This window comes from Indicator indicator, chromosome 27, assembly GCF_027791375.1.
Source record: "Indicator indicator isolate 239-I01 chromosome 27, UM_Iind_1.1, whole genome shotgun sequence".
Classification (NCBI taxonomy): domain Eukaryota; kingdom Metazoa; phylum Chordata; class Aves; order Piciformes; family Indicatoridae; genus Indicator; species Indicator indicator.
In genome coordinates, this window is record NC_072036.1 from 8,549,282 (window position 1) to 8,620,602 (window position 71,321).

The 71,321-nt window shown below is 41.5% G+C and overlaps 2 protein-coding genes across 2 annotated transcripts in view; one reads left to right on the forward strand and one right to left on the reverse strand.

Moving 5' to 3' along the window:
* Positions 1 to 12,508: 12,508 nt before the first annotated feature.
* Positions 12,509 to 32,910, forward strand: HDAC2 (histone deacetylase 2). The gene is made up of 14 exons (XM_054393184.1): positions 12,509 to 12,587; positions 17,516 to 17,628; positions 18,104 to 18,221; positions 19,159 to 19,233; positions 19,966 to 20,104; positions 22,057 to 22,198; positions 24,583 to 24,675; positions 24,779 to 24,887; positions 26,260 to 26,400; positions 28,239 to 28,347; positions 30,418 to 30,548; positions 31,437 to 31,592; positions 32,302 to 32,359; positions 32,588 to 32,910. Exons 1-14 carry the CDS (start codon positions 12,536 to 12,538, stop codon positions 32,616 to 32,618), a joined length of 1,467 nt encoding a protein of 488 aa, XP_054249159.1. The 5' UTR covers positions 12,509 to 12,535; the 3' UTR covers positions 32,619 to 32,910.
* A 37,020-nt stretch (positions 32,911 to 69,930) lies between these two features.
* MARCKS (myristoylated alanine rich protein kinase C substrate) overlaps positions 69,931 to 71,321 on the reverse strand; it is a 2,026-nt gene continuing 635 nt past the window's right edge. The window contains exon 2 of the mRNA XM_054393164.1: positions 69,931 to 70,695. Coding sequence (XP_054249139.1) covers positions 69,931 to 70,695 — 765 coding nt within the window. The remainder of the gene's footprint in view (positions 70,696 to 71,321) is intronic.

Below are 71,321 nucleotides of genomic sequence, written 5' to 3' on the forward strand. Positions count from 1 at the left end.
TTTCAAACACCTGGTGGCTTAGGCATCAGAGCTCCACTCGATATGCTGGATAGCCCAGTCAATGGCCAGGACCTTTCAGTCATGACTGGGTGAATATTGTTTGCAGTGGGTTGAAATCTCTAGGCAAAAAAAAAAAAAAGTGCACATGTTTTAGGAGAATGGCAAGTTTATCTGTTTCATGAAGAAGCCTCAGAACTTATTCCACAGAGCAAGTGAAAGAGGTTTGTTTGACAGCCCCATTGACTGAAAGCTGCTGTGAGTAGCAGGAAATTTCAAGCTGTGCCTGATGATCTTAGAGGTCTTTTCCATCCTTAATGATTCTATGATCAATGATTCTATGAAATAGTCAAGAGCAGCAATAGTTACCTATCAAAAAGCAGGGCAAGGGAAGAGAGACTGATATGTCCCTTTCAGTCCTTCACTTTTCAGCTGCTATGCATGACAGGGTCTCCTGTTCATATAGAATAAGACTTTAGACTCTATAAGATCTCATTTCAGTAAAATGAGCCAGGAATAAGGGCACAAACTGTCATAGCCATGGTTTCTAAAGGTAAGAGTAGTTACTAAGTGGTGGAAATTTTAGTGGTAGTTTTTAAACAAAGATCACTGAATGAAAGTTCAACAGAGACCCCTGAAGCCTTAAAGCAGACCAGTTTAATGCCATCATAAAGATAAAATCTTATGAGAATTCCAGAGATTGCAGAACAGTTCATCTACCTTCTTTTTCAGTAAAGCATTAGCTACCATTTTTTAGAGACCAGATAGGAACACTTTAAAAAACCAAAATATCCTTATTTAAGGGTAGGCAACTTTCCTGAAGAGAAGCATAATCATGTTTCACTTAGAAAGGTAAGAAGAGGCAGCTGACTCCCATTAATCTTAAGTAGATCAAAAGGATACAGATAATGTAATTAAAATTTCAGCAAGTGCATAACAAAGTTTCACAGTAGTTGTGAAGGGCTAATAGCTGTGAGAAAAAATGGAATAAATTTGTCTGTTATTAATGTAGGCTAAGCTTTTGGCAACAAAGACACTTCTATGAATATCCATACTATTTTGCCTACTTAAAGCTAGAAAATAAACTGTTTTGTGAGGTTCATATTAATGCCAGGTTCTAAATTGCAAATGGAAACATAGGAAGGCTATTTTCACAGGTGGCTTTCCCACTTGCAAGAATAGATTTTACAACTTAGAGAAAAGATCAACAAAAACCTCAAAAGAAGCAGCAAGTCAGCAGCTGAAGAAGCAGCTGAAGAGCAAGATATTTATGAAAGCATACACAAATATGGATTTATGCTTCTAACCTTGGGCACTGAAGCTAGAAATTGTTGGCTTTATGAAACATATGGGATCTGATAAAAAGGAAGGCTCATCTTACAATTAAGGCTCTGCTTGAAAATGCAGACTCTGTGGGCTGAATTTCTGACTCTGCCTCACTCTCCCTGCATGACCTTTGCAGATTGCTTGTGTCTCAGTTTCTTTTCAGCAAAGTGGGAATCACATTTCTGTGCTGTGCAAAGGTCACACCAGGTAAAGTCATTAACATCTGAGCCTGACAACACACAGCAGTAAGGAGCAAATAAATTAGACATGTAGCAGAGAAGTTGGTGGCTATAAAAATCTGGGTTAGTGTGACAGGAAAAACAGTCTCACAAATGTGGTTAGGTTTGGGGTTGTTTTTTTTTTTTTTTTTCCTTGACATTTAGAGCTGCTGGGCTTTTACCAAATTTCAAAACATCTTCAAGCTTCAGTAGCCTGATAAGGCAGCAGATGCCACATGAGAGAAGACACCTGTTCTGCACCCTTGCCACATTAGGTAATTATGTGCAAAACAACTTAAATGTGCAATCCCTAAAAGTCAAACCACTACCTGTGCCAACATATTGAACTACTCACAGAGGCAGAGAGTGTGGAATGATTTCACAGCAGAATATACCTCCTTGATGAAATTTGTCTGTGTGTCTACAAGTGTGTGTGCATCTGGTTTGTGTGTGAATCTAGAGATTCATACATTTATTTACTCTTTTTTTCCTCTGAGAAACTGGTGGATAAAGCAGCGACAGAAAGCTGTTATTTCTGTAAATGAACTGAAGCCAGATGGTGAAGTATCATAAACTGAAAAGTTCATAAGGTCAAACAGACATATGGTTGAAATGCCAAAATGTCACATTAGGTCAGGAAGTATCACCACAAAAAGAAATACACAGGAGTATTTCTGCTACTTTGCAAAAGGCATAGGAAAGAGGTCATGATCCATCACTGATACCTTCTGCTTTCTGCTCTTACAAGTTCCAAATGAAAAGTTATTGTTCCATCACTGAAAAATAATGTATTTGCTCTGGGCTGGGAGAGGCTGAGGAATTCTGTGCAAGAAGGAGCACAGGATGAGAGCATAGGAGATGGCTGAATGGCTTTACTCCCCAGAAGATGACACAGAAATCCTGGTTATAAAACTTTGCTGTGTACTAACTGAAGGGGGGCAGCTGAAAAAGCAGTGTTTCAGTTTATTACATACGAGTGAAAGACTTGTTCCATCTATTGGCTTGTTAGCATCTCCTGAAAATAGTCCTTTGCTTTGTAGAGTTTTTTTCTTCTGTGGATTTCACTGACTCATTTTCATTAACTGGAGCTCCCCCTCAAGGAATATGATGGGAAAATAGTTTTGTAGTGAGAGGCTGATTCCTCTTTTTGTCTGAAACAATCTCAATATCCCAACCTGCAGAATCCTAGAGATTTTCTTCAGTGTATTCCCTCGCTCACAGATGAGATATCATTTGCTAAGCAATTTCATGTAGAAGTGAGGCTGCTTTTAAATAAAGAAACCTAGGCCAGAAAAGATTAGAACATTGATCTGTGTGGCTTTGGGGACTTAGGTATGATTTTACTCAAACTATAGTTCTCGTAGTGGCTGATACTCACACTCTACTATAGTACATAAAGACTGTGTCAGCTCAACTGTGACCCTCAGGCTTCAGCAAAACTTAAATGAGACCTGCTAGGTGGGTCCCTGTGTGGAGCATTTAGCAGAGCAGCTCTCCAACAGCCTCACTGTCTGCTGTCTACCAAAGCAGTACCTGCAGAAGAGATGACAAGCCACAAACTATCCACTGGCAAAAAGAGAGGATGTAGGAGGACAAGCCAACTGCACTCTGTCAGAGAGGTCTAGACCTTGGTGTCCTGAAACATTCTCTAAGTTTGGTCAAAACTGAGGGATTATGGACTCTCAGGCTCTTGGTGAAACTTCAACTGGCAAATAAACCTCTTGGAGGGGACAGCAGAAGCTCTCTCTCTCCACAGCTGATAGTCCTTTCCTTCCCACCCATGCTTTTCTGAGAAAAAAAAAAAAAAAAAAAATTCATTGTTCCCTTCTTTTTTCAATGCTATGGCCTGTGGGATATGACCTGAGAGATCCAAATGCTTCAACTCACACAAGGAGAGCTGAAGGAAATGCTCAGCATCCAGGCATGTCTCTACTAACTGCTACATGCAGCCACACCTCAAACTTTGAAAGCAGTGCAACTGCAGTAGGATTTTGTTTTAAATGTGAATGAATTCCCTGAAGTACAGGGATCCATATTAGGCCTTAAAGCAGTATAAACAACCTATATACACAGCATTTTTTTTCCCAGAGAATGCTTGCTATAAATCTTACTGTCTTCTTGTTAGCTAACTAAAACCTTTCCTTCCTCACCTGCACCTTCATTCCCATGGATACGCAACACACAAACTTTGCAAACAGTTCATGCATATAGTTCATGTTATCACTATATTCATACCCCAACTCCTTGTTACTGCCAGCATCTGATTTGTCACAAATGATGTGAAACTAAGCAAATGCAAGCTTGTGATATCCAGAATGCACTGCAAATTTCTGTTCACTCAAGGAGGAATAATGCTGTGCCCTCTGTCAGCTGTTTTTGAGGTTTGCAAAGGCTGTAGTATCACAGGTACTAAAGAAAGGAATAATGCACAAAATGCAGCTGATTTTGCTGCTGCTACCCCCACCAAAGTGAGCTCTTTTCATTTATCTTTGTGATGAGAGGGAGCCTTCCTGAGCCCCAGGTACATTCAGAAAGAATGTGTGCATGGGGTGTCCCTACTGTGTGGTTAACCCTAATGTTTTCAGGACTCCTGCTGAATTAGATGCATAAAAGAAGAGCTAATCCTGCTGAATCAGGAAATGAGACAATAGGGATATGCTATGTGATTCTCATTACCTGTAGCACAGGCTACAGCTCTGGATATATGTTACTTGTCTAATTCCCACTGAAGTAAACAGGAGTTTGGGGTACAAGTTCAAACAATCTGCATGGGGAATGTGGAGGACCCTGGTGACTGGAAAAGGATCACTTTCTGTATTATTCAACTACTTTGAGTTCCTATCTCAGTGCTTTGAGTCTTGTCTATAAAACAGGATTATCTAGGCTTCAAAGTAAAACCCAGAAACAATTTACAACCTTGTTCTCTAATATGCCTTAAGCTTCTCATGAGGTACCATTAAAATTAAGAAACACAAGGAAAAAGTTCCATTACAGAGCAACAAAGTTCAGTTGAACTGCAGAGCAGATGTTCCAATATCACCTATCTCTCCATATTGTTAACTAAACTACTGATGTCAACTTGATGTGTTGAATAAATAGATTAATTAATCTAAGGGAGCCATGGTACACATTCCCATTACCTTCCATTCTGTGCACACAAAAAAAGAGCAATCATGATGTGCACTTACATTAGATTTTGTAAGTAAAATATGCTTGTTGGTACTGTAGGCATTTGCATTTTATATCCTTCAGTTGCCATCTGCTAATGGAAATTTCATCATTTAATAAATAGCGCTAAAGAGAGCAACATTAATGAAGATTGGAGAAATTTTTAATATAATGAATAATTTTTGGTTTATTTCTGAGAACTGCAACCAATAAAAAGGACAGTCCATTAAAACCAGAGCACAATAATAAAAGCTGTTGTTATGGTTCTGGCATAGTAGATGACCAAAGTGGGCTGTAAATTCCCAGAGTGATAACTTTCCCTACCCTTTACTAAGGGATAATGTGTGAATCATTATGCTATAGACAGATGGGACTGCTCCAGAGAGGCTGTGACTGCCTGCTAGCCTAGCAGAAGTTTTAGGAGGCATTTGTAGCTTGGATAACTACAATGCCTCAGGCAGGGCAGGAGGAACCTGGCTAAGACCAAACTCTTTTAAAGAGTGCAGGCTTTAGATACCAAATCAAGAAAGACTGCCTCTAAGGGAGGCCGTTGGCCATCTGAGCTTTGGAAATTTCCAAGGATGGAGATACTGCAGCCTCTCCAGGAATCACCTTCCTGGATTTAGCCACACTCATTGTGGAAAATATTTTCCTAATTGAAATTTCTTGTTTCCCTTTCCTCAATCGTCAACCTTCCTCTTATGTTTTTTTTTCTACCCACTGTGTGAAACCTGCTACTTTTATTTGTTTTAGAACAACCTCCTCCTAATTTCAGACATTTCCCCCTAGTTATAGTACTGTCATGTGGTGATAACTGCCATCGGTCTGTATGGAATGATGTGCTGCAGGAAGTGTGCTTACATTTTGGCTCATATATCAGACCAGAGGTGGACAAGGATGGAGAGTAATGACAATAATGGTCAAGAAATTCTGCCTGAGTTCATATAGCAGGACCAGACTCCTGAAGTAGCCTGGGACTAGTCAGGATTGCTCTGTCTGTGGTGGGTGAAGAGGGTTGTTGAGGGAGGGGCAGCTGCAGCAGTTGCAGCTCTCCAGTGGCTGTTGGTCTCTTGAGCATCACTAAAACTACTCACTACAGACTGTGCTGGCAGCAAAGTTCAAGTGCATCCTGGACTGGGCTGAGCAGATGTGTGATGGCTGTGGTGACACACTGACTTCTCAGGGTTTGTTCCATGGTGCTCCTGCTTTAGCCCCCGTGATCTAACTCTAACAGCAGTGCCTGGCTTCTTCTCAGCTCCAGGCTGATGCTCAGGACCTGACACCTAAAGCCTCCTGCTCTAGTGTTGACCAGTTCAGAGAGTCCTGCTGACCTCCAGGCTAGTGCTGCTGCCCCTTTCCTTTACGTGTCTCAGTTCACAGTCTGGCTGTTGTGAATGTGGATTAGTCTACGGGGTGAGAACACACACCTCCATCCAGTGTGCTTCATCTCCTGTGCTAGCATCCAGCTGAAGCCAGAGGGCTGCTCTCTGGGTATCCTGCATTTACTTCTGAATTCAGGGCAGAGGCATTCTGGGGACAAAAAGAGCTCCACTGGACAATGTCTCCCTCTTATAATTTGTTAGCCTATTTTCCAGTCCTTTAGTCCTGCAGAACTGCTCCAGCAGTGAATGGCCTCTGCATTTTTTGCTACTTCAAAAGGGATTTATAGTTTTTTTTCCAGGAGCATGAAGGGAAGATGACTGTTGCCCTCAATAGGCTAATTTCCCTGAACCCAGCTGAAGCCAGCTATTTAGACTTAAGTGAACAGGAGCAGAGCCATCCCTGTTCCTTCTTACAGTTCATTTTGGTGAATTTACTTCCCATGGGAGGCATGAAAGCAGGTGAAAGCAGCTACAGCCTGCTTTGTTCTGATTATTTCTGGCTTGGTCTAAAAGCAATTTCCTATAGAATAACCCATGTTAGAAACTGGCTCTGCAATTTAACACAAAGAGTGTGAGCATCCTTCCTACATTGTCCTGACAAAGAAAAGTCCTCTCCCATGTTGATAGAGTGGCTTGCTCCCCCAGCTTCTCCAGCACCTGGTTTGTCTGCTAAAAGAGCCAGTGAGGTTTTCACTGGTAACTGTTTTATTCTGGATACAGAATGGAATTTTTTTCTAGTTCTAAATGTCTGGCAAGCTTATTAATTATGCCTGTTCCAGCAAGAAGCTGCAGAGATGGAGTTGTAACACTCTACATCCAAATGGCAACTCATTAAAAAAAAGAGAGAAAAGGAAACTTGAAAAATCAGTTTTATGCTTAGTATTAGAATTGTGTTTAGTTCTTTCAAATCCATTAGGCTGAGATATTGAGATACTGAGAGAATGTAACTTGGAGCTAAACAGACAGCTTCAAGGTAGGGTAAGTATTGGACAGTTTGTCACTTTACCATTATTTTACTAAAATCAAAAGAGCTGTGCCTGCTAAGAATGACTCAAGGATTTGCCTCACTGCTCTATTAGAATGCCAAACCATAAAACAAGTATTGATGCTGCCTGAGCTAAGCAAACAGCCATGTGAAGGCTGAAGTCATCCAAAACAATCCAACGAGCTGCCTTAGCCCTGTGTAGCTGAACTCAGTCACCTCAAGAAGTATCCCAATGGTGCTGGGAAACCAATTTATGCATAAACTGTCCAAACCACTTACCAGGAAGAGAGAAGGAGATTATATTATACCTAATTCAGGAGCTCATTTGGATGGTGAACAATCCTTGGAGAGTCAAGAGCGAACAACAAGCAAATGTAAATCCATAGCCTGAACCTAAGGGACTAAGTATTTTGAATTCTGAGGGTAAGGTGCATACTGCTGGGTGGATTGCTTCATTCTTTGAATTAAACTTCCAGACATTTAGCAGGCAGAAACATTCCTTACATTCCCAAGGGAAACAATGAACAATTATTCCTTACACCCTCTTCATTGCAAACTGTTCACACAACTGTGGCAGACCTCCACTGCAGAGCCAGCTGAGCCAAAATATCATAAAAAGCAGTTTTTCTAGACATCCATTCAGAGAACCAGGAGTTCTCCTGCTGGCAAAAAAAATAGTAGCTTGTGGCATTTGGACTCTGCCAAACTCATGTCCTGTGTGAAGGAACACAGACAACAAACTTGGAGCTTGTGAAAAAAAGAGGAGACAAAGACAAGAAAACAACACCAGTTGCCCTTCTCAAAAGCTGAGGAGGTAGTGTTGCCTTTACCATTTTTTGCTGGCTACACTTTAAGCCATCAGAGGGTCTTGTTACTTAATAACATAAATTTGAGGTTAGCTTGTGTGGAGCAAAATGTTAGGTTTAGGACTGCTGCCTCAAACCGGTGTGAATCAAATTCTGGTCTCATCTTCTGAGAACAAAGGAAAATGTGTAATGATAGGAAAGCTTTTAGGGGGCAAACACAAAAGGAAATGAAATAAAAAACATATTTATTAGTGCTGCAAAAGATCTAAAACTAACTCATCATCTCAGACTGAGCTTTTTCTCTATATCTTGCATGGAAAGAAAGTATTCAAGTGTGATCACATTAGTTTCTTATAGAGTAACACCATATTTATGCTATGGAATTGGCTGGTTATGGATCCTCAGTAGGTTTGCCTTTGACAAAACTCAGTTCTCATGACAGCCAACATTTCACCTGAATGCAAGTCATTTCATTTCTATATTCTTGGCTTTACAAATGTCCAGCCATGTGTTCTAGCATATCCATGCACTAGGGAACAAAAATTTCCTAAGAGGCCTAGGGGTTTCTCTGCTTGGCTGGGAGGTAATGCTTGAAGAAATTCCCAGCAAAGGCACAGGACAGCAGAAGAGATGCATTTGTCAGAAAGTGTGCAGGTAAACTGAAACAAGACCCCAGCTTCCTGCAGAGAAAGCCTGTTAAAATGGAATTTAATGATTTGCAACTATCCCAAATACTCCTGGATAGGAGAGCCTTTGAACATCATTTACTTGCAAGGGTACTAATTTGGCCACCCGCCCAGGAGGACTGACATGGGACTGTCTCAGCTCTATCCCTAACCTAACCCTAACCAGTAACCCTAAGCCTAACCACTAAACCACCTAACCCTAACCCCTAACACAAACCCTAAACCTAACCCTACCCCTAACCCTAACCCTAGCTATAACACTAACACTAATCCTAACCCTACCCTTAACTGTTACACCTAACCTTAATCTCAGCCCACTTTCTCCCCTCTCTATAGTTTCCATGGGGAAGAAGCTCAGACATCCACACCTCTCTGAACTGGAATCATGCTTCTTGGTACCACAAGGAGAGATGTGCCAGCAGTCTGTGCCATGCACCCACTGCTCAGCTGGAATACAGTCACAGTGATTCCTCAGTTTCTGGTGTCCGTTTCTTCACTAAAAGCTTAAGCTATCTATTTTTTTACTGAAATAACTTCAAGGAAGCTCACCTTTCATGAAAAAAAAAATGTTTGAGAATAAAGAATCCAATTTTGATCTTAAAGTCAGTGAAATTGCTACAGGCTTAGTTCCACGTAAGTGGGAGCAGAAATTGGGGTATAATGATCTGAAAACATTTTGAGGGTATCATTTTCCCCAGAACTCCTTTATCAGTGTCTCTTGGTGTGTTATTTATTCACCACACATTATACTGCAGTATCCTGACTGGACTGTGACATTTTCCAACATCTTTTCAGCATTATTGTCAAAATTGTCTAAACTAAAAGCTAAAACTTTAAAATAATTGCTTTTGCCAGCTTGGTTTAGCCCCATCTTTGCCCCTGGAATCTTTCCAAAATCTATAAGAGACTGAAATCAGTCCAAATTGCCTTCTCTGAATTCCAAAAGAAAGGGAGAAGAAAAGAAAAGAAGCTTTTGGAAGAAAGCTTAGCAAGTCAATTAAAAAGAAGTAAAGAAGTGATTGCATGGTCTAGGGAAAAAAATCATTAGCAAAGTCTTATGGAAGACATTGACTTTAAAGTCAGAATTGACACTAAAGACAACAAAGAGAATAAAAGATAATGAAATAATGTTTCTTCTTCCTAATGAAAAAGGAGAGCTTCAGTGTTTTCTCTTTTGAATGGCTTTCAAAAAAAAAAAAAAAACCAAAATGCACCATTTCGTGCCTCACTGTCATTAAACTTTTTGCTCAATTGTGTTGTCACGGCAGTTAAAAATGTCTCCTGCAACACATGGGGCAGCAATATAATAAACTCTCGTTTGACTCTTCTGAAACAAAACCTGAAAAGAGAGAGATCTTATGCACAAGGGGCCTTTATTTAGGCTTGCTTCTGTCCAAATTAAGCACTAATACCAAACGCTGTGCATTAGCACCGGAAGCTCAAAATACAATCAGTTCTTTCCCTGTGTCACTGCTACAGAGTTAAACAAGTTCAGGATAGCTCTGTGGCACTGATTTCAATCAGCTTGTGGAGGAGTCCAGTGGCAGCTCAAGATAATCGGCATGTCCTGAGGCCACAAGGTGGTGACTGCAGCCTTTGCTAGGGTTGATCTGTCTTGGAAATTGCACGTCTAGGAAGCAGACACTTCCTTCCTCTTCCTCAGACCCACCCCTTCCCAGCTCTCAGAAGTCACCTAAGCTATAGATATAGGAAGGGTCTGGAGGAGAGAAAAGCAACATTGTTCAAGTAATTTGTTGGCTCTGCAGAAAGGTACTCAGGATTCCCTGAACCTGAAAAAAAGAACTTGTGCAGCCATTCACTGCCTTGGTAAATCAACATCAACAACAGAACTTAAATTTTATTTTAAATTATGATTCACAGCTCTTTGGCCCTAATTCTGCATCTTCTATGAATGTGATGATGAAAACAATGCTACTAATAGATATATGAGCACCCCATTCTAGTTAAAGATGTCCCGGCTCACTGCAAGGGGGTTGGACAGGATGACCTTCAAGGGTCCCTTCCAATTCAATGCATTCTATGATTCTACACAGAAATATTTCAAAGCCAGAAAAACTAAGGCAACATGCTAAGCAAATGTATATTCCAAAAAAGGTTGAATTACTTCTACAAAATAAATAACAAAGCACATGCAACATTTCTTGTTATGAATGATCTATAACTATGCCACAGTTGCAAGCAGTATGTGTGCTGCTTCCTCCTCAGTCATTTCCTGCTTGTTTTCTTTGCTGTTCTTTGTGAAACTGGCCATACAAACTAGGTAATGCATTTCACCCCTTGTGTTTATCATGTAGGAGAAAAGCTATTTCATAGTATCTATGGTACAATACAAACAGTGTGTGAATGAACAAACTAACCATAGTATATTCTGTTGTCTAAAAAATGGACTCCTTCACTAGGTGTGCAACAGCCATTATACACACAGAGCTGAGATACTGATTGGCACAAGTTTGGATGCTAAACACACCTCTCAAAAATTCCTCATGTGTTATACACAATTTCTTATCACCAAACTAAAGTTTTAAGCACAACCTCCTAATACCTGATTGGTTTACAACTTCTTTGCCTTCAATTAAAGCAATAAAATTAATGGTGCATGCTCTGAGAGGGTGGTCTTATAGGTAAGGAGGCTTCTCAGCTCAAAAGGATGTGTGTTTTAGGATTATAATAGGTTAGGGAGTAAAGTTCAATCATTAGGAACATAAGTTGCAAGTTTTGCATCTTCACAAATTGCTGATAAATTTCACTCCTGCTGACAGAAATTCCTGTTCTTGTTTCTTTGGGCCTTGACATTCTTGGTATCTTACAGCCTTTTGCTTTACTTTGATAGGAACTTCCAGCACAGGCTAGGCATCATCAAATGTCTGCTACTCTTCAAGGACATAATTAATAGCGAGGCAGGCATTGTTTATTCAAAATGAACAGCTTTTATGCTCCTGATCAGTGGTCCTCCTTAGATGGCTAATGCTGTATATTTAACCCTAACTTAAGAGTATCACTATAACCTGGGCACTTCTTCAGAGTTTCACTTGGGTAACACATGTACTGTTGGCTCAGCATCGGCCTGGAGCCTAGCTGCTGCCTCCTGCACCTGGTAGATGAGTTAGTCTTAGGCAGGGAAAAGATGGGTAGTTGAGCTCAATGGTAGCTCTTAAGGGGTATATTATTTAACAAAACAGAAGCCATACAACCTCCAGTACCGGGAAAAAAAAAACAAAGCGGGTTTATTGTGGGAAACTGCACACTGCCTAACTGCTATCCCGGGAGACAGGCCGAGGGTGCAGTAGCGGCCACCGGCCCCAAGGCGGCGGGAAGCGCTCCCGAGTAATGGACGGGGGCAAGCCTGGACGGTCCCAGGAGGGCGGCTAAGGGCAGCGGCCAGGATTTAGAGCTAAACAGAGGAAGGCCCCGCAGTTTTCCAGACACGGGGGTCTGCCGATACCCCCGCATCCACCACGCCAGCCCCGCACGACGCCGAGCACAACCACCCCTCCACGCATGCGGCAAAGACCTCCGTTGGGGGGCGGAGACAAAGCCTGACGCCAGACGGCGGACTGTACCACTACGCGCTGTAGGGACGACCGAGAAAAGTTCTTCCTCCAAAAATTCATTTATGAATACTCCCCGCTATCTCCTTTCCTGGATATCTGTGTGACTAAGTGGAAAGGCCAGGGATAGGCAGGAGAAGTCCGAGGTTGGTCTCTGTGCTGTTCTCTCGGGCTCCTACTTTCCTTCATCTCCCCCAGCAGCGGCGGATTGGGCGCGCCCCGCTTGCTCCCCCCCTCCCGCTGCCGATGGTTGGGCCCGCTCGCACTGCCCGTGGTCCGGCGTCGCGAGTTCCCGCTCTCCGGTGTCCGCCTTCTCCTGCCCCCTCCCTCCCTTCGTGCCAGCTCGCCGCTCGCCTCGACCTCCTGCTCCCTCCCCCCGGCCCCGACTCGGTGGCCCTATGGCGTACAGTCAGGGTGGCGGCAAGAAGAAAGTCTGCTACTATTATGACGGTGAGCGAGGCCGGTGCGAGAGCGTGTGTGTGTGTGAGAATGGGGGGAGACCCTCTAAAGGCCGACTGGGGCGGCCTCTTCCCATTCCCCGCCATTATGGACGCCCTTTCCCCCGCAGAATGAGCCCACCCCGGCTCCGTGGCGGCCCGGGCCGGGGGGTCTCCGCCGCCTCCACCTGCGCCGCCGCGCCCCGCTCCCGTCGTCGGACCTGCGCACTCGAGCACCTTCGCGGGGCAAAGCCCCGGGGACCACTGGGCGAGATGGACGGGGCGGCAGGAGTGGGGGCGTGATGGTGGCGGCGAGGTTGGAGTCTGGCGAGGTGTCGGTTGGGGAGCTGCCTGGCCTGCCGCGGAGCGGCTGCAGGGCCCAGTGGTGAAAGCTGTGGCTATTGTTCCCCCCTCCTTCACTTAGATTCCCCCCTCCACTCTCCAAAAGAAGAAAAGTTGAGACACTCCCCTTCATCCGCTCAGGACTGAGGCGTTGGAGTTGCTGCTGCGTCTAGCTCCTCCCCTGCAAAAAAGTCTAGGCCATGTGCAGCTTCGGCCCCTAGTGATTGTTGCGCTTAGGCCTTCCCTTTCCTCTGGCTTTCATGCAGAGCTCTGGTGTGCAGAGTCCGCCTGCCCCCTCCGCCCCAAACGAGCACACATCCGAGTTGGGGTTTGGCTTGCTCGAGCCTCTAGTAGCAAAACACAAAAGTTGCATGCGTAGGTGTTTAAGATGAGTGACATTTGAGTTGCTTGCAGGCCCTTTAAGTTTGCAGGCTTGGCTGATGAGGACGCAGCGACTTTGTGATCTGCATTGTCAGTCACGCTGAAAAAGTACATGAAGCTTGGGCTTAGTTTCAGGTATTTGCAGCAACTTGTTTGTGGTTCTCTTTGACCACAGCTGTGAGAACTTTTCGTTTTCTTCTTGAGTTTGCATTTGTTTTCATCTTTTTTTGTGCTGGGAGGATAAACGTGGTGGTCAGATGAGTCAAGAGATTTGGGGGTTTAATTTTAATATTTTGTAACAATCCTTGAAGTTGGCAACTGAGACTGGTATTGGTAGGAGCCAGGAAATGGAGGTTGAGGCTGTTTGGCTGTAGCACTTTGGTGCTTTCACCATTTTGGAAACGAAGATGGATGGCTAAATTCACTAAGATATCAAAGGTGTCTGTTGCTGTAGCAAGTCTGCTATTTAGAAACGGCAGATCTTGTGGGGCCTGTCTTGGGTTTTTTTCTTTACCACACTAAAGGAGGCAGAGTGGTGGTTGCCGCCCCCTTCTCTTTGTTACTAGCTCTGGTTCTTTGTTCAGCCTAAAGGGGAAAGGAGGCCCCTGTTAGGGATAATTTTGGTGAAGCTGGGATCTTACTTTTCCTAGGGAAGAGGAATCGCTTCTCGCCTTGTTGAAAGGAAAACTGCAGTGATAGATTAGAAGCTTTCTTTCTGCAAATATTTGCATGGTTTGCATTTTTAATTAATATGCCTTTTTTCTTTTCTATTTCCTTTTTTTTTTTTAATAAAGTCAGGTGGTTATAGCTTACTATAGAATGATATCTTCAGTTTTTATGTGATCCCTGAATTTTGGTACTCGTTGGTATCAGATTCTCTTAATAGCCAGAAATCTATACTGGTGAAGAGAGGGGAGAAACTGGGGAAGGAAGAAGTTTGGAGGTGGCAGGATAATGGCAACTTAAAAGCAGTTATAGCTCATGTCTTGCTTGAATATGTAGACTAGGATAAATGCGGTTAACAACGTAGAGAAAAGTAAGTTTTATAAAAGTGTGGTTTGTTGTTGTTTGCGGGTTTTTTTAATGCTTTCTGTGTGATAAGCAGCTTTGGAAAGCTTCTAATGCCTTTTTATTTATCTTTTTTTATTGCCAAAGCGAACATTTTGCATATCTTTGGAAATAAAGTTATTACAAGAAATTTTAGAGTTAGTGCCTGCAGTAAATATTTCTAATTGGTGCTTCATCTGGCTGAGTATTATGTAGCTGTTGTACCAGCAAAGTCTTGTCTTGAAAGCAAGAGGAATATTTGAGGCCTTAGCCCAAAAGAGAGCAAAAAAACCCCAAAGATACTTCAGCCACACAAATGAAGTAGTGGTATGTCTCCCAGGATGTCATAACTGAAGTAAATGACCACATTTTGTCATAAATATTCCTTCATACACCCTTGCACTCTGTTTGTTTAGAAGTATGCAGTAGAAAGTGTTAAAAAGTACTAAAAGCCTATGTGTTTATCTTCTGAGATGCATACATTCCTACATGTTTGTTGTGAAACTCAGTGTAAATTAGCTTGCCACTTAACCAAGTTTGCTCAGAGTGTATTGCTGGCAACGTTTTCTGATAATTAACAGTTTTTAATATCCTTCACACTGTACCCAGAACCAATAAACTTTGGGTAGATGAAGCTTGATTTCATTTTCTGCAATTTGTTTGTAACAGCCTGCCAGCCACATCCAGTTTGCTGAATTTACTTGCTTTTGATTGAGTTCAGGTCAATAATTTTGTTTAAATTTGAGCCAGTGTGCTATGGGAAGAATGAAAACCATACTGATTAAAAATTGTCTGTTGTCTTATCTGAGATATTTTTAGTAAATGCTTCTAGTCTTAATATATATGGCCATAGCTTAGTGAAGTCTGTTCCTCACACTGCTTACAGCTATGTTATATCTGGAAGGATGTTGTAGCTTTTATTTTAACCTCTTGCTAGGTTGCTGCTGTGCTCTTGCAGCTTGTGGCTCAGGTTCAGTGGCCTCTTCCAAAATGGATGTGTTGTACAGTTGCCCATAGCAATGAGGACAAGACCCAGATGGTCTTTCCAACTCTCTGCTTTTGTACAGTAAAGCACAGTACTACAGAATCAGGAGCAACTGTCATTGTTGTGGTTAATAAGTGTATTCCATGCCAGTGCTCTAGCAATATTGTTTGGGTTGCTACTTGTGCATAGTTTAATGTGGGTGTTCAAAAGACTCTACCTTCATGAAAAGTTTGAGAGATCTGCATCAGAATGTGGTTGGTTCCACCCAGAAAGACAAGACTAAACCTGTTTCAATTGGGCAGCATGCTACTATGTTCAGACAGTATGGAAGTACGTTAGGACTTCTAGTTTAAGTTCATCTTACCTGCAGATGTAAGCTTTAAGAGAAGCGTTTTGTGGAAATTCATCAGTGCTTTGCACAGTGGTTTTTGAAGAGAAGATCAGGTGCTCAGGCCATCTGCAATACTAGTCTTGTGCCCTTGGCCTCACTGTACCTGTTTCTCATACATAAGCATACTGCAGTCAGTGTTAGTCTGTCACATTGTGTGCAGGGCATTTTAGCTTCATTAATGAGGGAGATGTTCCTCCTAGCTCTTGGTAAGTATATGATATATGAAGAAGGGATATACAGGGTTTGGAATCAGTGGATGAAGTGTTTGTGTCAGGAAGGGCACCTTCTTCTTCACTGAGCAAAGGAGGGGAGACTTTTGACACCTTTTTGACACCATCACTACAGATGGGCTCTCTTTGTGATGTGGTATTGGCTGGAAATCAAGTTGCTAATCTTCCACACAAATACCTAAGTTAGTAGTAGGTCCAAGTTCTTCAAAGTTCTTAAACTAATGGTAAAATTTGGTATTTCCGTTGTTACAGGATGGCAATGAGGTAGACGTTGAGTGATCGTTTTTCTCGATAACTTCATCTTACATTATATTAGGTTATATCTGTTTTTCGAAGTGTCGTTACTCTCCCTGTCACTTAAAATCTTGGGACTTAAAATCTTACTGTAATGCTTGCTTTTCTTGGTAGTTGGTGATGCTACTGCAAGCTGACATTTTCCTTTCCTCTTGAGCTGAAGTTTATGTTGAAGAGGTGATGCTAAAGCTGTTCTGTAGTGGTGCTGCTTCTTATCTCTACAAAGGTATTTGTAAAATAGTATGACATTATGAAAACAGAGTTTATTGCATTCCCAGTGGACAAGGCAGAGCGTGTTGTAGGATGTGGAAGATAACCTAAAAAATTTGAGGAAGGTGAGGTTCACTAATCCTGCCAGGAAATTTGGTCAGAAAAAAAAACCCAACAAACTAAGACACTATTGTGGAGTGGTTATGGAATTCTCCATCTGAAAGCCACTGACAATTGGACATACCTTATAGGTTTGTCTACATTTCCAGAAACATGGACTGCTGGTTCTGTTTGTAATGGTTCATGTCTCAGGAGAGTTCAAAGTGGAGGCATGTATGTTCTAACACTACCCACTAGCCTGTGACAGCAGCCATTCCTGCCTTGGAAATGAGTGTCAGATTTGTATCTCAATTGTGTGTCTAGCTGCTCTCTGATTTGACTGAGCTGTCCTAATCTGGATTACAAATTTCTGTTAAAATGTTGTGGACCTCCAGCAGTAGGTGTCTCAGGAGTGTTTTTGTGGATGTCGCTGCAGCAATGGATCTGAAGGTAATGTATGGAATGTAATTGCTAGGATTAGTAGTCAAGGGCAGTCTGGGGATGGTGTCTTATAATCAGCTCCTGCAAAACGCGGGGTTTTAATACAGCCTCTGTTGTGGCATACTCTGTTTTATGTCATCAGTAGCTCCTATTTCCCTTTCAATTCCAGTTCTGTTTCCCATTACTTTTATTCTTCAGTTCTGGTCCACTATTTTCTTCACTCTTGATTTGAAAACATGTCTTGTAGGCATCTCTGTTTTCCCACTACTCTGCTTGTAGTGAAGGTGTTAGATTTGGCCTCCTTTTTGCCTGCTTCTTCTGACGTAGAATCTTTTACAGGCAGTTTGCTTTCCTCTTGGCCTTTTTGAAGTAGTAACCTTTTTGTAGAGCTTGGTTGCTTGTTTGTTTGTTTTTTTTCCCTGCAATCATACCTGTTTGATTATCCTCTGAGAATGATTCCTTCAAGCAGCAGTGAAAAGTTGTTTTGGAATATGAATATTCATTTGTTGTTATATTGACAGGTGATATTGGAAACTATTACTACGGACAAGGGCATCCAATGAAACCTCACAGGATCCGAATGACCCACAACTTGCTGTTAAATTATGGCTTATACAGAAAAATGGAAATTTATGTGAGTATAAGTAATAGAATGTTCACTGAAGCGTTTGAAGTTGTTTTTAAAGGGCTTCAAGTATACTCACACAAATAGATGGAGAGAAGTGGAAAGAGAAAATATTTAAATAGTGTATTCAGAGCTCTCGTAAAAGTGAAGCAGTAAAGCAGTATTTTGTGACAAGCAAGGATTATAGATTATTGTCCATGTCGGGAAGAAGTGAGTTAGAATCCCAGTAGGGAATTTTGACCAGTGTTTTTATGATGGGGGAGTGGGATGTTGTGGGGGGCATTGGGGTAACTGCACAAAGAGTTCATCAGGTTGTATACTGATAGCAGAGTAGTCCTTGCTTTATGTAGAGCAGCACTACTATCAGTTTACCTGTTCTCCCTTCAAAGTAGAGTAGATTTCTTTTGAGTGGTCTGTCGTGGTGAATTGTTAATTCAGAGTGCTGTGCAAAATCAGCTGTTTCTGTAACTGTTCTTGTTATCAGCGGCCCCACAAAGCTACTGCGGAGGAAATGACCAAGTACCATAGTGATGAATACATCAAATTTCTCCGATCAATAAGGCCTGACAATATGTCTGAGTACAGCAAGCAAATGCAGAGATGTAAGTGTCAGAATTAGGCTAAGTCTGTGTGAACATGCTTTGGTATTTAGCATTGTTTAAAGCCAAGTATTCACCAGTCCAGAGATATGAATGTAGCTTAATGGTGTGGGTGGCTTGGAAAAGTGCATATACAAGAATATATGCATGTACCTGCCTTTAGTTACACTGGTTTGGGTTATTTACTGTCAAAAGCAGCCATCTTGGCAAAAGTGTTTTTTGAGTTTATGGAAGTTTTGCTTCTGCTTTCACAGGGTGTATTCTAGGTGTGAAATAACACTTACTATAGGCTTAATGCACAGATTAAACTCCAGTTGTGAGCTGTTTGCAAAAGTGTCTTCAAAATGTTCTAATGCAAAATCTTTCTGAAAATGGCTTTTAGAAGAGTAGATGAGGAAGAAATCAATGTGTGGAGATATGTTTAAGCCAAGAAAAGGAGATACTCGTTCCTCTTGGAAGAAGATAGTAAAAATTGTACATTATTAACTTTTTGCCCTTTCCATTAATTTATTTCTTTAATTATAAGAATTGGCTGAAAGTACTGTTAAAAATGCAGTTGGACATCTATTACACCAATTGAAAAGGCAGCATTGTAACCTCTTGATGATGCTTTATTCTCAGCAAATTATTTTTCCAAGTAATTGTGCAATTTTTAACATAGCCTGTGTCAATCAGCACTTCTTCAAAAATGCAAAAATTATCAAACTTCTTGCTAATGTGAAAACTAAAAAGAATAAAAGGTACTTTGGAGTCATCTTAGATTATGAAGACTTTATATTGTTTTGAGTGTTTAAATTATAGCCTGACAAAAATGAGGCAGGGTCGGTGGGGAGCAGTTGAAATGCTGACTGAACTATGCAGTACATCTGTAAGTGCTATCCATGTGTATAGCAGTGCTGTTGGAATGGTGATTTTGAAAGGTAATACATTTCTTACACAGTTAATGTTGGAGAAGATTGTCCTGTATTTGATGGCCTGTTTGAGTTTTGTCAGCTATCAACTGGAGGCTCTGTTGGTAAGTATAGGTTGTTTGCCAGATGTTTTGTTAACATTTATGTCATCAACTTAAAACTTTGGTAGTATATTTAAAATTGAAGCAAATATAAGTTGTTGGGTTTTGTTGAAATAACAATCATGTGTCAGTTACAGGCAGTCAAATATCTGTAGGGAACTGCTTGAGAGGGTACAACATAGGCCTACAAAGATGATGAGAGGTCTAGAATATCTCTTGTCTGAAGAAAGGCTGAGAGAATTGGGGCTGCTTAGCCTAGAGAAGAGAAGACTGAGGGGGGATCTTATTAATGCTTATAAGTACTTAAAAAGGTGAGTGTTAGGAGAATGAGGCCAATCTTTTTTCAATGGTGCCCAGTGACAGGACAAGAGGTAACAGGCACAAACATGAACATAGGAAGTTCCATATAAACATAAGAAGAAATTTCTAATTTAAGGGTGATGGAGCACTGGAACAGGCTGCCTAGATTGATGGTGGTGTCTCCATCTCTCGAGTAATGTAAAACCTTCCTGGACGCCATCCTCTGCAAATCTGCTCTGGCAAGGTGGCTGGACTAGATGATCTCCAGAGGTCCCTTCCAGCCCCTACCATTCTGTGATATATCAAGTAATTCAGTATTGCTAGAGATCAGATCTAGGATCAGCTTATATAAAAGATAAGATACTGTTTCATATAACAGATTTAAAGGCCTTCAGACGTTTCTGACTTTTCATTTCTGCATGTTTTTTTTTGCAGCTGGTGCAGTAAAATTGAACAGACAACAAACAGACATGGCTGTTAATTGGGCTGGAGGACTTCACCATGCCAAGAAATCAGAGGCATCTGGTTTCTGTTATGTCAATGATATTGTGCTTGCCATCCTTGAGTTACTGAAGTAAGTTTATGATGGGAACAAGATAAAATCATGGAAAATGTCAAATTTGAGTATTTAAATGTTTGAAGATAAGGATTGTAGTTATTATTTCAGTGAGTTTTCATAGCCCATGTTGAACTTGTACAGTTTCAATTAAGAAAACTGCAAGCTCAGCCCAGTTTGGCTTCAGCAAGAAGTTTAAACTAAAACACAGGCAAGCTGAAAAGATAACTAATAGATAGGTTTAAAACTGATATTTAGAAGTACTTTACAAAGAGGAGAGTGAAATTCTGGAACTTACTGCTACAGGAGGCTGAAAGAACACGAAGTAGGTTAGACATGGACAGGAGGTCTCTACATGAGTGTTAAAGATCCAAGCAGTAAGACAGCCTGTAGAATTGCCATATGCTGTAATTCTAGGTGGTGTGGATGTACTGGGGAGCCAGCTTCAGAAAAGGACAGGTTTCCATGCCTTCTGTGAAACTTCCTCTCCTGCTTCTACTCATGGGAACAGAATAGTGGACTAGATAAAAAACTGCTCTGTCTGATTTTGCTCACAATCATGCACCCATTTGGTTTCTGAATATGCCTGCTTGTTTCCTATCATCTGAGTAGTTACTAAAACAAATGGGAATGAATACTCAGGGAAGATCATACACTGAGTTTCCTTGGATTGTTACCTGAATTAATGTGGCTGTTATGAATAAATAATGAAATAACAGCTGTGCTGCTGACTGCAAAATGAAAAATAAGGAGTGATGAAAAAGTGATCATATAATTAACTTCCAGCAATAATGTTTCACTAAAATCCTGAGCATTACTTGTTCTGCTTCAGGGGACTGTATCCCTTCTAATAACACAAAGCTCATTTCTTGCAAAAAATAATTCTAGGTATTTGACTCTTGTGAATGGAGCAGCTTAGTCAGCTGCTGAGTGATGGGGGAAGCAGCTGCAATCTGGAAGTGTGTTTTAAAACTGGGAAATGTTTCTTAAAACATTAAGAAATAATGAATATTAAAAAGAATGTCTTAATGAATATCTTAAAGTACAGCATATATTCAGGATCTGTCTCTGCAGTCTAAGAAAAGCAGTATAGTTTTCTGTGGTCCAGTCTTGAATTTTGTGGCTTAATGTGCATGTAAAGGAAGGAAGCTTTAAAAGAGTTTTGGGTTATGTTGCTATAGGAAACTGTCCAGTTCAGTGTCTTAAGTGAAAAATCTTAGCCCTGCTGAAGTTGGGCTGCTGAGACTCACTTTCCAGAGCACTATGCAAAGCACAACGAGAATGCATCTTCTGATGTTCATAGACTTTGTTCTCTACTGAACATCATAGGATTTAAGGAATACTTTCTGTTGTTTCCACTGCTCTGAGGCTTCAAACAACTAGTTTCTTTATCCATCTCAAAATGACCTGAAACTTGCAATATTTGAAGAAAAATTAAGCAGCAGTGTAAAAATTTCATGCTAATAGTAAACCTGATACACTTGGAAGTAAGAATGTGCTTTTCTTTACAAGTTGCAGAGGTGAAGAAAAGTTGATGGGCCACAAACATGTAGTGGGTTTATGGAACATGGGTTATTCCTGCTCCTGTTTTAGTACAGACTTTGTTGGTAATTACTGAGAAGGTAGTAAGAAATGCCCTGTGAAAGGGCAAATGCAGCAGATGTGAAGAACAGAAAGTGGTGTGAACACAGAGACAAGGTACAGCTTCTACAGAGTGAGACAGCTTGGGATAAATACTAAATACCTTACATACTTTGTACATTTTGAAGATAAACTTATTATTCAAACTATATTGAGAATTCTAAGAGAACATGGTCCCTTCAATCAAAATCACCATAATTATCATAATCTTGGCTTTTAGTGTTCAGTTGGGGGCTTTTTGGTGGATTTTTTTTTTTCCTTGCTAGATGTCAATATATTATGACCATAACAGCTAATGAGGATTTCTCACACATTATTTTTCTTTCTAGGTATCACCAAAGAGTGTTGTATATTGATATTGATATCCATCATGGTGATGGTGTTGAAGAAGCATTTTATACCACAGATCGTGTGATGACAGTATCATTCCATAAGTATGGTGAATATTTTCCAGGCACAGGGGACCTTAGGGTAAGATTGAATGTGACATTTCTTTGGGTGATAAATTCCTTATTAGCTTCATTGTAGATTCTGTTTCAGTACAAGTTACAGTAACTGTCCAGTGCAGTATGTTTTCAGAAAATATGTTCAAATTAAAAAAAAAAAAAAAAAAAAACCCTACAAAGGATAGTGGGGAAGTAAATTGTCACTTATCCATGAAATCAGCAATTTCACTTCTGGATATATTGTCTTAAATTTTAGTGCAAACATATAATTAATGTGGTTTATTCAGATTTTGGAAATGTCTCCAGTAAGATGTTGTGTTGTATTTACAGTGATTATCTGTACATTTCCGTTCACATACACTGAAAAGTAGCTGTTTGGAGATCACATGGCTTCAAAACTTATTTCTGATCTTAGTATAATTTCATGTTAGAGCATAACAGGCAAAAAGTTTAATAGTCAAAAAGCTTCAGCTGCAATTTTTTGCTGTGTTCTTTTGTTCTTTTTGCCTAGTAATACAGTTGTCTCATTTTTGGAGTACTATGGCATAAAGTGTGTTTCAAGTTCTCATCATGCTCACTGCTGAAGAACTTAAGCATGCTTTAAGATTTTCATCTGAGCTGGTGTAGAATCTCTGGTGAAGTTGAGACTGGAAACCAATTTTCCTGGCTGTTCACATTAATTTTAAATAAGTTAGTAATTCTTCATGTTAGACTCTTATCCTTTAGAATAGGAAATTGTTCCACTTCCCAGCTTGAAAGAGTATTTCAAGTATTACATATTAATGTATTCCTAGCTTCAGACTTTTACATTAAACTTCTTTTTATCTGAGTCACTCCAAGGGTAAGTCCCTCCTGGTATTCACAACTTGGTACATTAGTTTGTACATATGGGCAGTCTTTTTTTTTTTTTTTTAATTTAGTTGTAAAGGCTGCTTTAGGAAAGAATTCACTGGTTTTCTACTATATTTAAATTGATCCAAAAGATTCAGGTATTTTTTTCTGCTAATATTCTCAAAATGCATACTCCTCAGTGTGCTGATGATACCCAAAGAGGACAGAAATAAATGAAAGCTGAGCTTTAAGTCAGTGGGCTGCTGAGCGTTCATTTCAGTGTGCTTTTTGGAACTAAATGTTACTAGGGTTGTTAGATTCTGTTAAACTGTGTTCTAAATGGGTGCGGGTAGATGTCAGCCGAGACACTGTTTTCATCCATGTGGTTTCACTTGACTGGCCACAAGGTGGTAGTGGTGCTTCAAACAAAGCAGCTCAGACCAGGATGTTTATCATGACAAGCTGTTGTTGCTGAATTTGGCCACTTTTTTTTTTTTTTTTTTTTCTTTTTTTTTGAAGGATTAGATATCTTGGCTTTTAGAAAGAGCATTTCCCGTTGACAGAGAAATTTATGGACTCTTCATCTCACCACACCCAGGACAAAGAATTTAAAGATAACACTGTTGAAATAAATAGAAGAATATTGTATGTCACTGGGATTGTTATTTTTTATTTTTTGAGCAGTGTCAGTGACAAGCAGTGCTTCAAGCATGGTAACTTATATTCTGTGCTGCTAGCTACAATTTTGAAATGAGCATTGTTTGCATACAGATTTCAGTAGCTGTCTTGCAATTATAACATCCTTATGGGGGAAAAAAAAACAGCTTTTCCTATGTCCAGCACTTGTAAAACTAGTTGAACTAAAGAGAGAACAAATTCTGAGAAGTCAGTGTTCCGTCTGGAGGCCAGTGTTGTTCTAAATGCTTCTGCTCAATTTGATCTGCCATTGCTGGTTATTGACCTCAACTTTGACTACTAAGTCTTGTCTTTACTTTAGTCAGTGGTGTCCATTCAAGCTTGTTTCTGTAATTCTTTAGTTAGTTGGTCCAGTTGCTCATCAGGCTATGCTTATTTGAAGCAGGAGCAAATAATAGGCAAATTCTTTTTAATGGGGCATATATATGCCTTCAAGGGGATATATCTGTGGTCTCTACTTGATTTTCTTCTCTACCTTTTTCTGCAGCTAGATCTTCAGGTTACATTTGGAGCAAGGAATATGGCTTAGAAATCTCCTATGCAGCACTGAAAACATGCATATCACCTTGCTGCTCTTGGTTTTCTTGCTTGGTTTTGCTTAATTATGTATACCAGAATAAACTGATCAGTTACGTTCTGTCTTAAATCTTTTAATGAAAAAATCAAATATACTTGCTGCAAATTTAGTTTTGCATGTAGCTTCTACACTCCAAAACTATTTTATGGGAGAGGGGGAATCAAGTAAGCCATTTGGCCTCTTTTCTCTCACAGATGTGAATAATGGTACAAAATAGTTCAGCAGACTTGTACAGACTTGTTTCCATGCTCACATTATGTGCTTCTATATTTGTAGTAAAGCATTTGTGTCATCTTTGCTTATAGGACATTGGTGCTGGAAAAGGCAAATACTATGCTGTCAACTTTCCAATGAGAGATGGTATAGATGATGAATCTTATGGACAGATATTCAAACCAGTGAGTACTTTGTTTTTAAGCTCTCTAGAAAGATACTAGTTTCATTTAGTGGATTTATTTTCATCATGTGAATTAATGACTTGCTGTTTTATATTAATTACAGATTATATCCAAAGTAATGGAGATGTACCAGCCCAGTGCTGTGGTATTACAGTGTGGAGCAGATTCACTGTCTGGTGACAGGCTGGGATGCTTTAATCTTACTGTTAAAGGTAAGCAGAAAAGTGTTTGTCTATTTAATGGAAAACCTTCATACTATTTTTCAAGATACTCACATGATGAGGACTGGAGTCCATTACTATGATTAGTTGTCTCTCCTGTCCATCTAGAAAAGTTAAGCAGCTTTGTTTTCTATGTTCTTCCTAGCCACTCGAGTGATTCTGTTTCTTCTATGCACAGACTTTTTGTGGCTTTTAAGCAAAGTTCTGGAATGACAGGGCAAAACCAGTCGTCCCACAGCAACACTAATGGGCAATTGCAAAATTAGTGGCTCACTCAGGACCACAGATACTAAACATCATACACCTTTTTGGGCATAAAATAAGTATTAATGAAATGAGAATACTCACTGCCTTGTTAAGCTTAGAGGGGTGTTTGTGATACTGAGCCTTACGTTAATGTTACCTTAATGTTAATTTTTATTAACTTTTATAGAATTAATTTATTTTAGTATTACATAACACCTCTACCCAAAAGTGTGATTCTCAACATTGGGATGAAAGATTAACTCAGCAAACGGCATAACCTCTGTCATTATTACGAATGTTCAATTTTTACTGCTGTTCTTAATCATTATTAATCAAATTATAAAATACTTCATATGTATTGAACTTTTTCGAAGTCTTATGCCCAGTTAGTTTGAATCATTCCTTTCCTTAGTTTTCTTAGGTTTGTGTTTTCTTAATGAGGCAATTGTAGGCAAAAAATGCAGTATAGCTTCTGTCAGGTCTGCAGTGTTTCAGGGTTCTTGTCTTGATTTGCACCAGGTGGCAAAGCTTCTTCAGTTGCCCATACAGCTCAGATTTTTTTCCATCTTACATATCTCGGAAACCAAGAGATCTGCTGCCTCCTACAGATGCCTTTCAGTATGCTGTGTCTCCCTGGAGTGTGTACTGTCTTGGCACCAGCTCACTCTGTAAGCAAGACTTAGCAACATCTAATACAAGTTCAAGTTGAGAAGTAGAAACGGAGTACTGATTTTTTCCATTTTCCCTTCTTCAACCCCTTGCATCTGACCAAGAAATTTGCCCTAGACTGGTCACTTGTATTGGTATCAGTTATGAAAAGACAAAATGCTAAAGGCTCTAAGATCATTTCAGAACAGCTGTGCTAGACCATCATACAAAGTCTCTGAAGACTGGGGTGGATGTTGTTCAGTATGATTTCTACATTTCTGATCTGTAGATCTTGACTTGCTGTGAGGTTGTGCTTAGCTCTAGGGGAAGACAGTTTGGTTTTACTTGAATCAATCTGATTCTTACTTGATAATTGTGACTGCATATGTCTGATCTAATAGTTCATTATGTATTTTGCTGCTTAGTAGATCATTTTGCATCTATTGTCAACTTTTCCTGTGTTTGACAGGTCATGCTAAATGTGTGGAAGTTGTAAAGACTTTTAACTTGCCTCTGCTGATGTTGGGAGGAGGAGGATATACAATTCGTAATGTTGCTCGATGCTGGACATATGAAACTGCTGTTGCCTTAGATTGTGAAATTCCTAATGGTAAGTATTAATACCTAAATTGATGTTTTATTAAGAAATAATAACAAAAGTGAACAGATTGTAAATATTTCTCTAGCTAACTGTAATGCATCATTTTAGAATAAACTGTAGAAGTTCATTGCTAGGATTTAGCCAAGAAATTTTCAGTTGCCTATGCACTAAAACTTTAAGCATTTGGGTTTGGTTTTTTTTTTTGCCTTTGCAAGAGCTTTAAATGACTGGATCATTTTTGGAAAATAGAGAACTTATAACATTTATGGAAACTTCCTTGTAACTAACTATTTTTAATAGTTAGTTTAATAGTACTGCATTTTGATTGTAGCAATGTAGACCAGATCATCCCAGACATGGTATTCATAAGACATTAAAAGTATCCATTTTACATAGTAAGACATAAGTCGTAGGTACAATGAAGAAACACTTAAAAGTCTCTGTGAAAGTACATTGACTTCCAGTCTTCCATTTGACTCAATTTTGGCTATGCAAGCTATCTTAAAGGATAAAAAAAAAAAATAAAAAAGCAATAGTAACTTCTTCTGAATAGTTGAATAATAGAGTAATTTCTCTAAGAAGATCCCTAAAGATCCTGTGCTCCCTTCTGGCCAAACATACTTTTGGCCATGTTTTTGGAATGCCTTTTCATGAAAATTAGTTATTTGGACTGGCTTGCACATCAGTCACTGGCAGTTTTCATGTTGGGCTGCAGCTTTTGCTGATAACCTTTCGCTGTTCATGTATCTCTTGCTGGATTCATAGCGTTTCCATTTGACTTCAGTGGAATGCTGCTGGTGGTGAGAAAAGAATATTTGGACAGTACCTTTCAAGATGTATATTTTTCCATCTTGCATGTCAATATATATTCTTTGTCAGCCAAAGCTTTAGAAGAGACAGTAGTATCTCCTTATCATGGGACTTTTTTCCATTATCATGTCCCATTCAATGAACATATATATGATGCTTTTGGGATTTCTTTTTTTTTTTTTTTTTTTTTAGCATTCCTCTCAAGTTTGTGGATCTCTGTCATCTCTAATCTCTTTGAAAAGTAACAGTGCGTTTCCAAATGTCACAATAGCAACTTAATCTTCCCATCTCCTTTCTATCCACCTAACAAGATCACTTATCCTGTAATAACCTTAAATGAAGAAACAACACAAGTTCAATTAGAATGGATTTCATAGTCTTATTTCTTAAAGGTTCTATGGGGATTTCTTACTACTTTTATTTTGTCTGGAAAGATACAGTCATATTCCATGTAAAATACGATGTTTGCCTGGATATGAAGTCTTCATCAACTTTATTTTGGTGATTCCATGTTCCAAGGGGACCATTATCTGTCAAAATACACAAAGTGGGAGCAGGAGAAGGGGCAGATGTGGGCATCACTGAACCACTGTATGGTCCTGACTTAATACTGAACTAGCTGTGATCTTCAGCCTGGTAATACATACTGTGTGTTTAACTGAAAGAATATTTAACTGAAAGAATATTAGTTCTTGCAAGCTATCTCTGAAAACTGCTATAAGAAGTCATGACTTGATCTTTTTTCAGCAGAAGTAACATTTTTTTAACTCTTTCACCAAATTTGTTACTTGTATGTTCCAACATGATTACAGTGGAATTTGCTTTTGCTCTTGGTATTTTGCAAGAAAAAAATAATTCTTAGTGGAAAGCTTTAAAAGAAGAGCACTAAACAGTTCAGACAGCAGTTAAGTATTGCTTACCTGAATGCTTCAGGTTTGATAGTTCTCTGCCTGAAATCTTGACAAAACCACTGTTGTATTTAAAACATTTCAAACCTTTTTTGGGTCACAAAGTTGTCTTTTTGTTTTGGGTTATAGAGTTGCCATACAACGACTACTTTGAGTATTTTGGACCAGACTTCAAGCTTCATATTAGTCCTTCGAATATGACTAATCAGAATACACCAGAATATATGGAGAAGATCAAGTAAGTAATGATGATCCTTATCCATCAAGCAGGTCACATTTCTCCAGAAGTTTAGCTCAAAAGCTGTATGCATTTCCCTGTTAAACAGTAGAACTTAGTACTGAATACCTCTGACATTTTTAATTTCTGTCAGAAGAGGGACCTTTTAGAAGTCTGTTCCTACAACAGTCTATCTTATAAAGTCCTGCAACTATAAATATGAAAATTCAAGTCCCAGCTTGGGTTTTTACTTTTTCCAGCAACTAGAGCCATGAATGTTTTGCTTGGCTTCACCTTCTAATGTTGTAGAAACTTTATCTTGCCAGGAAAGAAGCTGGTATGCTGTGATGATTAGGATTTCTAATTTGCAGCTCTGTGTCTAAATATGAACTGAGGCTGTCGTTCCTTGTAGCTGCCAGCTGTAAAAGTGAAAAGTCACATGTGAGCTTGGACATCCTAACATGGAACCATAGTGCTGCATGTGCAGGCAGTTGAGTGACTGTGGTTTACAAATCCACAAGGTTTGAGAATCACTTGTTGCCAGGCTTTAGCAGATAGGTGTTTTTAGCCTGGTACTGGGTTTATTCTGCATTACATCCTGAAGTTTTGTTTCTAAAAAAAGTTTTTTACTTCAGGGATGAGTAATGCATGCCAACCATCAATTCTGTACTCGACTGTTAAGAGGCAGTTGATTATCCTGAAGTACTCCTTACCTACCATGACTTATCCCTGCTCTGGGTTTAAAAGAATAAACCCTCAGTCTTGCCCCTAGTTTAACAGGCTGTTAATGGTACACAGAAGTTCTTTTGGTTGCTAAAAATAGCTGAATAAAGATTTAAATCAAGTTATATAAGCTTGCCACTACTGTTATAACATGTAAAGCTGTCAAAAGTCACCCAAGCAGTTATAATAGTAATTCTTGAAGTGGGTGATATATAGACTGATTGGTGCTCATAACACAAATACATAAATCACAGTCAAATGAAGGGGGTTTAGTTTTTAATAATGTACAAGGGGGGAAAAACCCAACCTATATTCTTCATTGATAAAATTCCACAGCATTTTTCTAGTGATGCAGTGCTCCAGCTAGTGATCTGCCAGGCTGCTTGCTGTAGATTGAGCTTCCGTGGTGCAAGTAGGCTGCAAAACTTTCTCAATGACACATCCCTGGGCACAAATTGTGTTTTCCATTGACAGAGATAAAATCTCACATCCTCATACTAGCACCAAGAAGAGCAATGACCCATCGTTTCAGAGAATCCTTCAATTGTATGCTTGCCCAGAGACCTAGCTTTAGGAGACTCCCTGGATTGGTAAAACTGTTTTGTCAGGTCACAATTTGAACAGAGGCAAAGACACTAAGGATTCCAAAAAAGCACCAACTTCTCTTTAGCTCTTCAAATTGTGCAGAAAGATACTAAGTTATTTTTTAAAAATGCTTCAGTTTTATGCTTGCCAACCCGTTCTGTCTGTTGGGACTTAATTTGGAATGCTACTTTTGAGTCCAAAGAGAAGTCCAGTGCCCTTCCTGTTCCTGCATGGGGTCCTTTGGAGTGTTGTCTGTCACATGAAGTTGCTTAGACAGGAGAAAACTTCTTTCTGTTCTCCCTGAAACAGCCAATAAGGAATCTTACCCAAATCGATCATGTTTGATTCTGACATCATTGCTGCACACAGCTGGGAAGTCTTCATGCTTTTAAGTATCTGACTTTCCATCTTTGAATCTAGAGCATAGTTTATTATCCATCTTAATACTCCAGCTTCCTACAGAGTGATAGTTGGCTCAGCCCAGGTGGGCAGTACTTGTGCAGCCCTTGTGGGGAGCTGAAGATTGAAGCTGATAGACATAAGTGTTTGAAAAGTTCAAAGCAAACGATGTTCAAGTGCTCTGTGGGTACTAATGATCTGTTCGAAGGGGAAACTCTGAACTTGACATACCTTTTTATGAAGAAAGGAAAAAAATAAATGAAACCATGCCTAAAGCAAAGCAGATGACCTCTGAATGCAGAGTTTTCAGAATTTAATGCAAAATCCAGGGCAGTGCTACTTCTGTGTAGTCCTAACTTCTATTTTTTTGTCTGTTACTTGCAGGCAGCGCTTATTTGAAAACCTGCGCATGTTACCACATGCACCTGGTGTGCAGATGCAGGCCATTCCTGAAGATGCTGTTCATGAAGACAGTGGAGATGAGGATGGAGAAGATCCAGACAAACGCATTTCTAGTAAGAAAGACTTCTTCATGATAGAGGATGTCCAAGTAGAGTCGTTTTAGATGTATTTGTTCAGAACCTTAGTCTTCCCAGTGAAGTGTTGGAAGACTGGCAGTTGGATTTTTTTTTTCCCGATTAAAAAAAAATTACCACTGGTCTGCCAGTTTCACTGTTCTTAAGGTGGCCTCTCTGTTCTTAAGGAGGCATGTGTGCACAAACCTGAAGCTGTTAAAGGGCTCTAAAGAAGTGCTGAAAGAACGTGAGTCTTTGCATCCTATGAAACAGTCTGCCTATTGAAGTACTTAACTAGATACTCCAGAATTCTCAGATTAATTGAAGGAATACAGGAATTTGCTTCTGTCTTTTGCTGTTCACAAAGAAGTGTTCCCCTTGGATGTACAGTGAGATATTGTGCTTTCCAAAAGTATTATTTATTTGCTGTTTTGTTATGGAGAAGCATTCCCTACTTGCAGCACTACCCTTCACTTCATTACCCTTAGCCCTTGTCTGGACTGGGAGTTCTTGTTCTTCAGCTATGGCTAAGTTTCCTGCCACACTTAACCTTTGGTGATTGGAATAATTTTATAACCTTTTAGTGGTGCACTGTCCATCTTCTGAACTGTTGAAACCATAATGTTTTCTCCTGTGATTTAGTTTTGAATATTTGAATTTCATTTGATACATGTCACAATACTCTCACCCTCCCACTGTCTCTCTGTAAAGCTATTTTCAGAAGCTGTTGTGAGAGTCCCAGAGTATTCTGAATTGATAATACTTGCATTCCTCAACATTAAATGATTGTGGTGTATTATTACTTAATCTTAATTTGATGGCTCCTCTTTATTAGGCTTATTATAGTTGGACTTTATGCTCAATTAGTTTCATTGCTCTGAATCCTAGTCCGAGCATCTGACAAGCGCATAGCCTGTGATGAAGAGTTTTCAGATTCTGAAGATGAAGGGGAGGGTGGACGACGAAATGTTGCAGATCATAAGAAAGGAGCAAAGAAAGCCAGGATAGAGGAAGACAAAAAAGAGACAGAGGACAAGAAAGCAGGTAGGACTCTGATGTCATTTCATCTTGTGTTTTAGAACTGCCAGGAGAAAGATGTGGGGTTTATTAACAGTTAATTAGCTGTTGAGATGACGATTCCTCTTTTGCATCATATTTAAAGCATCATTTTTAAATGAATCACTTCCAAGATACAGCTATTCACACTAGAATAGTATTTTCACCCAAGGATTATTGTTGCTTCCCCACAATCTTAAAATCTTAGAGCCAGGGATTTAATCTTAGATCAGGGATTTAATGAAAACAGACGTGAGTTCTTGATTTAAATCCATTAGAGCAGGATTTTCTTGCTGTTCTCTTTTGTGGGGTAAGCCAGCTAGTTCTCCCTGAAACCAGAAGCTGGGTAGGGATCTGGGAATAATGCAATTCTTGACTTTTCCAAGAACAGGCTACATCTTAGGGCTACAAGGCTATCACAAGGAGCTCTGGGGATAATCCAAGTCTCATTACTGCATACCTTCATTATGGCCAGTCAAGAGAGGCTTGCCTTGAGGTATTTTGTGCATTGTGCCCAAACCTCTGTTTTAGATGGATGCATTTGACACTGTACATTAATATGTAACCAGTGGCTGCTTTTAAAAGCTACTTTCTCCTGGCTAGGAGCATATACCAAAAAATGAAACTCGGTCCTGCTTTTTTCTTCTAAGATGTTTTAAGGTTTTCTAGATATATTTAAAATCTTGTTGTTTTTCAGATGTTAAGGAGGAGGATAAATCCAAGGACAGCAGTGGTGAAAAGACAGATGCCAAAGGGTAAACACTAATTAATCAATCGTGAATGTCACCTTTTTAAAAAGTGTTTTATTAAATCTTTATAGTACTTTATAATATTTTAATACTTTGTAATATTTTAAATTCTGTAGAGGTCATGTTCAATTCCTCATAGAAGTAAATATTTTAGATCCATGACAGTAGAAACTACATTTCTAAAACAGTCAAAAGAAAATGAAAACTTAACAGTTTATTTTTGCCTTTGTACAGAGCAAAATCAGAACAGCTCAGCAATCCTTGAACAAAACATAGCCTCTCATCAAGTTGCAGACCATAATGCTAGAGTTGGGGAATACCTGAAAGAAGAGGAGGTTTTGTATTGAGAGAGACTGCTGATTTCATTTTGTACTATTTGGCATGGACTGTATTTATTTTCAAACGGCTTTATTCTGGTTTTTGGCAAGTTGTATTGTGAGTTTTCTTCTTATGAGGCAGAAATTCCTTTCTTCACCATGCTTTATGTAATAGTATTTAAAAATGGATGTGAGTTTATGTTAAATGTCTAAACTGATCTATTAAAGTAATTTGCCTTTCCTGAGCTGATTTTACCTTTTTTGTAATTTTATCTTTATTAAAAAAAAATAAAAATTGTACTTGGTTGTCTTTTGTCCATTACTGAACTACAAAGAGGAGAAACTATATAAATCAACCAGATTTATCTATGAGTAGATTTAAATGGACAGCTGGTGAACACAAGGTGAGCTGTGTAACTCCCTAGCCTTTTTCCCTTTCTTTCCTTCCTCCCCTCCCATTTTCTGCTTTCTTTTCTTCCCCCCCCTTTTCCCCTTTCTTTTCTCCCCTCCTTTTCCCCTTTCTTTTCTCCCCCCTTTTCCCCTTTCTTTTCTCCCCCCTTTCCCCTTCTTTTCTCCCCCCTTTTCCCCTTTCTTTTCTCCCCCCCCTTTTCCCCTTTCTTTTCTCCCCCCCCTTTTCCCCTTTCTTTTCGCCCCCCCCTTTTCCCCTTTCTTTTCTCCCCCCCCTTTTCCCCTTTCTTTTCTCCCCCCCTTTTCCCCTTTCTTTTCTCCCCCCCTTTTCCCTTTCTTTTCTCCCCCCCCCTTTTCCCCTTTCTTTTCTCCCCCCCCTTTTCCCCTTTCTTTTCTCCCCCCCTTTTCCCCTTTCTTTTCTCCCCCCCTTTTCCCCTTTCTTTTCTCCCCCCCCTTTTCCCCTTTCTTTTCTCCCCCCCCTTTTCCCCTTTCTTTTCTCCCCCCCCTTTTCCCCTTTCTTTTCTCCCCCCCCTTTTCCCCTTTCTTTTCTCCCCCCCCTTTCCCCTTTCTTTTCTCCCCCCCCTTTTCCCCTTTCTTTTCTCCCCCCCCCTTTTCCCCTTTCTTTTCTCCCCCCCCTTTTCCCCTTTCTTTTCTCCCCCCCCCTTTTCCCCTTTCTTTTCTCCCCCCCCTTTTCCCCTTTCTTTTCTCCCCCCCCCTTTTCCCCTTTCTTTTCTCCCCCCCCTTTCCCCTTTCTTTCTCCCCCCCTTTCCCTTCTTTCTCCCCCCCCTTTTCCCCTTTCTTTCTCCCCCCCTTTCCCCTTTCTTTCTGCCCCCCCTTTCCCCTTTCTTTTCATGCCCCCCCTTTTCCCCTTTCTTTTCATGCCCCCCCTTTTCCCTTCTTTTCTTGCCCCCCCCTTTCCCCTTCTTTTCTTGCCCCCCCTTTTCCCCTTTCTTTTCTTGCCCCCCCTTTCCCCTTTCTTTCTTGCCCCCCCTTTCCCCTTTCTTTTCATCCCCCCCTTTCCCCTTCTTTCTCCCCCCCCCTTTCCCCTTTCTTTCTTGCCCCCCCTTTTCCCCTTTCTTTTCTTGCCCCCCCTTTTCCCCTTTCTTTTCATGCCCCCCCTTTTCCCCTTTCTTTTCATGCCCCCCCTTTTCCCCTTTCTTTTCTTGCCCCCCCCTTTCCCCTTTCTTTTCTCGCCCCCCCTTTCCCCTTTCTTTTCTCGCCCCCCCTTTTCCCTTTCTTTTCTCGCCCCCCTCTTTTCCCCTTTCTTTTCTCGCCCCCTCTTTTCCCCTTTCTTTCTCGCCCCCCTTTTCCCCTTTCTTTCTCGCCCCCCCTTTCCCCTTTCTTTTCTCGCCCCCCTTTCCCTTTCTTTCTCGCCCCCCCTTTTCCCTTTCTTTTCTCGCCCCCCTCTTTTCCCTTTCTTTTCTCGCCCCCCTCTTTTCCCCTTTCTTTTCTCGCCCCCCTCTTTTCCCCTTTCTTTTCTCGCCCCCTCTTTTCCCCTTTCTTTTCTCGCCCCCCTTTTCCCCTTTCTTTTCTCGCCCCCCTCTTTTCCCTTTCTTTTCTCGCCCCCTCTTTTCCCCTTTCTTTTCATGCCCCCCCTTTTCCCCTTTCTTTTCTCGCCCCCCTCTTTTCCCCTTTCTTTTCTCGCCCCCCCCTTGTCCCCTTTCTTTTCTCGCCCCCCCCCTTGTCCCCTTTCTTTTCTCGCCCCCCCCTTTTTCCCAAAGGAAAAAAGCTGGATATTAGTAAATTGCCCTACAGAATTTTACATGCTTCATACCTCTAAATGGAAAGATTGAAGCCAGTAAAGATGGCACATTCTCATCCGACCAAATGGTCTAAACCATGGGCAACAGCACCAGCAGCAGCTCATGACTCTGTTTGTGCACAGAGCATGAGAAAGGCCACTGGTCACTTCACGACTGGTGCTGGAATCACAGCTTTATGGTTTTTAGAAGAGCTTTGTGCTATGTGTGTGAGTTGAGGGATTAGGACTAAGCACCACTACAATGCTGTGCTGCTCTGCAAACCCTGGTGAAGCTCTCTTGTATGTAGTATGTTTAGAAAAGCCTTGCTCAGCCTTCAGAAGCAGTCCAAGGAGAACATTGTGGGTCTCTTGTTCAGCCTGAATTATACTTTCTCTTTTTTACCTTAACACAGGCTGATGTTTCTTAGCCTGGACTGCAGGCAGAGGACAGCTCTTAAGACTCCTGTAAACTCCTAAAGTGATTTTGTTTGGGATTCCCACTTCATTCTTCATGCCTTTGCCTAAAGCTATGTTTGCCATATCAGGGAGAAGCAAGCTTGGATGAAGAAAAAAAGCCAGCTGCTGCTCTCTATAAAGTTTGACAAAAGCATTTTCTGTTCCCTGTACCTTACTGGATGCTTCTTCCCATGGGTGGTGCCTTGAGTCTTAAAATGATGGGTTAGATTTAAGAAATGAGCTGTGTTGGGTGCTTCATCTGAAAAGAGACATTTGGGATTTGATGTTGAGAGGCAGATAAAGAGTTCTGCAAAGCAGCACCTCCAAATGGAAGTTGCTCTGGAGAGCCTGAACATCTTGTAGCCTCTAAATGGATGAAGTGAAGTTTTGGAACATGAGTTAAGCCTGTATGTGACAGTTACAATGATGACTTACTACATGTGTGCCTTTTCTGGTGTCCCTCTGCTACAGTGACGTGAAAAATTTCTTTACAGATTTCTATTTTTAATATTAAAAAGATTTCCAGCACTGTTACAAATCTTCAGTAAGGGTTGGCTGTTTTATTTTCTCAGATTAAGTTTGTCTTCTGAAAGCAAGCCAGGAGAATTGTAATGCAGGTCTTGGCACGTCCCTATCATGCACATTGTCAGTGTGTGGTAAGCATGTCTAGGCATGCTCCAAAAGGAGCAACAGTGCATGATACCAGGGCTGCTTTGGCTCTTTGAAGCCAGGAGTGATACAAACCTTGACAAACAGTTGGGATACCTCCTGCAGGGACAAGGGTTGAGACAGACTGCAACTAAAGGTGTGTCTCTTAGAACACGCTGGCCTGAAAAGACCTTGCTCAGCTTTCAGTAGCAGTCTTGCCAGGACAGAGTTCAGCTCAGTCTGATTTAAAATTAGGTCTCAGGTAGGCTGAGCTTGTGTATAAATTAAACAAAGCTTTTGAGGTACTGGCTGAAAGCCTCCCAGCAGCAGGGAGTTGAACTCTAAGACCGAAACTAAGATATGTGATAAAAAGGAGATAGATAGAAGGGAAACTTGTTGCTGGACACATCAGAGGGTCCAACAACAGGAATCTTGGTCCTGCAGACTGCTTCATCAGAGTCTCCTCCACCACAGCAGTTTCATCTGTGCTTGTTTAAAAACAATCAGGTCCTGCCTCTGCAGTCCCAACCAAGGCATTTCCTACTCAAGCTCTCCAGCAAGAGGATATAGGAGTTACCAGGAGTACTGAACCCACCAAGGAGGGCCTTTGGGTATGTTATTTATGGAGTTTCAGATGTTGCAAGGTCAGATAAGGTGCACTCCTCCGTTCCCTTTCTTTCAGTGGATCACTTCTGTCTGTGAAACATGCAGCTCAGTTCTGCTCCATGTGAGCTGGTGGGCACAACCAGTTTTTTTGTGCCAGACCAAAACTTGGAGTCGTTTCTGGGAAGCATGAACCTGTGGCTCTGAGGGGGTGGGAGCCAGCAAAAGAGGAACTGTGGGGCTCCACCTCTTCCCTCCTCCCTGTGCAGGAAGTTATGTAGGAGTTTGTTAGGCTGTCACTGTTGTGGGGACACTGGCTTTAAGACAAAGAGAGGAGGTATGACCTCACTTAGCTCTGCTCCTTCGCAATGAAATGCTGTAAACACAGGCTGCCTGCACGTGATAGTTCTTGTGCATCTAAACACAGCCAGTACAGAAGGTGTGCAAGGTCCTCCAGAAAGTGTTCAGCACAACATCAGAGCCAAAAGCTTCATTAGCAAGCACTTAACTAACATGCTTCTGATTTCTTTAAAAAGAAGCTCAGAAAACAGCCAGTGAACTCCTGAAGCCTTTTTCCTGACCTCCTGAGTGGTCATTAAAATCCCTGTTGTCTTGATTAAGGAATTTGAAGTATGTTCCTTAGGCTAAAATGTGTTCAGAGTATCCCCCACCCTGCCTCAGTGGAGTAAGACCAGTCCCAGAGACAGCAGTCCATGAGTTTTGCTCTCCATAGTGTCAGCTCAAGCATTTCTCTTGCCCTCCCAGCCTGTGTCAGTAACACAAAGGTGACATAACATATTGGGCTGGGGAATTGCTCAGGGCCTTGGAATAACCCAGCAAAAAGGTTCTGCACTCTCATCCTCTGTGAGGCTTGTGCAGTGGTTGCAGCAGATGGGAAGAGGCAGAAGTCACTTAGTGTGGTACCAGTACTGCAAGAAGGGCTGACCGGTTTGATTTGGTATTCTTTCCCCTTGTTCCTTATGGGGCTCATTTTGCAGGACACAAATTACATCAATTTAAAAGCAGTGTTAGTGAAGCATTCCACTTTGAAGGTGCCTGGTCCTTTCAGTATTCATGGACAAGCAGTGAGTAAATGAGGCCTTGCTTAATCTGACAACTGGAAAGTACCATCTGATTTTTAAAATGAGGACAGTTTCCAATCAAAGCAGCCTTGAGTGGTTTATGGTTAACTCCTGTTAAGGACACCCTAGGTTGGTGATAAAAACTCATTCTACCTTCCAGGGTAAAACCTTACATGCTCCATTTAAAAAAAAAAAAACGTGAAGTATCTGCAGAATACTTTGTCTTGTTTGATCTTTTCACTGTTTCAGCGTTTTCTTTTCACTTCTGTCCACACTCAGGTGATGAGGCCAGTGTCATGCTGGTGCATGTTGCCCATGAAGCACTGAGGAGCTGTTACAAACCACTGCTGTGGTCCTGCTGCTATGCATAGTCCTAGTTATTGTTTCACTTCTGCTTGAAGTTTTGTTTTGGACCAAAGGTTTGTTTGTAAATTCCTTGGGAGTTCCTCAGCTTGGTGAGGTCTGCAGGGGGTGGGGGTTCAGTGTGTTATTTCTGTGCCAAGAATACTTGGACACATCCTTCAAATGTTCCTTTGTCTTAGGTTTCTTGGAGACTGTGCAGAATTATTTACTTACCAATGTAAAGTCCCTTCATAAACAAGCTGGTACTTTATAAAACTTGGTTGCATGACCTGGCACTTGGTGTACTTCTGAGAGAACCCTTGTGGGTTAGGTGAGTTCTCTTGCTTTCTCTTATTGATAGGAACAGGAAGGCAACAAGTCCTAACCCAGTACAAATTAAAGAAGGTCTTTTATTGATTAATTTCCTTTTTTTTTTCCCCATTTTTTCATCTCCTCTCCCATCTCTTTACATTTTTATACCACCACTGTGCCTCTTTTTTATGGCTGAAGCAGACAATAGCTCCAGATCCTAGAGAACATAGCAGTGGACATGACAAATGCCAGATCCTGAAAGAGCAGAGTAAGTTATTAGTAACTCATACATTCATGCTGACCTTTGTCCTTCAGTGCCAGAATGCTGGTGCTACTTGAAAAGCAACATAATGAGCAATTAATCACCTCTTTTTAACCCCACCCTTGCAAAACAAATCAGACAGTCATAGCACACTGGCACTGGACTGAAATGGAAGAAAAAGTCCTTGTTACACACATGTAGGAATGCATTTTGGAGACTGAAAAAGGCCTGATTTAGACAATCCCAACCCCTCACCCTCAGCCCTGAAGATGGTTAGCCTTCTGGAAAAGTCCTGCTGAAATAGCAGACCAAGTAATCTAAAGTGGAATGATCAGTTTGTGTGGCTTGAAGTGAAGAATTAATTCCCTTGAATCACACAGATGCTATAAAAAAGCATAGAAAGATTTTGCTCTTTTAACTATGGAGATGTTTATCAGGTAAACTTTTCCTTTCTGCTCACCTGCCAAGAGCCTGCTCTGCATAGAGGAGCTGAAGGTTACACAGGTAAATTGGATCTAGATGTTGTGAATTTTAGTATTACTGTACCTAAATTTTAATTGCCCAGAAGAATGCAGATTCTTTAGTGTTGTTTCTGCATTTTCTGTGACATAGGTGAGGAAATCACACTGCTGCACTTCAGAAAATGATTCTGCCCAGAAGCTGAGAAAGCCTAAGACTGGAAATGTGGAAATTCCTGAAGGGCCTTCGTTTCAAGAAAAACATTTGGGATATATCAGCATTTCATCCTCGAGTGAGGATGAGGACATTCCTCAGCCACCTTTAGAACTAGATACAGCATAATCACATTAGACAATGCTCCTCTGAATGAAGTTCTGTTGAAGGCCAGCACTTGTTTGGTGCAGAACTATATAGACATGTCTGACCTGCATTTAGCTGAACAAAAAGTGTCTCCATGCAGTGCTGTAGCCATGCATCTCCACTGGCACTCCATTGCACAGCTGGCATGATCTTTTAGATCAAATTTTAGAGCAGAAATATAGGTTTTAACTTCTTCACATGCTTTGACCCTTCTTTAAGTCAACTTCTATAAATCTTTGTAGTAGTTCTGTTGATAAAGTCCATAATCCCCTTTTCTTAGCCCAGGAATGGCCATGTTGAAGAAAACATTTTTATTTTTGAGTTTTTCTGAGAGTCTAAACCTTGTTTAGGATCAAGACAGAGCTAAGGTTAACTAAATTATCTGTGTCAATCTGATGTTCAGGTTACATCCACCTGAAGGGCCCTTGTTATTTTAGAATGCAATTTTGCTGTATTCAGTTTTGTTACAGGAGTGTTTGGCGACCTGGTGGACTCATAAACGCTAGAAACGTTTTAGACTGAAGTGATGCAGTTTCCTTGCAATGCTTAAATTGATAACCCCACAGTGACAGAGATCTAAATTATGAGCATCAAGAAACGTTGAAGAGAGTCACAAATTAATGTAGGTCCAAACATAAAAGTAATGAACATAATCACAAAAGCTTGGGTTTCAAGGTTAAATGTCCCTGACAGTGTTGGAGAGGAGGTGGAAACCCAATAAGCTGAGGTGAGCAGAGGTAGAAAAAAATAATTTAGCCACAGCTGGTTATGTTGGAAGGTGAGGTACTTCCCTCTGATGACGTTTATCTTCTTCAGAAAAACAGCCCTGAAATTTCCAGAGCTTTACATTCCTTCCACCCTGAGAGAAAGTGGTAGGTGTTTCACTGCTGAGGACAAACCACATGTGCAGGCAAGGGTGGAGAGACCAAGGGAAAATACCACATTGCTACATTTACCTTATTTAATGGTCTAGAGGGAAGCTGAAGGTTTTTACTGTCCCCATCTGAGCAACAGAAAAAGCACACCATTATGGATGAGATTTTAGTGATACCTATTATGCGTGTGTGTGCGTGCACATGTTGCTCTCCCAACACAATCACACTGGAAATGGTTATTTCATCTAGGACTGCCCTGTTACAAGAAAGCCTTTTAGGTGGACCAGTTTACAGTTTAATTTCCTATAAGCCCAGTAAAAGAAAGCACAAAACATCAGAAATAAAGCTGAAATGGAACGAGCCTGTCGATCTGGCTCTTTTCAGCAGCACCCAGACTGATAAGAAAATCACTTTCTGATAGCCAGTTTAGCAGGTGTGAACCTCCCCAGCACTGTCAGCACTGGCATTGTATCCAGGTATGTAACAGCAACCCTAACAGTGAGGCTGGGACTCAGTAGCTCTTTGCAGACTGTATTTATACATGGTGTGAGGCTAGTAAGTCCGTGCTGCTAGGATTGGTGTTTGTGCCTGCATCTACTCATTTAAATGAAAAATGTGGGTTTAGTATTTATGAAATACCACTTTCTGTTCCCCACCTAGAGCACCAGGAGGTATTTGAAAGCAAGCAATAGGTACAAATCCATAATGTGCCATCAGTATGCCTGTGTTCTGCTTGGGCTGCACTCAGCACCAGTCATTTTGAGCTGCTTCAGCTTATTTCATAAAACTGCTACTCCCTTCCACGTCAGCAACCAGTCCCTAGGCAGCCTGAGAGCAGGATCACCCACCCATTAAATCCCTGTGCAGGCATCACAGCTGGAAATAAAATCTTGCAGCCCTCTGTCCCAGCAAGCTGCCTGTCTGTGCTGAGAGAGGGAGTGGAAAGGAGCATGTGTTTCTCAGGTAGATGTTTCCTCTGGGACTCAGCCTGAGCACATCCCATGCATCTCACAAGAGGCCTCACTTGGTTAAAAGCTTTGAGTGGTTTGTGAGAGGGTAGGATCTAACCAGCCTGAGTATAGGAAGGCATCAGACCCTGTTCCTACCTCCTTGAAGTTCCCCAGTCATCCAGGCATTCAGTTGTTCATGTGTGTAATGCTAAACTGGGCTCAGGAGGTGTATCTTCAGAGGGTACACAGAATTACACAGAATCAGCCAGGTTGGAAGAGACCTCCAGCATCATCAAGTCCAACAGATCACCCAATTCTAAGTAATCAACTAGAGCATGGCACTAAGTGCCTCATCCATGCTTTTCTTAAAGTGACATCGACCCCACCACCTCCCTGGGCAGCCCATTCCAAGGCCAATCTCTCTGTCTGGGAAGAACTTCTTTCTAAGATCAGCCTAAACTTCCCCTTGCACAGCTTGAGACTGTGTCCTCTTGTTCTGTTGCTGGTTGCCTGGGAGAAGAGACCAAACCCCTCCTGGCTACAACCTCCCTTCAGGTAGACAGCAATAAGGTCTCCCCTCCTCCTCTTCAGGCTAAACACCCCCAGCTCCCTCAGCCTCTCCTCATAGGGCTTGTAACATGTAAAGACCAAAAGCAGAGAACAAGGAATCTCCTAAACCTTCCATTCAACCCAAAAGACCTCCTCCAGGCCCACCACCAGCATCCTTCATCAAAACACAAACCCATAACTAAACAATGATCACAACTACCTTTTTTTTTTGCCTTGAAAAAAACAATTAGATAAATGATACTTCGAAGAAAGTAAACTCCTTCCAGAAATGCTTGCTATAGACCTAAACACTTTCTGAAACACAGCAGCTTGCAGCTGGAGAAAGAGAATGCGACAACATTTATGTGTAATCATTAAGAATTATGTTAAACACTTTAATGGGGGAAAAGTGCAGTTTTCTGAAGTGAAATTTCTGAAGACAGAACTTACAGCTTTTGGAAACAAGACTCAGCGTGCCAGATGTCTCTGATAAGACTAAGTCATTTCAAATGTTTCTTACTACCACTACGACTTGTTCAGCTTCATGGGGTTCAGCAAAAGCCAGTCCTTTTGCACAGACAAACTTCCACCCAGCCTTAGTATCTCCACTAAAAGCCTGATCACAAACCCACTGAGATCAGCAAAACCTCTCCTCATTTTCCGGTGGGACTGGGTTGGATGGAACATTTTATGCATCTGGAAATAATCGCCAGGAATGAAGCTAAGGATTATTGAGGATTTCTTAGGAATAAATTGCAAGACACCATACAGGATTAAGTCTTTGTCATGAAGAAGAATCAGCATTTTTTAGAAAGCCAGGATGCATTTCTTTTTGACCAGCTATAACAACTATTCCAAACTCTTGTATCATGCTGATGTTATTACCCAGCCCAGTCCTTGGAGTGATGCTATCATGTTCTCTTCTAGCTTCATTTCCCTTGCAAGGGACAGAGGAAAGAGGACAGAGATAGCAACAGAGAGTAAATAACATAAAAGGATGCTATTAGTAAATATATTTGTCTCCTGTCAATCTCAGTACAAACTGGTTTGAGGTGATAAGCAGCTGAGGCAGACAGAGCAGAGTAGATCCCTCCATGGGCACAGCAGAGCCAGGACAATTGACAGTTGCTGCTGTTTATGATGCACTTCATTGTAAGCATGAGTTATTCACTTTTGCAGAGCACACTGCTCTAACATTTCTTTTCTGATGCAGGAGCTTCCTTGTCATATTTCACTATTCCCATTTTGAAATAAAGCCAAAGACCTCAGTCGACAGAGGTTTAAGGCAGACTGGTTTCAGATCCTACAGATCCTCCCTAGTGAATCCTAGAAGGAGCCAAGGAAACTGCCTTCTACCAAACCCCTCTTTGCTGACTGAGCACCCTGTGTTCATTCCCTCTCTGTAGGAACTGACATGCTGTTCACTGGAAACAACACAGGACAGGCAGATATTTGGACAGATGTATCTGCCTCTGCACAGTTAAGATAATTAAGTTGTTCAGCCACAACTGTTCTTAAAAAAAGAAAAAAAAAAGGAAAAAAGAAATAAAAAGAAAAAAGAAAAAAGAAAAAAGAAGAAAGGAAAAAAGGATAAAAGGAAAAAAGGATAAAAGGAAAAAAGGATAAAAGGATAAAAGGATAAAAGGAAAAAAGAAAGAAAAAGAAAAAAGAAAAGAAAAAAGGGAAAAAGAAAAAAGAGAAAAGAAAAAAGAAAAAAGAAAAAAAAAAACAAAAAAAAAAAAAAACAAAAAAAAGAAAAAAGAAAAGAAAAAGAAAAAAAAAAAACAAAAAAAGAAAAAAGGGAAAAAAGGAAAAAGGGAAAAAAGGAAAAAAGGGAAAAAGAAAGAAAAAGAAAAAAGAAAAAAGAAAAGAAAAAAGAAAAAAAAAGAAAAAAGGAAAAAAGGAAAAAAAGAAAAATAAAAGAAGGGAGACCTGGTTCTTTGAAAAACTATTCAAGAAAGGATTTTATTTTATATTTAGTACTGAGCAAAGCCTGACGTACAAGAACATCAGTTATTAAAACAGTCCAATAAAGTGTAGTCTGGTCAAGGCAAGCATAAAGATGGCTTATGTAGGTATTTCAAACACAAAGCCCTGTTACATGGTATGTTCTTCCAAAGGAGAAGGCTGTCAGGCTGTGCTGGCTAGATCAGCTGCACTAGATTTTCTGTGACCACAGCGTGGCAGCGAAATAGTTAACACGTCTGGCTTTTACATTGTCCCAAGCAGACTTCATTGCTAGCATCCCACTGAGATGAATGAAGGCAGCTTATGTCTAGTGTTATTGTTTCCATGTGTTTGGCTCCAGCCTCAAGCCAGCGTTCCCCTCAGTTTATACTTAAAAGGTTATCTTCACAACCAGAAGAGACAGAAACTTTCTGTAAATATATGTACGTGTAGAGAGAAGGGCAAATGCAGGTTAACTCCACTTACTCAGTTCCAGCTTTTCTGAATTAATGTCTTGATAGTTAGAGAAAAAAAAAATGTTTACAGAAGCTTCTGATTATCTGAGTGGCTGAGATGTCCCTTACAGCACATTTGTTCTGTTTTGAGTGGGCAAACTGATCAATAGCCACGGAATTTTATCTGGTGGTTGATAATTCGTAGTCTTTTAGGCTAGGCAATGAAGTACCAGCTAACAAAGAAGGCAGCCAAGAGTGCAATGAGGAATTGCAAATGGGAGAAACAGAGCCTGAGTGTGATTATGAAAGGGAAAGGCAAACAATCTGCATTTAGGTAAAGGAAAATATACTGCATGTAACAAAAGTGCTCCAGAAGGGAAATGTGTGTGAAGAGCCTAAGTGTTTCAGTCGGCTTTGGTTTCGCCACATGATTCTCTCTGAAGCCTGGGGTTGTTTCCCTTTCTCCACCAGCAATCACAGGATCACAGACTGCTGGGTTGGAAAGGACCTCAAGGATCATCAGGTCCAACCTTTCTAGGTACTAGCATAGTTTAAAGGAGTTGGCCCAGCACCCTGCCAACCTGAGTCTTAAAACTGTCCAGTGTGGGGGACTCCACTACTTCCCTTGAGAGATGATTCCAATGCCTAACTGTTCTCATGGTGAAAAATTTTCTTCTGGAGTTCAAATCTTCCAGTAATCTACCACTGAAGTTCTTTTCAGGGAAAAGCATGTGTCATCACCTGTGCTTCTCTGGAGACAAGATGGATTCAGAAACAGCTTATGCAGATCATTATTTCTACCCTACCTTGAAAGTGACCAGTCTTCTCTGAAGGACAGAATTCAGATAAAGGATAATTGTTGAAGCATTTCTCTTAGGTAACAATGAAAATGCTAAATACAGTGTTTCCACTGATACCTAATTTTTTTTTTTTTTCTGAATCCAGAATTCTTCTGATATGGAGTCTGATACGTACTTCTTGGCTAGAACAGTGTGGTTCTTAGTTTCTGTAATACTAGCTAACAGCTTGGGATTTTTCCTCTTTAGAACATGAGATTTCTGTTTTATTCTAAAATTGATCTATGAGGATATCCTTCTACAGGCTGTTTTATTGGAAGCCTGGCAAGAAAGCAAGTAGTAGGTTGACAAGGGTAATGTAGGAATGGTATTGCAGTGCCTAACTTCCAGACATCCCCTTCTCTTAAGGCAGTAAGACCCTCATACAGAGTTGAGTCGTATTCAGGTGGCCTCAATTCCAGCCTTGTGCTGAGCCTATCAGCAAGAGTCCTCTAAGAGCTTAGCACTACCACGAGGAAACGTGAACTGAGGTGAAATTTAATATGTCAGAGCTCAGAGAATCAGACTCACAAACACCAGTCTGCAGACTGGGGTGCAGACCTGTAAGCCAATTGGAAACAGAAACAAGAAGGTTATGCCTTAGGCTTGGTCTTTTTCAGGAAGAGATCCAGGAAAGGACTCTTAGCACTTCTATCACTTCTGTTCTGTGGGAGTTCCTTCTTTAGGCACCTGAGTCCAAAGCTGAGGTCACAGTATCATTATTCACATGACCTACAGCAAAAGCATAGGCTCTCTGAGGGGCTTTTTTGGCCCCCAAAATTAGTTAGGGCCAGACAGACAATTGGAGAACTACAACTCTTGCTGCAGGCATTAAATGTTTACAGATGAATGATTACATCTATTAAATGTATAAAATACATTAAAATATAAAGATCATAAAATTACTTGTTGGGGAGAGAGTGGTTCATGTGAAATTCTCTTTTTCATTCTCGTTTCCAGGACTGACTTTGTTAAGCAGCCAGAGACAAGGTAAATTTTAAAACGTGCTAATGTTCTAATCAGCTTTTGCTGAAGGAAGCCTTTGGCCACCTCAGAAGTGAAGGGAGTAGGTCTATGCCTCATGCAGCCTGAAGTGATATGAGTGATACTCTGATCTACACTAGAACACAAGGACCTGCCCTACCAAGACTGTAATCTCATAGCACAAACCAACATAGCTAAATCAGGTCCATTAGCAATGTCAGTCCTCAGCCTTTAGCATGAGCTCTTCAGTGAAACCCAAAGCTGTGTGTAACTCAGAGTCAAAAAGTCACCAGTTTGTCATGACAGCCAGTGCAAAACTGACATTTTCTGGGAGCCAATATGCAAAGTTTGAAAGGTCTTGCAGAAAGCCTGCGAGGTCTAAGCAGTGAATGTAGATGAGGTGTTCCTGAGGAGAGAAGCCAAAACCAATGTGGACAGGGTGACCTGGGAAGGACCAGCCTTTCAGTTGTTGTTATGATGGTATTTTGCTTGAACTATCTTAATTGCCCCTTAATGAAGGTTTATTTTGATGAAGTGAAACAGGAGTGAGCATAATTGTTGATTTTTTTAAAGAGATACTGAAAGAATAGGCTACAATCAAATTACTATCATCAGTTAATGACAACAGAACAGAAATAATGAGGTTAAAGTAGCAGCAGAGGAAAAAATAGCCTAAACAGAGAACTCATCGTCTGTAGAGTTGCACGCAGATGGATTTTGTCGTAGCAAGTTGTGTAAATGTTTTCATCAGATATAGAGAGACTTCAATTCGACACCTTTCCAGTGGTTCCCAGGATAATGTATTCAAGATGCAGGATGGACCAAATGCCCTCCTCCTCTCAGCTATATCTCAATCCAGTCTTCTTTCTGTACATCATCCTCGGGTCCTTGAAGAACTTGAGAAAAACTACAAAAGTTCTTTGGGCTCTTCTGTGACCAAGCTTTTACTCATTTGTTTCCACAACCATCACTTCTCAATCCTCTGGGACCATAAACTCCATCTCCCTTCACTGTAGAGATGTAGTAAGAACCAAATTTTGATCTATTCAGCCCTGGTCTAATCAACAGCATTATGTGAGTGAAATGGTAACTAGAAAACATAGTCAAGGTTAAGTGTGAGATGAATCTTTCAGTCTCTCTCACACTCTTGGGACTCAGGTTCTCCTTTATGGCAGCACACCAAACAATGTTATGTTCCCACTGAGAAAGCAGTAATCTTTTCTGGGATGCTGGCTTGGAGCTCTTCTGGCTGCTGGGTGGGGAATGCAGTGGCTTGGCAGCAGGGAGCCAGCACAGCAACAGTTTCAGCCTCACGAGTTCTGCCAGTATCAGCAAATTTAGCCCTTTAGCTCCCAAATTTGAAAAGCTCTGTGTGAAATCCATCAGAGTAACAGCTGCAGAGGACACGCACGAAGGATGACCTCAAGCCATCGCTTCAGGCAGACTCTCACCCCAGCCAATGTGCTGCATTCACCAAGCTGCCAGCAGAAAACCAGACAGGCAAATGCTCCACCATGGGGAAAGGAGATCCCTTCCACCTTCTAGGGAGGAAGCAGCTAAAAGGGAGGTCATATTGCATCCATTTGTGATGGTAGGCTCTGCAGAAATGCCATAAAACAATTCCAGACCCACTTCAGCCTAGAAAGTTGCAAGAAGAAAGTTACATCTGTGCTTTCTTCTTCAGCTATACAAATTTTAGGGTGTTACACTTGGTCTTTAAAATCTCTCTCAGACACACCTCCACATGAGAAGGCTTGCCCAGGGACCACAGATACTTTGCACCAACTGTACAATATCAGACCTACCAGTTCTTATGTTACAGATGAATACCCACACAGTACCATTTTTTTTAGGTCTTCTTCTCTCTTGTGGAGACTTTGAGTAGTTGCTGTAAAAGTCCAGTTTTCTTCACCCTGGAAAAGCAGATTTAATTTGCAGCTGTTTCCCTTCAGTTTGGAGCACAAAGATAAGATCCTGTCAACAGCTGGGAAGAAACACTTAAAGATTTAATTACCTTCCTGCCTCTGATCAAATGGTTACTTAAAAAGCAGCTGCAATGAAGGCAGCTCTATGATAGCATGGTGCTTTGAGGAGCCTTCAGGTCAAGCAAAATTGTACAAACTAATAAAGAGATAACTACTAACAAGAAGGGAAACCAGAAAATGGGGATATATAAAATCCTTTTTCCTGCTTTTCACTGAATTCCTGGTTTGGAAAGTGTAGTGGAACTATGGTATTTCCAGGAAAAAATAAAAAAAGGAAAAAAAAAAAGGCAAGTTTGTTTAGGTAGAATTTAAGATGTCAAATTTTCTGTTTGGGATTCATGAATATTTGTGTCCAGTTTTCCTGGACAGCTATGAAAAGCAGTGTTCCTGGTATGCAGGAGTTGGCAAGCTGACACACATGAATGGAGCATGGCTGTGGACAGAGGTCTTTGTGTTTGTGCTGTGTGGAGAAAGCATGTGTGGTTTGTGTGCAGAATTCTGACCAGAAACACAGGGATGCCTCCCTGATAGGGATCATGTGCCTCAGTGACCCTAATTCCCCTTTCTGGCTGTTGGCAGCCAGGGCTGATGGTGATGTTATTGGCATCTTTTATTACTTTATGTATGTTGAGAAAGGAACAGAAAAGAGTCAATTAACTGGAAGGACCTGTCCATTCTCTCTATCCATCCTCCCCGTGCAAGTCCTTGGTAATTCTGGGGAGAGAGAGAGGCAAGGACAGTAAATATTCAGGTACCAAAGAGGAGCTTGATCCTCTGGTGGAGCCACCACCCCTGGAGGTGTTCAAAGACTGTGCAGACATTGCACTTCAGGACATGGTTTAGTGGTCACAGCAGTGTTGTGTGGCTGGTTGGGCCTGATGATCTTAGAGGTCTTTTCCAACGTTAGTGATTCCATGATACTATGATACTATGGGACTTCGGATGAGAGCAAAAAGCAGTGGGGACTTTGTATGTGACGTGTATGGCAAGGCTGGGTGCATTTCACAGAATCACAGAAACAGTCAGGTTGGAAAAGACTCTCAACATCACCAAGTCCAACCAATAACCCCACTCTACAAAGCTCAACCCTGAACCATATCCCCAAGCACCACATCCAAACCACCTTTAAACACCTCCAGGGTTGGTGACTCAACCACCTCCCTGGGCAGCACATTCCAATCCCAGCACAGTCCAATCCACTCTTGCTGGGAAAATTTTTTTGCTCTGTCCTAATGCTCATTTGTTTCCTGCTCTTTCTTCTGTAGCATTGCATCCTGTGAACTTCATCTTGAGTGTTCTGCCACCTCCTTCACAGATGTAATGATCATCCCTTTGTCTGTTAGGACCTGTAGCAACCACAGTAGGAGGTACCCACCAAGATATTTAATGCATAATAAAATGACACCTTAATAGGATTTATTACCAAGAAGAACACTGTGCATAAGCTCTTAAACCAGAAAAGCAGGGCCAGCAGTGCATCAGAGACTCAGGAGAGAGAAACTGTCTCATTTTTCTGAATGGGATGGTCAGATGAGGGCAGAGAGGATTGCCTGTGGAAGGGTGAAGGGGACATGGGTGAGCTTGTGATTTAAAAGGCTTGGTCATTAGCTCAGTAATCCTTTCAGTTTCACTGCAGAAAAATGTGTTAACACCTTGTCAGAACTGTTCTGTCATGCCCCCTGCTCTTTCAGGATGTGCACTTCAGGAACACTTTGATCTCTGAAGGACAGAGTGAGGAAGCAAGGTTCATGCTAATGCAACCTTAGCTCTTCCTCCTGGGATGGGCTGTAATCACTTGGAGTTGTCTGGTGATATCCAGGGAGAAAATTCACTCTTGGAGAACTTCTGGTTGTTGTTGTTAAAACTTATTATTTTGATCTGAAAAGCACAGATTTTTCCCACCAAGCAAAATGATAATTATAGAAAGATTTCTTTGCAGTAGCCACCATTGTGCTCTGTTTTGTGAAATATTGATGGGTTTGTTCTTTTTGCATGGAGGCAAAGCAAACCATGAACTGCAGTTGTGCATCATGAAAGATTTATGGAAAATAAAGTTATTTTAAAATCCCCTCCTTTCCCCACCACCTCCCCTTTCCCACCATATCTGGCCCTTTTCCACCCCACCCACACCATTTCCCCCCTTTTTCTCCTCAAAACCCAGAGCACCTGGGCTCTGTTGGAGTCTCCTCCCACCCCAGGTGTGGTCACTTTGCCCTCCCCCTCCCTCTACCCCTCCCCTGAGGAGAGGCAGAAGTCCCAAGCTTAGCCCATTATGGGCTGAAGAGATCCTCTTCTCATCACTGGAGAGTACCTCTGGTACACATTGGGTATGGGGGGGGACAAAGGCTGGGGGGCCACCAGGCCCCCTGGCTAGGTAGGGCCAGGTTGATGACTACTCCAATTTCATCTATGGCTCCTGGCTGGGCCTCCTTACTGGGGCTGAGCTCCAATGTGTGGTATCTTGACTGGTTGAGGCTCTTCCTCCTAGCTCTGGGTTTGGTGCAAAAAATGGTGGTGGTTGAGCAGGAGCTGTTTAGGTGAGGTGGAGGATGGGGTAGAGGGAGCAGGACCTGCTTTGGGAAGATGGGGGGGGGGGTGGTGGGAGAGCAGGAGCTGCTTTGGGAAGGTGAAGGGGGGGGTGGTGGAGGAGGCAGGGCTGTTAAACTAGATGACCTTCAGAGGCCACTTCCAACTCTGGTGGTTTTATGATTCTCTTATCTAGTTCCAACCTTCTTCCCATGGGCAAGGACACCTTCCACTAGACCAAGTCAGCATCTTCAAGGGCATTTTTTTTTTTACTGTACATAGAAACTAAAACATAATATAGTAGCTATGATGAACTGATGGATTTTTGGATGTGAAAATTCCAAAATATTTTGAAAATAAGGCTCTCAAGCATGGAGTGGCTTTCAGAGCTTACTCCTTGCCAGCAGCCTCACTGTGTGAGGCCAATAAAATTTGTTTGCACTTGACAACAGTAGAATGTTTTTCAGCTTCACAGTGTGTCTCCTTGGGACTAACTGCTGTTTGAGAAAAGCCTCAGGTCTATCTCTCTGCTTTATCCTATGCAGGATGAGGACACCACCATGATTCCCCATCTCTAGAAGATGCTGACTGCTATAAAAACTGGGTTGGGCTTACAGACTGGCTCAGAGGACTTGCTTCCAAGCACAGACCTAGAAGGGGTCAAAGGAGGGATAAAAGCTGGGGAAGTGGAGCTTGGCTCTGACTTCAAGTAACTGATGGCTGACTTCTTTGAAGAGGAATTGAGATGTTGTAGGAGTATGGGGGCAGCTAGCTGTTCTCCCTGTGTGGCTAAGGGCAGATCATCTCATGTAGTCCTTTCTTCTTCACCTGTTTTTCCACCCAGCTTCCCCACCCAGGCTGAGGGGCCAAAGGAAGAAGGTTGATCACTCATCAGAGAGAAAGGGCACAGAGGATCATTGGCACTGGGCTATGCAGATGCCTTTTACTGTCTGAAATGGTCAGCCCTGTGGTCTCAGGAGCACTGTTACCTCTAAGTCCCCAGGAGGCTGGATAGGAGCCTGCTCCAAGGGCATTGCTTTGTTCTTAGTGCAGCAAAGGTAGTTTCACCAGTCTAGTGTAACACTGAGAGGGGTCAGGCACAAAGCATTACAAAAGTCTTTACTCTTCCTCATTGTGGCCATAAGGTAAGCTTTTGGATCCTTCCTCTTTATTTCCAGCCCTATGGAAGAACTGTGGATGCTAAAAAAGCAGGATGGGCTGGAAAGTAATTCATGGGACTGTGCACAAGACTGAGAGCACAGCTAATGCAAAGGAGCAGAGCCTTATGAAAGGGTGCCCTAATGAGCTGTGAGACAGATGTTTTGCCTGGCTGTGATGGTTTGAAACTGTCTCTTTAATTTTTCTTCTCAAAGTTCAAGCAGAGAAAGCGAAAGAGTGTCAATAAGTCACTATTGGGTGTAAGAAAGCAAAATAATGATTGTTCTAAACACTTCCATTGGGTAGCTAGCAGTCTACAGTCAGAGTGGGGACTTTGCTTCCTTGCTGGGCTGTCCGGCTGCTGCTTCTTCTCTTCTGGCTGAAGACAGCACACTGACCTTGGCCAGCTAAGTTAACAGCCTCTTTGCTTTTAACTAACTCTGCTTTCTGCCAGGAGGGTCTGGGGGAGGAGGCCCCTGAGAGAGAGGCCCCTTCAGAAAGGTTCCCTTTGGGGGGGAAGCAAAGGGATCTGGTTGTGCTTTTCTGTTGATTGTATATATTTGTGAATTTTGTACATATTAATTGCATTTCATCATAGATTGTAGATTTGCTTGTAAATACAGCTCTCATTTGCTTCCAGGCTGAGCTAGCCTGGTTGTTGTTGGTGTGGGGAATTCCAGCTCACACTGACACACTGGCCCAATCCAAATTCCCTGCAGCAGGGTCTTGCTTGAGGCAGTCTAATGTGCCTTACAAGTTAGTGAGGAAAGTTTCTTCACAGAGATGCAACACTCTTGCTGGGGTGGGAACCCAGGGAGCAACTGTGCAGAGCCCATCACGAGGGCATGACTAGTCTTACATTCAAAGGATTGCCAACCTGATAGTTTGCTGACCACCACCCTGCTCTTACTCACAACATCTTCCAACAACTTCTGTTGTGCTGCACTCATTGCTTCTAAAACCCTTACAAAATAAAATACTGTTCCTGACAAGGAAAATTATGACAGGCCTTAAAATCCAACAAAGTTTGCAAAATATTCAGATTTCCATTGCCTAAATTATTTTGTAATGCTGAGAAAATGACAGCCTCTCTACTTCACAAATGGTCAGGGAGGGTTGTATTTAATACAGTGTTCCAAAATACTACACAGTATATTTTACTACTGTGCAATAAAAAGAAAATAATAAAAGAACGTGACTAGTTCTATCTTTCTCAGTCTTGGCAGCTGGATCTTTTTAACCACATCTTCAGAGCTTGGTTTGCCCAGTTCTTGTAAGGGACAATTAAACTTAATGATCAGCACTTCACAACTTGACCTGTCATGGTTTTAAATTAGAGCAGGGTAGATTTAGATTGGACATGAGGGAGAAATTCTTTACTGTGAGAGTGGTGGAACACTGGAACAGGTTGCCCAGGGAGGCGGTGGCGGCACCATCCCTGGAGACATTGAAGGTCAGGTTTGCTGGGGGCTCTGAGCAACTTGATTCAGTTAAGCATGTCACTGCTTTCTACAGGTGGCTTGGACTAGATGAACTGTAAAGGTCCCTTCCAACCCTCTGCATTCTGTGATTCTATGGCTTTATGAGTTTTAATTTCATGGTTTCTCACTCAAAATATGTCTGAAATGCTTTATTGTTTAAACAGATAGTGCTTGGTGGCTCTTGAAAAGCAACATGGAAACATCTCAAGAAAGCAGTCATCTTTTCCCATGAAGAGGGCTGGGATGATACACTAGGGCAAAGCTCTTCTCAGAGATCCATTTGCCTTTTGGTTTGAATACATACAGATAATTGCAAAAGGTGCTTCACTGAGTGTTTAAACAGGAGAGCATAAATTTTAGAGAAGAAATTAGTGTTTTAGTTAAAAGGGAACTAAAATTACTTTCTGGTGATGCTTCCTAATTTGTAGAACAGCATTTCATGACATTTCCATTGTGGCTGTTTTCACTTCCATGCTAGATAACCTGTGTGGTCAGTTCAGTAAAATTTAGAAGCTTTAGTGAAGTTTGGGGTGGTTTGTTTTTTTGTTTTTTTTTTTTTTTTTTCTTGATAATTTATAACCTGATTTTTGTTGAAGATTTAAAATTGCTGACAACATAGAAAACTTGGAGGGGTAAAGGAGAAGCAGCAGAAACCATCTTACAGGTCGTGTTTTAAATCACAGAGACACATTTCTTTCAGGAAGTAGTTCACATGATCATTTCATTTTGGAAAGGGTTATTTGCTTGAAAGGGATTCAGAACAGTGTTGGCTGCCTGTTACTGAGAAATCAACTTTTCTGGACATTCACTGACTCCTCTGGAGCTTTGAAATGTTTGCTCAGTTGAACAATATAATGAAAAGCAGCCAGTCTGGCCATTAATTATTTCATTAGTTGTATTTAAATCGGCATTTACTACACTCTACATAAGAATTAGGTCTTGCTCCTGTTGCATGCAGCAGCTCCATATACTGTCACTGAATCCAGTTAGATGAGTCCCATGAAGCAAGCATGCAGGATTCCACAGGGGACAAAACTGGAGTTTTGCTGTTTATTTCAGGCCATTACAGCAAAAGCTGAGTAAAGCACAGCAAGATACAATCAATTAGCAGCTGAGGCCTGCACACAAAATACTGTTATGCTAGGGATTGAATGCAGTGCTTCTATATAAATATCATGATTTGTTCCATTCTTGAATACAGTTAAACAATGGGTGTTCCTTAACCAGGGACATCCTTACATGTGTTATTCTCTGCATCTTGGTAAGCCCAGGCAGTGTTTACTCTTGACAGCTATAGATCAAACTACAAGCAAGCCAGAGAGAGTTGTGTTTCTGCAGAGGGAACCCGTGGTTCCCTGCTGGGCTCCTGTGAAAGAGGTGGCCAGAAGCCAGCTAACTTTGCTTCCCAAACTGCAAGGAGCCAGGCTGTGTTACTCTGCTGGCAGCACTCAGCATCCCTGAGGAGGTTTTTCTGAGCAGAGTCCAAGCGCAGCCACCCAGGGCTGCAGGATCTGGTCTGCAGCTGCGGGAAGCTTGCACTAAAACTCATTGTCGGGGCGGTGGTCAGAAGACCCAGCCAGGACAGCTGGAGCCTCATCTGTTCCAGCCACCAAGGCTGCTCCTGCAGGACATGTGGATGTGGGTGCCCCCACATCCAGGCCTGTATGCTCACAGCCATTCCCACAGGCTGGGGGAAGAGTTGGCGCAGGTGCTGCCTACAGCATTGTCCTTACACTTACACCACAGCAGTGCCACCAGGCAGGTTAGGGTGCAAGACCCCAGGTGCTTGCTTCTCCCTTTGCCCCTGCCTGAAATGGTTTGGGTTGGATGGAAGAGTGCATCCCCATCTCACATGCTTCCATAGAGAGGAGAGTTACTCACGCTGCAGAAATTATCTTCACACAGGTGTGGCTGTGCTCTCACCATGGATTATGCAACTCCTTTGGTGCAGTCAGCAACCCAGTGACACAGAACCCAAAGACAGTTTATAAATGGAACCTTTAGTTTGTACAGATGGCAAAGAGATGATAGCATTATATAAAGCCATGGCTCAAATGGAGGTGGTGGTGGGGCTGTCTTTACCAATGTCTATTCTGACAGCTACCATTTCCATTGTTCACCAACACATTTGCAGCCAGGACTAATATTGGGTTTTAAAGCTGCAGCTGATGTTCATTTGCGCTCTATGCCAGTATCCAACTCCTGCCAGAGATACAGGATTATATGTATATATACACACACACTGTAAAAGTGGTGTTTCTTTAAAGGCCTGGGGAAACATCTCAAATGCCAGCAAAGAGCTTGGCAAGGCTGCCCTTTAAAAGATTGATGACTGAGCAGGGAGGATTTTAAGAGGGCTGGGGTTTTGGGTAGTGTTTTTTTGTCATTTCTTAAGTTTCTTAACAAAGTACCCAGGATGGTTGCAGCTCTGTTAAAAAAAAGCACATCCTAAAGGCTGTTTGGGTAAAGCTCAGTGCCAAATTTCATTTGAACTTCAACTGAGCACCTCTCATTAATTTTGTGCATTCTTGTGGGACTGAGGATTCCCATATTTGGTTTTACTTTTGGATTATGTCAGAAAAGTTTCAACAAAATCATTTTGGCTAAATGAATGGGGGAGGGAGGAAGAGTAGTCTCCCATATGTTGTTATCAAAATCTTCTGCATCTATTTAAGTCAAAAATGGCAAGCCAGAAATCTTTAGGTTTACGATATATGGTCTCTTCAAGAAAATGCTCTTGGGTTTAAGAAAATTGGGTAAGTAGTTTTAAATCAACTTGTCATTTTTCTGCATGCTATGTAGACCTCGTTCATTTTTCCCCCTCTTGCCTTTGTCTTAATTTAGTTTTAAACCCTTGTTTAAAATGAGTTTGCCAGGGATTCATTTACTAAGAATATTTTTAATGACATATTAGTTATGGATATATTTGTCAAGAACTCCAGCTGTTAAGGTCAGTTGACTTGAAAAAGACAGAGTGGATGCCATTGCTTCAGTGTATGAGGGTTGAAAAGGTTTAGAGTGCAGAGTCAGCTCTCTCTCCCAGTTCACACCAGTTTAAGCACTAGACCTGGTGACCTGAGGTCAGTATAGGGACTTATTTTTGCATGAGTACAGTCAGACTGTTTCTCATCCTTTTCATCTAAAACAGAGAAATAACATACAAAAAACCCTAGGCTAAATAGAAAAGTTGACAAATTACCCACTTAAAGGTCAGAAAATCACAAAGGCTGAGGCTGCTACAACAGTGCTAAGACTTCACACCCTCTTTATATTCTAATAAAGTTTTGAAAAAACCTTGCCTTTAGGAAAATAGTAAGCCTTAGCTCAAATGCTTAAATCCAGGAAAAAGTAAGACTTAAAGGAGCTCATTCTCTGGTCCACTAAGTATTTAATAATTTGGAACCCCACGGGATGTCCTCCATGAGAGAGAGATTAAACTCTGCTTTTCCTTCTCCTCTCCTGTGAGAGTGAATATGCTGGGGAGGCAGGGGAGGACTTTTGTTTGGGTATTCAAACCTCTTCAGCCAGGCATGTAAGCTTGCCAGCAGTTCCCAAGAGCACTCTAACTCTCAGCTATTGTGAAAATAAGTACATAAAAACATATGTAGAAAGTCCCCCACATCCTTCCTTTCCACTCTTTCCTGTGTTTCCCACTGGCTAAACAGGGCAGCTGGGAGCAGGGCATTGGAAATGTCTTTCCCAGGTAGCTAATTATCTCCAGACATTATAAAGTGAACCTAGACATCAAATCCATGTGTAAACTCAAGAAGTTATGTTATTCCTCCTCATATAAGGAGAACCACAGTGCAGAGTGATTAAACCCTGCGTTTTTAAACAGTCTACTGCTTCTGCATCTCTCAATCACATGTAGAAAAACTTAAAACACCAAAGGATGGACTAGTCCCATTTTGTCAGGTTAGACTGGTAGATATTCAGACAATCTGAAAACACACCCCACAAAATAATTCTAAAATATTGGACTCAGCTGCCCAAGGCTGCATGGAAAACCAGAGGTGCAGTGGCAGAGCACATTTCCCTGGGACTCCAGTTCTGAGCTTTGAGCACACAGCAGTCCTTTTTCTTCTTCATTCCTCCTTCACTACCTGAATTATAGGGATGTAAGATGCCAGAGATGTCAACCTCATTCTGCTCTGTTTTGAAGAACACTGCACTGCTGATCTGCTGCATAAGTAATCACATCTCAGATGGCTGCAGGCGAGTGAGGGGTAGGCACTACTGAAACCCATGAGCTGGCTGAGGCAGGCATGTTACAAAAAAGAGAATCCTTCATGCTTAGGATGACATTATTACAGTTCCCATGAAAACTGTTTGTCCAAAGAAGACAAGTTTTCTCATGTAACTTTATTTTTGACAGTGTCTCAACCTCGGCTTTGTACTTTACTTGCGTTTCCTTGTTTTAAGAGGAAGCTGGGCTCATAACAGATATCTGAAAGTCACATTCCTGCCTGTTGTTTTAGTGGATACATGAGAATTTTTGATACTTTGAAAAGAAAGGGGACCAAAAAAATATTTGTTCTGAAGTGCTGGGACTGATAGCAGATTGAGATCAAGGAATCTCAGTCTCCACCTTGGTCAGAGTGTGGTGATTACTGCTCATCGAGCAATGGAAATGCTCCCTGTTGGCACTTGGGTGATCAATGAAATGACATGCACAGGGCCAGCTGGGTGAACTTCTCTTGAAATAAGACCAATTGTACTCATAGGAGAGTGTTAAAATGTATACAGTAGGAGAAAACATCAAATAGAGTAGTGTGCATCCCGGGTAAACATGATATGTAGTAAATGAAATTGTGAAGGAGCACATAACACAACCTGCCCTGAAACCCACACTGTCTTCAGATGTGGGGTGCTGTGAGGTAAACATGATCAACACTTCTGTTGTTTGCAGACTCTCTATATAAGTATGTACAGATAGGTGAAAATATATATACATATATACACAGACTGTATTATATTCTCTCTGTGTGTGTATCTATATATATAAATGTTATAGACCTGGAAAAGGTGGATCTGTTTTCAACAGCTGAAGATCAGTCCTAATGGGAGAGCTCAATGAAGATTGTTGAGCATCTTTCTTTTTACCTAAAAATAATTATTTCTGATTAATCCGTTAGTGGTCAGCATGCTATGGATGTGCTAAGACACTTGCTACAACTATATAATAATTATTATATATTCCAATTGATTATAGAATTACAGAATGTTAGGGGTTGGAAGGGACCTCCAGAGATCACTGAGTCTAATCCCACTGCATAGGACCACAGAGGTCCTACTCTGGACCACAATGTTGCACAGGAATGCATCCAGATGAGTCTTGAAAATCTCCAGAGAAGGAGATTCCACAACCTCTCTGGGGAGCCTGTTCCAGTGCTCTATGATGCTCACAGTAAACATCTTCCTCATGCTGAGGTGGAACCTCCTGTGCTGTAGATTATAAACCATCATAGATTACAATATGTAGCTCTACTTGCAGATATGTAAATAGCTACATTTAGCAAACAGTCCTTGCCCCTTTGGTCACCACAGACTTTAATGCTGGATGCTAAAGGCCTGGGACACTCCTACTGAAAAACAATGTCTTCATGAAAACAGAATGGCAATACCTCAGTGCTGGTTTGCTTGCAGCTTTTCTTCTATGCAGTCTATAGATTTGAATGGAGATCTGATTTTTACTCTCTAACACCCAACTCAGTGTCCACCTCTTAGGCTGAATAGTTAACCTGTAGCTGAATATTATATTAGTAGTATTTTATAAACATTAAGTGTTTAATCTAATTGTTTTCCAAAATCTGTTTCTGCTTAGAGGCATTACTGATAGCTGCATTAAGGATAATAGGTGCCTCTGTTAGTGCATGTGTACTTTGGGTTAGTTGGATGTTTACACACATGTATCTCATGAGGTAAATTCTGGACAACTGTTATTGTACCCTCCCTTTCCTGTACACCAGCTAAACTTTTACTGAAACATGAGACAAAGTTGTCCCACATCTCTTAAGACCTTCTGAATATCAATACATTGAGTTTAAATTCTAAAGCAAAGGCATCTAGTTAGGGAAGGGATCTTGAGCTATATTTTTGACTGGATAGGATGAAGACAGACTGTCCCTTGCAGATTATTTCTTCTAACCTCAAACCTCCACAGGAAAGAAGGTTTTCCACAACTTTCCTGTTGTGTAATCTGTTAGACCATTGAATTATGCTTGTAGTCAGAAATCTTTTCCTAAAACTTAAGCAATATCCTCTTTCTTGCAGACTATATTAATTATTTTTGGTCTTGCCTCCAGCTGGCAGAGAACAGATTTTTTCTTTATCATCACCTTTCTCATGTTGAAAAAACAAACTAAACTCCTAGCCCTCCAAATCTCTCTTTACCTGGAGTACACAAAGCCAATTCTTTTCTTTCTGAAATTTGCATGTTGCCTTCCTGTGCAATTTCCATACTGCCTGAGATTGTTTTCAAAGTACATCTTTCTTTAAAGATGCTCAAAATGACCTTCTTGAGCCTTTGCTGCTGCAGCCAGAAGAGGACTAATACTTGACTGATACTGCCTGTGAGCCATCTCAACCCCTGGCTCCTTTCCTGTTGCCTGGGCAGTCCCCATTTTCTATTTCTGAATTGGATTTCCCCCCTTTCCAGCTCTTTGCCTACCTTCTGCATGATTTTTGGATCATGTGTCTAGTTTATTACCACATGAAGTCCAATGGTAGTCTGAGTTCCTTTTATGTGCATTTCCGGTCCTTGCAGTATAGCAGCAAACCATTGACTGTTATACCTTGAGGTGATTTGTTTTTAGCTGACTTTGCTCAGCACCTATTTTCCTAGTTTTTGTTTCTTTGGCTGTGCTCATGAGAACATTGCAAACGACAACACCAAAAATATTAGTGAAGATTCATCACAGATCCTGGCTCCTGATGAGTTACTAGGCTGAATATATGGACATAAGACAAAAATTGCATTACCTTAAAATGTTTTATTCTTATGAAGCTGATCTTGACTATTTCTTACTATTTTCTTCCCCTACAAATGCTTTTGCTGTTGTGTATTTTCAGTTCTCTTTCTTGGCTGTGATTTCCCTAGTCCTTGATTGATGGTGGTGTTCTACGTAACACCCATGGCTTTTTGTCCTTCTGCCATTCCCTTTCTTTTATTTTTTTTTTTATTTTTTACTCCAACAACCACTTCTCTAGTTTTTTTCCCCAGTTCTTCTGTGAAACCATACCTAAAACAGGTATATTTGCCTTTCTCCAGCCTATCTCATTTCTTTTTGTTGTCGAAAGCTCTCACTAATGGCTCAGAAATTGTTCAGCTGATTTCCTAATGCTGTGTAAAATCCTTTGACTGCTACTTTTAAATTTTTTTCTTTTAACTTACTCTTTCCTCCTCTTGGCATGCCATAGATAGAGTTTTCCAAGTTTAACACTCTTGGTAGCAACAAGTGCTAGATGTCTCAGTGGTTACACTGGTTACAACAATTTTAGGGAAATTCCCTCCCATAGCTCTCCCATGCTGCTAGCAGTAGAGAGGCTATAAATACAGCCAAACCACAAGCATTTTTACCACTTTAGCTGCTTTATGCAACATGATGGTGAAAGTGTCATCAGGCGGTCCCAGCATTACCATTCCTATCTGTGTTGAAGTTGGAGAACTTGTTAAACTTGTGATTTTTCAGGTAAAGGTCCCTGATTAATTCGGCACAGGGCGCTCGAAATGATAGTAAATCCAAAGGATTTTATAAAACAGTGAGGCCACTGTTTTCCAATGCCATGTGAAAATGAATATTAAAAAAAAACCCTAACAAACCTGCTTTTTCTTCTATTTGATGCACAACATACATGTGAATTCCAGCTCATCAGGCTCCTGGTTCCTGAGGACTCACAGCATTTCAGATGATGGGGCTGAATCAATTGCCCAGGAATTCCATTTTCTTGTTTTTCTACAGGAAGCCAGCTAGGGTAGATACATTTTCTTCTGCTATCTGTGGTTTTGAACTACAATTTGAAACTAGCAAACTTCTTGCTAATATTCTTAGGAATCAAGAGTAATAACTGGGGAAGGGAAAGGAAATGCAATCCACAAAGAATCTTCATTTTTTGTACTTTTAATATGCCAATATTTAATATAGGGGAGGATATATTTTGGTAAAGAATTAACAGCTTCAGAACAACAACAAAAGTTATATTTATATATAGATATATAGAGATATACACATGTAAATATCCTTCCTAAACGAGGCACCTTCCTTCCCGAAAAGTCTCCGTACTCCCAGGGTGGGGAATTGCTGCCAGTGCACGAAACAGCGAGTCGGAGTTCAACGTTATTTTAGCTTCAGCACTCGACAATGGCCTCAAAGTGTCACTAGAGAGCTATAGATAATCTGCTTTTAGCTACATTTTGAAGGTTTTGGGGCCTCCTTCGTGATCTTTTCACTTTTCAGCCACTTCAGCTTCCTTAGTACTTAAAATGCCCATTGCTGAGAACGGCGATGAAAACGCCCTGCCCACTTGGACATGGGTGGCAAGACTTTTGGTATCACAGTTTGACGTTTATGAAGGCAAAAAAAAGCATGAAGTGAGACTTTTATGAAGGCAAAAAAAAAAAAGGCATGAAGTGAGAAAAAGTGTATGCAAGAAACACACATCGGGGGTTGGGGGGAGGTAAGAAAAAAAAAAAAGGAAGTTGGTAATTTATTCCCTCCCCCTTCATAATTTTGACTAAGACAAATAGAAATGTGATTTTAACAATGGTAGGAAGTGAAACAGCCTAACCTTTCTGCATTTAGCCTGGCTGCTTTTTCAGAGCAGACACTGTCTCTTGTGTATTTTTACACATGAACCCTGTACAAGCAAGGCTCATATTTAATCTGAGCCTTTTGAGCCCTAATAGTAGTTCTTACGGGAAGTAGTCCCTGATCATGCTCCTCTTTTGGGATTCCTTCCAAGCTGGCCCTGTCACTGTCATCTGCTATTGAATTGCCCTTATTGCAGCAGATTCATGTGAAGAAAAGGCTGCAGTAAGATGATGGGAAGTTTTTTTTATTGTCTAGTTGCACTTGCAAATGGTGCATTTCTTACACCTATGCTGCTTCCTTCAAGTGCTACTGGGAACACCTTGTGTTCAGCTCCCTTTTACAGTGTCATTTGAACTCGTGTGGCTTTCCTGAAGAGCCACACTGCATGTGTTCCTCATTTTGTATTCATCACAAAGAGTGTATTATTTCTCCTAAAATCCTCAGGAACAACTCAGCATTTCTATCTTCTGCATCTCTACATGACACAACCACACAGAAAATTTCCAGTGACTGCTTCTTGCAGTTACTCCTGGTATGTCTACCACGAAGTGTTTAGGAGGAGAGAAACTTCAGAAACACTGTTTTATTTCTACTTTTATATATATATATATATATATATATATATATCCACAGATTATTAACCTAATGACTATCATAACATGCATGCAATAACAACAAGATGCAAGTCAAAGCCCTGAAGCCTCTTTAGATTAGATTAGATTTGCACTGGGATTTAAATAGAGAACAGTTGGCTTTGAATCCCTCTGTTTATTAAAGTTGATGGTCCTAGTCTAACAAGACTGGAAAGACATTTCCCTCTTCTTCCTCCCCTTGGGCCCAATTTATAACAGCATCTGAAGCTTCATGATCTTGAAATGCCAACTTTCCTTGTAGGCAACACAAAAGCAAAAAATTCACAGCATTCAGTGGATCAGCACCAAAAATTACCAGATTTACACTGAAAATAGGAAACTTTTCTGATCATTTACCTGCATGAGCCTTTAAATATATTTCTGCATTATCATGTCAATGTCAGTTGTTAGACTCCGTGTGGTGGTGGCAGTAGAAAAGTTTGACCTGGTGGACCTCCAGGGTGTAAGTTCTTGTATGTACAATAATGAGGGTAAGTTTCCAGCAGCATTTTGGTTTTGCCATTTGTGGCAGCAAGACATCAAAATGCTTCCTGTCCATTTTGCCAGTGTGGTCCTATGTGTCTTCAGTCTCTTAATTCATGCAACCACAGTCACTTCATGTCCTGTTGTGGCATACACTTCATTTGGGGTGGATTGCAGGTAGATGATGTGTGAAGGAATCAAATGCATTTCTCTTATTGTTAGTAACATTTAGGGGGGAATTTTGGAAAAGTTTTGCATTGTCTCACTTCCCTCTCATGGATCTCAGTGAAAGGAGAACGTGGCCAAAATGAGTCCTTCACAAAATTCGTTATCCAATTTAGTATGCATATGATACTGCCTCTCATTGTGAGCACTAACTTGTAAAGCTAGGTGCTAAACAGCCTGTTATTAAAGTAGAATTCAAATGTATTGGTATAAAAACTTCCAGGGGAACAGATTCAGAGAAATTTTGGAATTATTCTCTCTCTCTACTGTTTCAAGTGTTCTTCCTGGCTATTACTATTATTAGAAATCAAACACATATGTAGGATATGCAAAAATAGAATTGGGGAGGGGGAATCATGTTCCTTTGGGTATTCTGAGCATCACTCCATGGTTTCTGCCATTTTGACTACCAAGATGGAAAATATTTCCTGCTAAGTCTCCTCAGAGGTGCTGTGTCTGGTAAACTTGCTGAAACAGACTCCTGATTTGTGACAGGGGCTTATAACTGGTCCAGCAATCCATTCCTGAAAACCTTCATCATTTCTGGACTTGGTTTACTTGTTGCTTTTCAAAAGGGCTTTTACCTTTCAGTGCAAATAGTGTCTCCTGTAATGAAGTTATTTTTTTTTTAAAGACAGAATGGGGGTACTTTACACCTGTGATAGCCTTGCTCCACAGGGCTAGGAAGAAGAAAAAAAAAAAAAAAAACCACAAAAAAAAGGGCAAGCAGCTTCTTCTTTTAGTTCCTAAATTTTGGTGGGGGTTTGCTTGTTTGTTTTTTTCCCCTCTTGCTCTTCTTATGCAGGTCTTCATTTCCTGGTCCAGAATGGTTCTTCTCCAGCAAGGAGCCTATTAGCAGCAGCTCCAAGCAGCAGGTCAGGCTTGTATGCATGGCTTTTGTGTTATCAGATTATTTGGAAATATTGAAGTGGGTCTACATACCAAACTTCAGGGAGATAACTACTCTAGTGTAGGCTAGCTAATAGATACTAAACAGAACTTATTGCAGCTATTAGAATTAATCAGTAACTATGATTTCCCTACCCAGTTCATTCATAGGTATTTTATTTTCTCTGTTTTTTAGAAACTAAGCTAGAGAGAGTCTAGTTTGGACTATACCTGAAAATATATCTCCAGTCACTTGCTGTCTGCTAAGAGAACTATTAAATATTTTATAACCAACAGTATCAGCTGTGATGCTGGAAAGGACCTCAGAAGGTAGCATTGCCTGGCTCAAAACAATTCCTCTCCAGTGCTTTTCTAGTGCAGGTTATCACATCCATGGCCACAAAAATTGCCCTAGGAATCCCAGATCCTGGAACATTTACCTCCTTGGTTATAATGCATAGAATATGAACAACATTTCCCTGTATTCACCCTTCTGAAATCAGACTTGTGTTAGGGACACACACATACAAAAACTAACCAAAACCCCCTAAAATATTTATATTGTTTGGGTCTTTCCAACTGCAAGGATTAATGTCTTCTTTCACTTAGTATCTTGGTAGTCCTGTTCTGGGCAATTAGGTCTTCCTATAACAAAGACTGAGGGCAAAGATGCATAAATAATATCTGTAACCCTCACCAAGATTTTAAAACGTTTTGAAAGTGTTAACTGAAGTCCTCTGTCACCTCTATCAGATAACATTATCCTAAAACAAGGACATTCTGAAGCCAAGTCTCTTGCTTTCATAGAGAAAGTGTACTCAATAATAAGCCCAAACTTACACATTCCTAACTCTGTACTTTATTGACAAGGCAACACTTTGATGACTCATCTGTTTAGCCATAATCATAAGTTTGATCCCATTGCTGGCCCTCTTTTATCTTCTCAGTGGGAAACGTTCCCACTTCAGAGTGATCTCAACAGTTGTGTCAGGGAAGGCATCCTGAAACGGGCTGCTACAGCTTCCTTTTCTAATTCCTCACATAAGCAAGAGGCTTTAAAAGCTCACCACCACACCAGCTTTCCCCAGGGCAAACTAACACAGAGACTTTCAGCAATCTTGTACTTCATCACAGCACCACCTCTTGCATTCCTCTATTCAAGTAACAGGAGGCTGCCTGGCCTGGTTGCCTCTGCCCTGCTGGACTCAGTTGCAATCCCAATGGTTTCCATTCATTGTCAATTAGCTGAGGTCCCCAGAATTGTAAAGGGGACAAATTAACCCCACTGTCTACAGCATGTTATAAACACAATATACTATTTTCACTTGTGGCATACTGCAGGAAGAAAAGTACCTGTTTTATTCTATGCCAGTGACCTGAGCACACTAAAAACAAACAAACAAACAAAAAAAAAACCCTAGAAACAGGATGCTTTCAGCTAAGCCAAATCATTATGGAAAACACATTTTACCTCAGCCTTTTAAAATCTAACAAATGAATGATGAAATGAGTCCAGTACCACTAATGATGACCTTTTGCTACTCTTTCACTATACAAATGGGATAAAGACTAAAGTTTTGGGACTGCTTTTGCAGGAAACCATTAACAGGAATTACACCTTTAGTCTAGAATGTGTATTATTTTAGATTATTATTATTTTTAACCCACACTATAAAAGGACTCAAAACTTGGAAATATCCAAACTATCAAAGCAGATGAAAACCTTTGACCTTTATCCAGTCGCGTTCAAGTGAAGTTCAAGAGCTGGCTGATTCGAACAGTCCTATATAACATTCTTAAAACATAGACACCCTTTTTCCTTATAATACAAGGGGTAAAATACTTGTGTATGCAATGTTTGCATCAAATACAACCAACAGGAGCTTTTGGAGTTGATACATAGACAGGATTTGTATACAGTGGATGTGTACACAAGCAGGATGCTGAAGGCACTCCAGCAGAAGCCAAAGCCTATGCTCCACTTCCCTCACACAGGTTCCCCTTCCCTTTTGCTTCCTTGCCTTAAGGCAAAGGCTCTACAATTTCACATTAATAACTATCAGGAGTAGAAACAGAACTCGAGTACTTGAGGTCAGACATTGTGATCTGTAGAGTCTGAAACTATGTTTAGATATTACCAAGACAGGCATGAAATTTGACTTTCGTACAACCCAGTTTTGACCTTGAAGAAGGAAGACTGTTGCCTCAGTCTAAGTAAATAAACATAAGTCAATCTCTAGAGCCCCTTAGTCAGGCAAAATCAGATGCCAGTTAAGTTTTACCTAAAAATATGGCATTGTTTCAGCACAACAGGAGATAGTTTGTTCATAGCAATAACAACAGTCTGCTTACAAAGGACCACAGCAACCCAGATGATGTGAAAAATCAGCTTGAAATCACACATTTTAAAGTCACATGCGTTCTGAATCTGTGAGAATTTGTTGGAATCACAATGCTTATTATGATTAGCAATTTTCTCTGAGGCAACCAATGCAATAAAAAAGTTACAGTGCTTTCTCAGCAAGATAAACCATCTCACCAGTCACTGACACCCAGCCCCTTAATTTTCCTTCTGCATAAATCAGGATATTCTACAATTGTACAGGAATGACCATTCAGTCCCTCAGGGACTGGGGGAGGAGGGCTCCTCTTGCACAATTCCTTGGCAGGAAGAAGCAGCTCAAAATTCCTCTATTTCCACTATTTCCACTATTCCTCTGATTCTCGCTTTCTTAAACCACACAGTGGAAAAGTGGTATCACCCAATCTCACCCAACTGCTGGGACCAGCAGGGTAGATTTTGGAACTGGCTTCTTAAAATGTACTTTAGACGCTCTACCAGTGTTAAGACATGGAAAGAGATTTCAAGTCAAGCCAAACGATGGAATGATGAAGCCCCAGCCCAGAAGCCCAGCTGCTGGGGCAGGTTTCTGCACCCCCAGGATTGGAAGAGTTTCAGAGAATGTCATCAGCTGAGTGAGGAAAACCATGAAACTTTGAGGAAAGCAGGTTAGGAAAAACTTGGAAAAGAACTTTATGAGCAATTATTTTCTTCACATGTACATATAGAGTTTGATAAAGAAAAAAAAAGAAAAAGAAGAAATTCAGACTTCTCTTTAAGAATCCTTGGATTTAAATATATATATTTATTAAAAAGAGACATTAACTCCTTGGCCAAGATATCATGCGTCTCAGAACAGGTTTTTACAGCCATGTTATAAAAACCCCTTAGCAAAGCAGTTATGCACTAGACTTCAAACACATGTACTCCAAGAATGACACTGGTGTGGAGGATCTTGTTTTACATCCATTTATTTTTGTCCCTCAGCAATTATAGCATAGTTTCAATACATTTCTAAAGCTATAGAGGAATACCAGGGCAACTAGAGTACATACAAGACAAAGTTAAAATGGTAGACAGCTGAATTAAAAAAAAAGGAAAAAAATGAAAAAAAAGAGAAAATAAAAAAAGTAAGCATTCAGCAGGAAATCTACTATACTTCATTCAGTTTAGGCTTTGTTCTTTAGGGAACAAGGTGCTAACGTGCCATTTTCTCATAAAATGAATCATAATTGCTTCCAAAGAGTTTCTGCTGAAAATTTAGGTGGAAGCAAATAAGTGTAACACTAAACTTTCTGCTATAAACTTCAAAGCAACACTTTCTTGAATCAATTTCCACCCTCCAAATACCACGCTGTTTGTTGTTGGGTTTTTTAATTTTTTTTTGTATGAACCCTCTATATTATTAAGGCATAATATGCCCTGAGCAATATGCTGGATATTAGCCAAAAAACCCCAACAATTAAAAGGTAAGCACCAAGTGATTATTTTTATAGACAAAAATCTGAAAACTGCTTTGTAACTCACCTGTATTTGGGAGTAGCACTTGAGGAAAAAAAAGATAAATATTGCTTTTAACTAGTTTGAGCAAAATGGCAGTGTTAATTCCCCCTTTCTCCCTCCAGGCTAAAGTTTTCAAGCTCATTGTCTAGGTACAGAACTGGGATCAGCATACCAAGACGTAAGTGGGACATCTGTTTCAAGAGCTGAATTTTTAAAGCAACTCCATGTAAAAAAATAAAAATCAGTGCCCCATCCTAAGCAATTCAAGTTAAGTCTTATTTTCCTCAAGAGGCAAGACTCTCATATGCTGGATACCTCTGGACTTAAAAGCAAGATGGAGCCTGGAGTGGAAAATCACACACTGTACATGCTCAGACTGCCTTCCAGTTTGCTTTTAAAGCCAGAAAATCCTGTAAATTATCTGGTGCACTGCCCAATTTCTCTAAAACGTGCACAGTATGACAGATTCTAGGACCCAGGAAGGTAGCTTGCAAAGTTAGTGTTAACAGCACACATGACTTTCTCTGTACAAATTTAGGCATTACTGGCTAGTCCCTTTAAGCTACCAGAGTATCCATAAAAGAAAGACAACCAAATTATACATTTTATTCACATTTATTTTTCGCTTTTAGTGTGCTCACAGAAAATTAGAACACCTTAAGCAGGAGTTTAATAGCAATTTTTGTAAGCAAAGTTACATTCCATCTCTAAGTCAAATTGGTCAAAGCTTCTCCAGTATTTACAAAAACATGATAGACAAGATGCTACACAAAAAAACCATTGCATCTGAAGAGTTTTCCTTTATTTTCAAAGACAACTGGAAAAGAAAGCATTGTCTGCTGTAATCAAAAAAACATACCACAGTATAAACAGTAACCATTCCACTTATCACAGCTTGGTTTGAGTTTAAAATTGGTGTTTAAAAGGTCCAAGATGACTGCAGTTTTACAAAAAATGGGCAGGGTGGAAAGAGTTGCAAACTTCATGTGCTTCTGGATATCAAGATTTGATTTTTTTTTTTTTATACAATAGTCACAGTTAAAAACACCCTGCTGGTAATACATAATTACACTTTATTAAGGTCATAAACCAGCAATAAACAATAAAGCCTATACAACTTGTATTTCTACTTAATCACTGACTGATACAGCTAACATGAGATAAGTGAAAAGTTCCTATGGTTTAAATGAATTCCTAAGACTATGATCTCTTTATCTGGGTATTGATTTTTTTATTTTTTTTTCCTTTTTCCTTTCCTTCTTAATCAAGACTTGTAGTGTTGTAAACCTTATAGAACATCTGCCTCACAAAATACATCGTAATAACTTTCTTTTTTTTAAAAAAAAAAAAAAAAAAAGAAAGAAAGAGAAAAAAAAAGACTAACCCCTTTAACATCATTTCTGGCAGGGCGCGCTCCCGGCAAGGGCTGCGCGCCCCAGGTTCCCCATTGCGGCCCCTGTCACTTCATTTGTTATCCCTTATTGACCCACCCATCTCCTTCACATATGGGCATGTCCATAGACCGATCGGGAAAAGTTTTATAATATGAAGAGAGCTGCAAAACATGACAAAAAACCATCCAAAAAACCCCCCAAAACAACCCAACCCCAATGCAAAAAAACCCAAAACAACAAACCCAAAAAACTAAACCCGAACCAACGAAAACCAAAATATTAATACTGATGAAAAAAAATAATAAAAGAAACAAAAAAAAAGAAACCCCAAAATATAGAGGGTTGGGAGAGGAGGGCGGAGGAGGGCCCCCCTCCGCCCGTTGGAATGGCGGCAACACACAACGATTTGAGATGGGAGCTGCGAGGGGAGAGAAAAAAAAGAAACAAGACATCTTTTAAATCAATCCCTGGTTGTAGACAAGTTCTCCGAGACCAGTACCTGGCACCACTCCAACAAACAAACAGGGGGGAAGAAAAGTCCGTCAGCGAGGGGCGGCGGTGGCGCTTACTCCGCCGACTCGGCGGCGGGTCCCTCCGGACTGCTCTCGGAGGGGGGCTCCTGCCGCGCCGGCGCCGGCTCCTCTGCGGGGGCCGCCTCCTGATCGCCGCTACCTGCCTCGCTCGTAGCAGCGCCGGCTCCCGCCGCCTCTTCCGCCGCTTTACCTTTCCCCTCTGCTTGCTGCTGCTGCTGCTGCTGCTCCTCCACCACTGCCGGGGCCTCTTCTCCCGCCGCCTTCTCGGGGGCGGCCTCGTCCGATTTGGCCTCCTGCGAGTCCCCCGCTTCCTCCTTCGACGCCTCGCCGCTGCCGGCGACGGCCGCGCAGGCCTCCTCGGCGGCGGCTTTGCCCTCCTCGCTGCTCGCCGCCTCAGGGGACGCCGCCTCCTCCTTCCCGCCCTCTGCCGCGGCGGCGGCGCCGCCCTCGCTCTCGGCCCCCTCGCCGGCCTCCTTCTTGTTCTTCTTGAAGGAGAAGCCGCTGAGCTTAAAGGACTTCTTGAAGGAAAAGCGCTTCTTTTTTTTTTTCGGGGTCTCGCTGCTGGACGAGGGGGTCGCGCCCTCCTCAGTCTTAGGGGAGGCCTCGCCCTCCGCTGGGGAGGCCGGCTCGGTGCTCTCCGCCTCAGCCGCCTCCTTCTCGGAGGCGGGCTCCGACGAGGCTGCCTCCTCCTTGCCCGTCTCCTCGGCGGGCGCGCTGCCGTTGGCCTGCACCTCCTCCTTGCCCGCCTCCGCCGCCGCGGGGGAGGCGTCGCCGTTCACCTTCACGTGGCCGTTCTCCTGCAAGACAGCGACGGGCGTTACCGGCGGTGCCGAGAGAGTGAGGGAACACGGGGCGCCGCTGCCCTCCCATCCCAGCGGCCTTTCCTTGCCCGTTTTCGGCTTCCGCCATTTACACCCCTTAGGCATCCGCCGCCCCGAGTCGACCGAGCCGGGCCACGACGAGCGCCCCCAGCGGCGGGACAGGTGGTGGCCGCCAGAGGGCGCCACAACTCCACGGAGCGGCCGCCGCGCCGCGCACCCCCGCCCCCGGCGCGCCCCGTCCAGCCGCGGCGGCGCGGGGCGGGGAAGGCGAACAAAGCTCGCCGGGCCCCGGCCCCCCGCCCGCCGTTGCCCCTCTCTGTCCGGGCAGTGAGGCGCCCCCAGCCCTCACCCTCCCCCCCTCCCTTTTACATTTGCATCTTTCAGGCGCCCGGAGCGCGGCTGGCTGCCCCGGGCGGCAGCTGCGGGGGCGGCGAGGGGTGCCTGCCCGCAACAACGCCGCTGTTGCTGCGCGGGGCAGCGGGTGGTGTTGGGGGGGGCACAGCCAGCCCGGCAGCTGGCTCACGCGTCGGGAGAGGGGGACGGCTGGGGACATGACAGAATGCCGTACCCCGCGGCTGGAGACCCCTCGGCAGAGCTGCGGC

What these genes read in the sequence shown, in the direction of transcription:
- HDAC2 (XM_054393184.1), top strand. Translation starts at nt 12,536, where the DNA reads ATGGCGTACAGTCAGGGTGGCGGCAAGAAGAAAGTCTGCTACTATTAT. An exon ending in ATGGACAGATATTCAAACCA is followed by an intron (nt 24,676 to 24,778) that starts GTGAGTACTTTG and finishes TATTAATTACAG; the next exon opens with ATTATATCCAAAGTAATGGA. An exon ending in GAAAAGACAGATGCCAAAGG is followed by an intron (nt 32,360 to 32,587) that starts GTAAACACTAAT and finishes GCCTTTGTACAG; the next exon opens with AGCAAAATCAGAACAGCTCA.